This window comes from Peromyscus leucopus, chromosome 7, assembly GCF_004664715.2.
Source record: "Peromyscus leucopus breed LL Stock chromosome 7, UCI_PerLeu_2.1, whole genome shotgun sequence".
Lineage (NCBI taxonomy): Eukaryota > Metazoa > Chordata > Mammalia > Rodentia > Cricetidae > Peromyscus > Peromyscus leucopus.
Window position 1 is genome coordinate 117491342 of NC_051069.1, and position 70897 is coordinate 117562238.

Below are 70897 nucleotides of genomic sequence, written 5' to 3' on the forward strand. Positions count from 1 at the left end.
GTCTGCACAGTTCTACCCTGTGTGGTGGTTCCTCCTTTAAGAGCTGCACATGGTCTTATGGTACCATACAGTGAGGTCACTATGGAAGGGCCTTGCCTCCCTATTTTGTCCTGGATCCCTGCTGTGTCCCTCAGCTGCTTTCTTGAGTCCCAGCAAGATGGCATCTTCCACCCAGCCTGGAGGAAGGTGGGAAATGAGTGGAGGGGAAGCATGACCTGGAAGGTGTCTGCCAGGCCCTGGGCACTGCAGAGGCTGTATTGCTTTGTGCAGACTAGTGGGGTGACGTGGCCTAGCTGTCTCCCAGGATCTGCATCCTACGGGGTTCTACCTCCCGGGAACCTGCCCCTGAGGGCCTGCACCAAAGGGCAAGGAGAGGACATGCCCATGTCTGAGCTGTGGATGCATAGTGTCAGGGTTCAGGGAGCCTGTCTGGGGGAAGCAGGCTGGTGGGTGGGCAGGGCACTTTGGGGAAGGGTGCACTGATGACAGCTGTTACGGGCTCTTCTGCCATCAGGGGCCCCTTACTGGACCCGACCAGAGCGTATGGATAAGAAACTGCTGGCTGTGCCAGCCGCCAACACTGTACGCTTCCGCTGCCCAGCTGCTGGCAACCCTACCCCCTCCATCTCCTGGCTGAAAAATGGCAAAGAGTTCCGAGGGGAGCACCGCATAGGGGGCATCAAGGTGGGTCTGGGAAAGGGGTCTCGGGAGCGGCAGGGTCTGGCCACCGTACAGTCTGCAGCTGCTCACGTGCCAACTTTGCCTGTAGCTTCGGCACCAGCAGTGGAGCCTGGTCATGGAGAGTGTGGTGCCCTCGGATCGTGGCAACTATACCTGCGTGGTAGAGAACAAGTTTGGCAGCATCCGGCAGACCTATACCTTGGATGTGCTGGGTGAGGGCCCGGCTGGGTGGCTAAGGCAGGGCATCCCTGGGGACCCCTTGGCTCCCCACTGCCCCTGACTTGGCTGCCTCTTGCAGAGCGTTCCCCGCACCGGCCCATCTTGCAGGCTGGGCTGCCAGCCAACCAGACAGCCGTTCTGGGCAGTGACGTGGAGTTCCACTGCAAGGTGTACAGCGATGCACAGCCACACATCCAGTGGCTGAAGCATGTGGAGGTGAATGGCAGCAAGGTGGGCCCTGATGGCACGCCCTACGTCACTGTGCTCAAGGTAGGCTCTGCTGCCAGCTGACGGGTGGGCGGATGGGTCAGCTAGGGCTCCCTTGGCCCTGGTCCATAAGTCCCTCTGGCTGAGAGAGATGTTGGGATTTGGGCCCAGGTGTTGAAATTTCTGAGAAGGGGCAGAGAACCTCAGTGCTTTTCACTTGCTCTGAGCTCCAGGCAGGCTCTGTGTAATTTGTGCCCTGCCATGGGACTGGTTTCCCTGTCTGCTCTGAGTGCCGAGCCCGCAGAAGGCTTCTCTTGAGTGACAGTTGTGGTGGCCCAGGGGCAGGAGGAGGATTGCTGAGTTAGTGCCCTCTGGATCCTAGAGGACTGGTTAGACACTCCCCAGCTGGCTGGGATCGTCTGGTGTCATCTGCTTGCAGTGTAGCACTGGCTCTGTCCTGCCTCGGTCCGCCTTTAGCTTTGTTCCGTGGCCTCGGGTGGTGGCCACCCGAGTTGGGACTTTGCGACACTGGAAGCCCAAAGAGAAACATCTGTTCAGACAAGGAGGTTTGGTGGGGGAAGGGAGTAGGCACTGGCGGGAACAGAGTCCTGGCTGTTGAGAGGAGGCCGCTGGGGCTCTGTCCGGTGTGCCTCCCACCATGGTGTGGGTGTTCAGAAAGCATAAGCTAGTTGCCCTGACATGACCCCTGGAGTGAGGGTTTGGAGGCTGTGGGTTCTGTGTGTGTGTGTGTGTGTGTGTGTGTGTGTGTGTGTGTGTGTGTGTGTGTATGTACATGGAGAAGGCCTCTCTGAAACCACACCTACCACTGCCATGATGTGCCTCTCCAGGCAGCCTTCCGGGTGATGCTGCCAAGCCCCCAGCCCATCCTTGGGGATCTCCCTTGCCCTGCCTCATCCTCATGTCCTTCTGGAGCTGGCTCGGGGTGTGCCTGAGCCCAGTCTCTTGTCCCCGCAGTCCTGGATCAGTGAGAATGTGGAGGCGGACGCACGCCTCCGCCTGGCCAATGTGTCGGAGCGGGACGGGGGCGAGTACCTCTGTCGGGCCACCAATTTCATAGGCGTGGCTGAGAAGGCCTTTTGGCTGCGTGTTCACGGGCCCCAAGCAGGTAACGACTCTGTCCCATGCCTGCCTGGCACGCTGAGCTCCAGCTCCAACGCTCCAGCCATGCACCTGCCCGCATGCCCTGCACGACCCGTCCTGCTTGACGCCCCGCCTGCGGCTCGCACTCTCCTTGTGATGCCTCAGCAATACTGGTCTACCACTGACTGACCACCTGCTTCAGAGCCGCTCAGACTTGTGCTGTCCTCTTGCACCCCCAACTTGCACACTTAGCAAAGATCTTTAGAGCCTCCCAGGGGCTGAGCCCTGTGCTGTTTGTGAGCATCGACTTGACACCCATCCCTGGCTGACTCTGATGCCCTCTGCCTTCCTACCCATCCGTCTGCCCATCTTCCCATCTGTACCTCTCCTATCGCGGCACTAATTCATTCTGCATGCTGCCTCTGTGTGGCACCATGCTGCCCACCTGCCTGTTGCTCACCTTGGGACAGAGGACTTGCCACCGGTGGAGGGGCTGACTTCAGGCTCAGTGCCTCAGTGCAGGAGGCAGAGGGCCCGGGGCCTCCGAGGCTGTCTGTGGCAGGGCCATGGTGGTGGCCGAGGTTGTGGTGGTGGCGGCGGCAGCGTTTTCCTTGCAGCCTGGCTGGATCATCTCCGTGTGGACCGCTGTGGTACCCAAAGGGAAGTGCTGGCGCTTGCCTATCGCACTGTCTTCTCTCTTTGTAGACGGCAGGCGCTAACACCACCGACAAGGAGCTAGAGGTTCTGTCCTTGCACAATGTCACCTTTGAGGACGCGGGGGAGTACACCTGCCTGGCGGGCAATTCTATCGGGTTTTCCCATCACTCTGCGTGGCTGGTGGTGCTGCCAGGTACTGGCTTCTGCTCACGCTGCACCTGTCCTCTTGGGGTGCTGGCTCAGGACATGCCAAAGCTGCCAGGGAATGCAGGGGGCCCCCTTACGGCTTACTGCTGCCCATCCTGTGAAACTCACCCCAGCCTTATGCTTGGTGTGGGCCCATCAACCTGACCCCATCTTGGTCCTGCAAGGGCCTCCCCTTCATCCTCCAGTTGGGCCCCCACAGTCCTGATCTGAGGCTCTGGCATTTCCTGCGCGCCTGGGTGTCGGTGTGGGTGCTTCTGGCTCTGCTGGGCTTTTCTCCGGGGTCTGGCCCTGCTGACTTACAGATGTTTTTGACTATATTACTATATTATCCAGGCAAGTTGGGGGCCTTGGGCCTCCCATCTCTGAGTATCCCAGGTCATTTCCCTCCCTCACTGGTGCCTGTGTCCAGCTGGTGGGAAGCCCGAAAAGGCTGGATGAGGCCCCCAAACTTGTGTCTTTACAGCTGAGGAGGAGCTGATGGAAGCTGATGAGGCTGGCAGCGTGTATGCAGGCATCCTCAGCTATGGGGTGGGCTTCTTCCTCTTCATCCTGGTGGTGGCAGCTGTGACACTTTGCCGCCTTCGCAGTCCCCCAAAGAAGGGCCTGGGCTCACCCACCGTGCACAAGGTCTCTCGCTTCCCGCTTAAGCGACAGGTAACAGAAAGTAGATACCAGGTTTTGAGCTCCCTGTCCTGCCTTGGGTCTCCTAGAGTCCCAGCAGTACCCACAGGGCCTGGGGCCTGCCTGAGACTCGTTTCTCTGAAGTTGGGTGGGCCGATCCCTCTCTATCTCTCTTTGCCACATGGAGCCCAAATTCTGAGGGGCAAAACATTTTTTAGTAGTCTTCAGGCACCATTTTATAGAAGTCAGAGCAGCCAGCCCCTTTTTTGGCCCCACACCCTGCCTCACGTAGACTTGACCTTGGCCGCTCCCGGGGGCTGTACTACCCCACTCCCTTTTCCAGTGCTCAGCCCACATTGTGTGGTACCAACCTGTCCCTGATGACCCAAGCAGGTATCCTTGGAGTCCAACTCCTCGATGAACTCCAACACGCCCCTGGTCCGCATTGCCCGGCTGTCCTCCGGAGAAGGTCCTGTTCTGGCCAATGTTTCTGAACTTGAACTGCCTGCTGACCCCAAGTGGGAGCTCTCCAGGACCCGGTCAGTGGTGGTGAGGGACAGTATGTACTTGGTGGGGGTCCCAGGGGTGGGGGCTGGATGGTTCCTAGGCAGAGGCCTGTTGGCGGTGGGATGAGATGCTTCTCAGGTGGAGGGCAGGGTGAGATCTGAGGGGCTGTTCTTCGTCTTCATGAGCAAATGCCCATAAGGACTTGTAGGACACAGTGGCATATGACCACGAGGCCTGGCTATGCTGGGCACATGCTTACTGCCTCTGCTTTTGTGGCCAGGCTGACACTCGGTAAGCCTCTTGGAGAAGGCTGCTTTGGCCAGGTTGTCATGGCAGAAGCTATTGGCATTGACAAGGACCGCACCGCCAAGCCTGTCACAGTGGCCGTGAAGATGCTGAAAGGTGAGGAGGTAGAGAAGTAGAAGGGGCACTTAAGGGCTGTGGGGCCATCACCTGACACCCCCATTCCTGGCATACATAGATGATGCCACTGACAAGGACCTGTCGGACCTGGTGTCTGAGATGGAGATGATGAAAATGATTGGCAAGCACAAGAACATCATCAACCTGCTGGGGGCCTGCACCCAGGGTGGTAGGTGCAGCAGGTGGACAGACTGGTGGATGGGGCGGGGGCGCTCCTGAGTGTCCCAGCATCTCAGGTGTGTGTGTTCCCAGGGCCCCTGTATGTGCTGGTGGAGTATGCAGCCAAGGGCAACCTACGGGAGTTCCTGCGGGCACGGCGGCCTCCAGGCATGGACTACTCCTTTGATGCCTGCAGGCTGCCAGAAGAACAGCTTACTTGCAAGGATCTAGTGTCTTGTGCCTACCAGGTGGCCCGGGGCATGGAATACCTGGCTTCCCAGAAGGTGAGCAGAGACGGCCCAATCCAGCTAGGGTCTTTCTGGGTGGGAGAGTGGGCGAGGAGCTTGCCTGGGCTGGGGAGGGCTCAGCTCAGCCCAGGTTTCTTGTGTGCCTTCTCAGTGCATTCACAGAGACTTGGCTGCCCGAAACGTACTGGTGACCGAGGACAATGTGATGAAGATTGCAGACTTCGGCCTGGCCCGTGATGTGCACAATCTAGACTACTACAAGAAGACCACAAATGTGAGCCTTGGGTGGTTGGGGTGTGGACCCCCACATCCACCACCAGTGGACACATGAGAGCCAACACCTCTCCCTCTGCCCAGGGTCGACTACCTGTGAAGTGGATGGCACCAGAGGCCCTGTTTGACCGAGTCTACACCCACCAGAGTGATGTGTATGTGTCCCCACATGGGATGAGGGTAGGGCGTTCAGGGGACAGACAGGACCCAAGTTGCACCTCTTACAGCCTTCAGGGTCCTGGTCCTCTCAGGCTGTAGTTTATCCCCCCATTGGTGGCATGTCTTGGTGCAGGGCTGCTGCAGGGTTGCTGTAGCAATGGGCCAGGAGTAACAGGCCTTTTGTCCTCAACTCCCTTGCAGCTGGTCCTTCGGGGTCCTTCTCTGGGAGATCTTCACACTGGGAGGCTCACCGTATCCTGGCATCCCCGTGGAAGAGCTTTTCAAGCTGCTGAAAGAGGGCCACCGCATGGACAAGCCAGCCAACTGCACCCATGACCTGTGAGCAAAGCATCTCGTGCTCCTCCCTCTACCCAGTCCATTCCTACCAGGGTCCCTGGGATGAGGAGGGGATTGGCAGCAGGCCAGGAACTCATGGCTGTACCTGCCACAGGTACATGATCATGCGGGAATGTTGGCACGCAGTGCCTTCACAGAGGCCCACCTTCAAGCAGCTGGTAGAGGATTTAGACCGCATCCTTACTGTGACGTCAACAGATGTAAGTGCCACTCAGCCCTGCTCCCTCTGTGGGTGTCGCTCCTTGGAGCTCCAGTGGTGGGACTGCCCTTTCGGGCCACAGCCTGAACACAGATGGCCATGGGATTGAAGAGGGTGCCAAGGCACAGTCCTGACAGCCTTGTCTGCCAACAGGAATACCTGGACCTATCGGTGCCTTTCGAGCAGTACTCGCCAGGTGGCCAGGACACTCCTAGCTCCAGCTCTTCGGGGGATGACTCTGTGTTCACCCATGACTTGCTGCCCCCAGGTCCACCCAGTAATGGGGGACCTCGGACATGAGGGGCCAACAGTCCTACAGACCAAGCCCAAGCCAATGTTTACGCGGAGCCTAGCCCGCCCTGCTACTGCTGGTGTGCAGTGGCCCCCAGCCAGCCCAGTGTGATGGGCCAACAGTAGACAGGACTTCCTGTGTGTGTGTGTGTGTGTCCTGGGCTCCTGGCCGCAGAGGCCGCCTGGGAACATGCACTGCTGTATAGTGGTCTCCTGACTGGCCAGGGTCAGGAGCACCAAATGTAGAATGTAAGAGGGCCCAGCCTGTGCGACCCTGGGGTTCTGGCTCCCTCATTCCCCACTGCCACCTCACAGGGACCATTGCAGAGAGGGATCTACTCCGTGTCCAGGGTGGACCTCGGCCTTTCTGGTGCCCAAAGCTGAGCCTGCAGGGAAGCTCTGCCCTAGGTGGCAAGCCTCTCTGCTACATGGCACCTTGTGCTGGGGGGTGGGGTGGGGGGTGAGTCACAGTTCTCCACCTCCAGGCCTTTCACTTCTCACTCTGCCCCTCAGACTGAAATTACGGGTACCTGAAGGTGGGAGCCATAACTTCTATCAGAAAGGTTTATTCCAGAAGCAAATGTACATTTATATAAATAGATGTCCTGTATGATATATATTATATACATACATATATATAAAAGAATATCTATATGGAGGCAGGCAAAGCTGAGGTCCAGAGGAGCAAGGTAACCCATGGGGCTCACTGGTGAAATGCCAGGAGCAAGCCGAGACACAGGGGCTTTTCTGGCACCACAGTTTTGTTTGTCCCTGGACCTGTATATTTGTAAAGCTATTTATCAACCCTTGAAGCCCCCCTCCCCCTCCCAGGTTCATAGCATTTAGCCCCAGGGTATTTGTATTGCAGAAATTTTAAGTTGTAACTTATTAACGGCTGAAGAGGTTTATGCTGAATTTAGGGGGTTGCTGAGAATGTGCATCTGGCCCACACCAAGGCTGGAGGTGGCCCCTTGGAAGCTTGAGCAGTCCTCATAGTTGGAGGTGACTCCAGTGAGCATTTTTTATTTCCTTTGGCCCTCTTTTGTGGGGGATTAGATTTCTATAGGACCTGCCTTTAGGAGATTTTTTTTTTTTTTTTTAAGTTTCAAGGTGACTGGTATTTTCATACAGATTATCTAATTGATATGTATTCCAGGCAGAAGCCTGTGCCCAGGGAGGGGCCAGTCCTGCCTGAAGGTTCAGATGTTAATAGATGTTACAAGTTTATATCTATCTATATATAATTTATTGAGTCTTTACAAGTTGTATTTGCTGTAGGCTTAACACTTCCTATGCAGTGCTTCTAGACTTTCATAGCCTAGACTGCTACCTTTCAAAGCTTGGGAGTAAGAGTGGAATTCATTACGTTTTATACTGTTACTAGGCCTGTGGCTTGGGTGGCTGTCCCTTGCCTATGAGCCAGCAGGGCCAGGACAGTGGCTCAGGGGGACTTTTCTTGGGGCCCAGCACACAGTTTGTCAACCCACACTGACAGATGTGGTTCTGTTAACATAGCCAACTTACTTTCCAGAAAATAAAGTGAGAACTGGTTCTGATTCTCAGAGTGCTCGCCCTTCTGTTCTGGGACCCACGCAGGTGTGTAGGGACAGGCCAGCGGGAGGAGGGGTAATAGCATCCGAGGACTCGGCAGCCTGGGGTCCCTAGAGCAAGGTGCTAGTCTCTGACTCCAAGGGAACTAATTTAGGTCTTTGATTTTCCTTCCCAGAGTAAAGGCAGCTGGGCTTGTGTGTGTCGGTGGGTGGGTTGGGGGCGGGGGGGGGGGGTGGGCTTCCTGTGGCCCAAGGTGGCAGGCAGGACCTCTGAGTTACCAGAGTCTAGAGGTCCCAAGGACAGGATGCAATAGAGTTGTGTCCATAGGGAGAGGATCATGGGTGTGTGGAGGAAGTGCACTTGGCCTCTCCAGTTCCCTGGCTGTCTTGACAGAGGAGAGATCCCATGAAGACAGAGTGCTTAAGTGCTTTGTGGTAACCTCTGCAGGGAAGGCAGGTAGCCAAACCTCTGGTTGAAGCAATCTATACTGGGCCAAACATGGTGCAGGCGATCGCCAAGTTCGAGGCAAGCTTAGTCTACATAATGAGTTCCAGGACAATGTAGAGAGAACTCAGTGTTTCCATTCTATATATTCAACTTGTCTGTCACACACTCTAACCTTGGGAGAAGACCTGAGGGCTGAATGAACTTTACCTCTGGCTCCACCTCTTGGATCAGGCCCACTTTCTAGGTCAGGAGATTTTTGCATAGCCAATCAAGGTAACTGAAGCCTTGGTTCTGGACAGCTGAAATAGAAGCTCGAGGATCTTCAGGGAGGTGTACTGGGTTTTAGAGGAAACGGTAGGCACAGCTCTGTGTTGGCTTACCACAGCAACCTCATAACAGGTACCAGACAGTTTCATGCCAGACTCGAGAGTCACGCAGACACCTGATAATAGTGACTGGGAAGAGGGCAGTAGCTATAAAGGGCCTAGCTGAAGCCTGGAGGGGTGTGTGGAGGGTGGGGTGGGGGGTGGTACCAGATGGATACATTCTTATCCCTGAAACAGGCTTGACACTGCCTGGGTCAGTTGGTGCCAGTCTGCAGCGCCCCCTAGTGCCAGGCTGAGCATAGCTTCCTATGGCAACCCGGAGGCCCTTGTAAATCCAAAGATTTAACACCACGGGTTGGTCCATGGTGACAAGACGTAGTCCTGAGAGGGGCAGGGTCCATACATAGGTCAGGCTACTCTTGTCCATATTCCCATTGCCACCTTAGAAGAGGTAGAGGTTCAGGCCTTGAACTACACCACCAGAGTCTACTGGGTGGCCATTGTCCAATGAGAAAACAGTATGGTGGCTCTATGCCACCAAACATTGGTTTTGCACTCAAATCTCCCATGCCTTCTGCCGTGTCTAGTCTCGTCTGAAGGAATCTCTACCTGATTGCCTTGCCTTTTGGATATGGGTGGTGGTAATGATGGTTTCCTGGCTTGCTCTGGCTGGCATTAGGGACAGGCCGGCTCCCAGGACACTCGTGCTTATCCACTGGCATGTAGCGTGTCCCCAGTGGTCTGAGGACCAGCAGCAAGGGTTATTCTCCAGGCTGGAGAGATGGCTCAGTGGTTTGAGTACTTGCTGCTCTTGCAGAGGAGCTGGCTTTTATTCCTAACACCTACATGGTAACATCTATCCTTAACTCCAGTTCTGGGGGATATGACAACCTCTTTTGGTCTCTGGGTACCAGGCATGCACATGGTGCACATACATACTTGCAGCAGAACAGATAAAATTTTTAAAAAGAAGGAAAACGATCTTCCCAAGAAGGCAGGAAGGAAGCTGTGTGTATCAGATGTCCTGTTTTCTCCGTGAGAGACTCGGGCACAGTCACCTCCACTCCCTGGCACGGGAGGCTCTTTCCTCGGGTCACTTCCGTTTACTGTCTAAATCCATCTCATCTGAACGTTTGCTGTCCTCACTATAGCCAGTGGGCATGCTGTCCCCTTTTAACGGCTGTCCCCACCAGCCAGCAGTTCCTACCCTTGCCCCGCAACTTCCTCTCCATCCCGGGGACCAATGTAATCTCAGTCAAACATTCTAGAGGACCCCAAGAATGGCTGCAGGAGGCCACCCAAGGCATGCTGGTGTCCTGGAAAGACCAGGAGATGGATATTCTACCTTTACCCTACTGCCCAGCCCCTCCTCCCAGCTGAGCCACCCCAGTGTGAGCACCCAGGTGGGGCTTGGGAAGCTGCCTCCCCCAGGCCCACTGCCTTCCACGTGTCGCCGTGGCTGGATTCTGTCTATGAGCCTGAAGTAGTACACTTAGTGTGGGGCTGTGAGGTGACAAGTCGGAGGCCGTTGAGGGGGCGTGCAGGCTGGAGAGCCTGGTTAGGTGTCAGGACTCCTACGCTGAACAAACCAGCACAGAGCAGACAGTCAGCAGTGGCACTTTATTAGTCAACTCCTTACAGCAAGTGGTTGAGCCAACACCACCCCGTGCAGCCTGCCAGTCTCCCGGGGCCCCGGGGCAGCCTTGAGTCTTGTTTGACTCCACATTGCAGGGGGTCTGTACCATAGATTGTGGGGATACAGGTCTCCTCAGGCCCCACAAGGCACAAGCCTGGAACCTAGGCTTGGGCTCCCGAAAGTGAGCTGGCACTAAGGGGCTGTGGGGAGGGTGAAGCCCCTCTAAGATCTGAGCACACAGCACAATCATTAACTTAGGGTGGTCTCCGTTTCTCTTCGATTTCTTTGCTAGTCAGATTGTCAGGCCTTAGAAGTATCCCTTTGGGCTGATACATGGACATGGAAGATGTTTACATGTGACCCAGCTGGAGGATCTGGGATCCCTGGAAGTTAGAAGAGGGCATAGAACTTGTTCCCCTACCATGGTCCCAAGAGGCACAGCCCAAGACCACGAGGATGTTGATAGTTCAAAAGGAGCCTGAACTTCAGATGCCAACTTCCCAAATCCTGTGTGGGAAGGCGGTTCGGAGTGGAGAGAGGGCAGGCCAGATTTCTGTGTCAGAGACCCTAGCTTCGCTTAACAGGTGTGGGTATCCAGCCCCTGGGCAAGCGCTGAGGTACAGAGCAGGTACGACAGTTGAAACACAGCAGCTTTCAAATGCTCAGCTCATGCACAGTTCTCAGTCATGGATCTCCTAGTTCTTTTTTTTTGGGGGGGGGGGAGTGGTGTGGTTCAAGACAGGGTTTCTGTGACAGCCCTGGCTGTCCTGGAATTTGCTTTGTAGACCAGGCTGGCCTCGAACTCAGAGGTCCACCTGCCTCTTTCTCCGGAGTGCTGGGATTAAAGGTGTGTGCCACCACTACTTCCCAGTGGGCCTGCCATTTCTAAACCTGACCCAGCTGTACTAAGGTCAAGCACCCAGTGCTAGACCCTCCAGCACACGTGTGTGCTAAGGCCCTGCGGCATCACAGGATGAACCCACTTTCTGAGTTGATGGTGTGACCTGTGAGGGCAGAGTCCAGAGAAGGACAGCAGGGAAACTCCTGAGTCAGCGACAGCCAACACGGGGTCACTGACAGGGCCCAGGGACACAATAAAGGATGAGGACAATAGGCAGACACAGGACAGGCTCCATAATGCTGCTCACAGGCGGAACCTCCACTGTGGGGACACTTGGCAACCACAATCTTGTCCTCACAAGTATGCACTGACAGTTGAAACGAGGCTGCTAGTGTTCACCAGGATGCACAGATGTGACCATACGTTCACTAGGCTCCTTCCACTGGTACTTTACACAGATTTACATGTGAGAATTCTTACTCCTGCTTAGCATCATGTTTAAGAAAAAACGTTTCAAGAAGCTGAGAAAGTTCCATTGAGGTTTCTGCTTCTCGGTCCATCTTGCAAATCCTGTCCAGAATTGCCCAGAAGGATTTTCTTTTCCCTGGACATAATGGCCCAAGCTGAACTCAAGATCTTGCTTTCTCTGTGCTCCTAGGATGGGGTTATAGTGGGAGTGTGGTGGTGAGGCAACAGGGTACCCAGCCCTGGCCTGCTCAAGGAGCCATCTCCAAGTAGCATAGGTTACTGGCTACTCAGCAGAGCTCCGGACTCTGAGCTAGTGCAGGCTCCACTCAGAGGGGTGCCAGTGAGCAGTTGGCAGGCAGGGAACACCATGCTGAAAGCTCTATGGCACCAGACTATTTCCTCCCTGCTTGGTGGCAGGAACACAGTCATGAGCATTTGTGCTAAAAAAGCTTGAGTCTGCAACACGATGAGACTCCCTTGTGAAGCCCCGTCTTGGCCACTGTCCTGTGATAGGACTTAAATTTTATGTTAAAAGTCACACAAAGCCTCGGGTATATTCAGGTTGCAGGTGTCAGCTCTATCTCCCAGGTCTACTCAGCCATTTGGACTGCGCAACAGAAAAGATTTCATTTTCAAAGGCTTCTGTTACCCACTAATTAAGGGATTACTCATGAAATAGGCAGATGGTCATGTGTGAAAATTTACTAGTCAGTTAAAGAATTAGGTGGAGACCAATGGTAAACTGAGAAGGCTCCAGTCAACAGGCTTCAGAATCCATACAAAGCAGACACTGCTGTTAGGGACCAGTGGTTAAGACACAGCTGTGGAGGTGTGAGCATACAGATCTATGTACACTGGCATTTAGGCATCCCAGGTCCGCAGACTGACTCCAGGGTCTTCATCGCAGAGCCTGCATCCGTGTCTGCCTAACTCCTATCCCAAGGCCTCTGAGGAAATGCAGGCACATACATTTGGCTCCACACCGCTGCTGGGAGTCCACTTGGTTCTCATGCTCCTCTCAAGGGACAGAGGCTTGGCCAGACCCTGAGCAAGTAAGGACATAAACAGGGAAATGCTTTCCTACCCAGCCTGACCCAAGCTACCTTTGGAGCTAGGGTTAGTTTGAGGCTATGATCCTACTGGTGGCTGTACCTTTAACCCAAGGGTTAGGGCCATGTAGTACCGCACCATAGCATGAGTCCAAACACAATCACCCAGAGGGCTCTAAGGCTCCAGCCTGACTGAATCTTCATGGAATGATGAAAATTAAAAATTGCTTGATTATGGAAGTTTCTGATTTATTCCAGACAAAATATTAGATTGGCCACTAAGAATCACCTCAAAGCAATCACTCTTGTGTCATCCCCACTGTGGCTGGTGTAGCATGAGGAAGGCAGAGCCTGTGGATCCCAAAGCCAGGCAGGTCTAGTTCTTCACTTCTGCGGCCTCTTTCTCAGCCTTTTCCTTGGCCTTTTCCTTCTCTTCCACCATTTCCTCCTTCTCCAGTGTGGCCACAATTTCGGCTACTTGGGTGGTAGAGATCTGAACATCTTCTTTGTCCACCAAGTCGATTACCTACACACAGGAGAGGAGGACTTAGGAGGTGCTCCATCACTGCATCCGTCTGCTGTCCCTGAGGACAGCCCTGGGGAGGCAGGGCTTGACTCCTCTCAGCATTTCTTGGCTAAGCACATGCCGTTTCACTGCATGCTATGGGAGCCTGGGTTCTTCCTGCTGCTCTGGTACTCAAAAGTCTCAGACCTCCAAAGCCACAGACTTCACATCAAGTCCCTGTTCCAGCCAGCATGGCCCTGCCATACTGCTGGAGGCCTATGACTTGCCCTGAACATGGCTTCCCTGGTACAGTAAGGGGTAGGCATTGGGGCATATCTGTTCCTGCCATGAAGACTGAGGGGAGAGTGTGGGAAATGCTCAGCATGCATGTCTGATAGTGCCTTGTTTTAAAATGAAACTAAATTAGCCAGTATTTCTAGCTTTATCTAGAAAACAAAAAACAAAAAAACACAAACTTGCCAGGTGTGCTGAAAACCACAAGGGCAGTTGTTTTTGGTTTTTCCCTCAAAAACGTGATTTATGGTTTAAGCAGATCCATGATAATTTGCAGGCTGGGCTCCCGACTCCCCTAGAAGCTAGATCCTGACTCGGGTCTTGTGGGCTGATCACTGGAAGCTCAGCCACTATCCCTACATGCTCTCTCCACTCAGTGTCTCTCAGGTCTTAGGCAGCCCCAAACGGGGTCATGGCAGGTATGTTCACTCCCTTCCCCAGATCTAATAGGGATACAAAATCCTGTGGGACATGTAGAAACAGTCCAAGGACACATGTGCTGGAGCGGGCCTGTGGCAGGGCAGGGGCTCATTCTGTTATCCCATTATGTCTGTAACTTTTATTTTATAACAGTTTTTTTTTTTGTTGTTTTGTTTTGTTTTGTTTTTTTGCTTTTCTGTGAAGCTTTGCACCTTTCCTGGAACTCACTTTGTAGCCCAGGCTGGCCTCGAACTCACAGAGATCCGCCTGCCTCTGCCTCCCAAGTGCTGGGATTAAAGGCGTGCGCCACCACCGCCTGGCTCAAAATTCTTTATTCCACTGTGATTTCAAATGAGAGCAAAGGGCTGAGACACTTGGGCCTGCAGACCTAACCTTCTGAGACTGTCTTTTTTTTAAAAAAAAAAAAAAAAAAAAATTATTTATTTTATGTGCATTGGTATTTTGCCTGCATGCATGTCTGTGTGAGGGTGTCGAATTCCCTGGAGCTAGAGCTACACACAGTTGTGAGCTGCCATATGGATACTGGGAATTGAACCCTGATCCTCTGGAAGAGTAGCCAGTGCCCGTAACCGCTGAGCCATCTCTCCAGCTCCCTTCTGATAGTCTTAAGACTCTGTCTGAATAAGCAGCTCCTCCCCAAACCCCTGGGCCCTAAAGCAGAAAAGCAGCAGCCAGGCTAGTCTGCTCAGTCCTCACTGAGACCCACCTTAACAAGGTCATCGATGTTGATATTGCCGTCCTTGTTTTCATCCAGGGCTGAGGCCAAACTGATCAGCTTGTGTTCTGGAATGTGCTTGATCTGCTTCATGGCGCTGATGAGCTCACCGACACTGACGACACTCTCCCTGGGGAGTGCAGTGTGCATGTGATATTGGCCAGGTGCTCAGCCTCATGCCTTACCCACAGCTCTTCCCACAGGCTCTGATCCTGGGGCCATGCATGAACTGGAAATATCAGCATGACTCCTCCCACAGTGAGATCCTCAGGCTCTTTCCCTTTAGGATGCAATGTCGGCATGGAGACTGATAGAGAACATTCTTGGATGCTAGGGAGATTGCTTAGCAGCTATCAGTGTTCTTCCTGCACGAGGACCTCAATTCAAATCCTCAGAACCCATGTAAAAAGCTGGGAGTAGTCACGTATTTGTCTATAACCCTAGTTCTGTTGGGTAGGAGCAGAGGCAGGAAGAGATCGTGGGCTTGCAGGCTGACAGCTTCCATGTGCATATAAGCATACACTTGCACATATATAAATACCACACTCACACACATGCTCACATATACCATTTATACACACACATGAAACTGAAAAAAAAAAAAAAATGAGGCTGGAGAGATGGCTCAGTGGTTAAGAGCACTTACTGCTCTTACAGAGGACCTGAGTTCAGTTCCCAGAACCCATGATGGATGGCTCACAGTTGTCTCTAATTCCAGCTCTAGGGGATCTGACATCTTCTTTGGGCTTCCATGGCACCCACACATGTGCACATCCCCACAATGAAGAGCACCACAGATTCTTAGGCTTGTGCCTGCCAGGTAGCCAACAGACACTTCAGGAGAGAAAACATCCTCATCTGGAGGTAACAAAGGTCTCTAGGTACAGGGCCTAGAGCAGAAGCAGAGCCCAGCTGCAGCCACCTGCCCTCTCTGTAGAGTCTATGGTCAGGACTTGGGGCAAGCCTACTCAGCTGGGCACAAAAGCATGGAGCGTGCCACTGTTTCCTGGTGGCTGCTCAGGCAGGCAGACTGCCCACAACAGCGTCATAATACCACGGTTTGGAGTGGGGAGGAAGCAGGAGAAAGCCTGGCAGTTTGAAGAACCAGGAGCCAAGCCTGGTTAAGACTAAAGCCCAAGGGGATGGCACCAAGGAAGGGGAGGAAAGATGGGTCAGGGGACACAGCAGGGAGGAGACAGATCTGAGCTATCTAGGTAAAACAAGCTCGGGGATATATACCCTGAGCTGTGAAGGAAAGAAAAACAAGAGCAAAGACCTCTTGGGGTCCTGGCTGCTCCTGAGCACTAGGTGGGGCGGGCAGGCAGAGGCCGAAGGGATATGCTTTGGAATTACATCCCAGCAAAAGCACCTGCTAGCTGCAGGGTAGGCTAGAATAGGCTCCTGGTTCACTTACCCTGTCGGAGAGCTCTCCTGGGGGCCCAGCTTGCCATTCTGTTCACTGGTCTCCAGCTGCGCAATCAGGCCATCGATCTGCCCGATCATCTGCTGGACTCGCTTTGTCAGCCTCTTGCTAGCTTTGGATTCTTCTATGATTTTCTCATCACCCGTCTTTGAAAGTTCCTTTTTGATCTCTTGTAAGTCCTAATTTAAAAAAGTTTGTACCAAAAAAAGAGGGAGGGCTCTATATTAATTTGAGTTGAAAAAGAAATGAAGCCATTAATTTGTGCTGGGATGTGGCTCAATAGTACAATGCTTCCTACTATGCACAAGATCCTGTGTTTGACCCCTAGCGCCGCAAAACAAAAACAAAAGAATTCGCCGGGCGGTGGTGGCGCACGCCTTTAATCCCAGCACTCGGGAGGCAGAGCCAGGCGGATCTCTGTGAGTTCGAGGCCAGCCTGGTCTACCAAGTGAGTTCCAGGAAAGGCGCAAAGCTACACAGAGAAACCCTGTCTCGAAAAACCAAAAAAAAAAAAAAAAAAAAAAAAAAAGAATTCAATTCAGCCTCAGAAAACTGGAAGATCATGCAAATTCGTTCTTACTAATTTTTTTGGTTTAGCAGCCTACCATGTCCACCTTTATTTTTGTAGGCTCAAAATAATTTTTTTTTTAATTAGAGGGGAAAAAAATCTATTCTGAATATCACCTTCCTTTGTAGTTACTAAAGAATAAACACATAAAGGCTCAAGGAATCCTAAGCACCTTCTTTGTTTACATGGGGCAAAGATGACAGGGACAAGAGCAAGGGGAAGAGCAGAGGGGAATGAGGCACGTCTTGTCTGTCTGGTGAAAAATGTGCTTTCTCGTGGAGAAGTCACACAGCCAGAGGACTACCACAGGGAAGAAGAGAAATAGCAAACTGATTTTTTAGCAATCTCCAAACCACTCCTTGCTCAACAAGAGTGGGAGTAATAGCACAGCGACCTGAGATTAGAAAACGGTGTCTGTTGGGGCTGAGGATGCAGGCACAACACTTGTCTAGCATGCACAAGGCCCTGAGATCAGTCCCAGCACTACGAAAGAAAGAAAAGGAGGGAAGAAAATAAGAAAGGGAGGGAGGAAGAGAGGGACAACCACGAGATAGGAAAAGAAAGAAGTCCCTCGGAGGGTCATGAATGAAAGTAACCTTTCATGTACCAAGTGACCAAGCTGTTCACATGACACTGGAGTTCAGACACCTGTCACTATTGACTTAGCACCAACAAGGGTGTCATTTACCTACAACGTGGCCCAGTTAGAATCACTGCGGAAAAGCTTTGGGGTTAAGTCCATTCTCTTTTTTGGTGCTAGGCCTCTAAGCTGGGGCTGGTGCATGCTATAGGTCTTGTGCTCTGCTTCCTGTCCAACCACATCCCTGGTCAAAATTGATTTTCCATTTGACTCTTCTCTCCAAGTTCTCTCTGGCCACCTTGTTATATACTTGGCAGGAGTGTTACTCGATGCTCTGGGGTCTGATAAAGCTGTATTCTGCCCACCCTCTGCAGTGTGAGCCTGGGCCCTGAGCAGCTGATGAAGGGCTACCTACAATGGTCCATAGCCCTGCCTTGCATGCCTACCCACCTCACTGTAGTCCTGGACATCCTCTTTCAGCAGCTCCAGCTCCTCCTTCTCCTTGGTCAGGGACTTCTTCTGTTCCTGTAGCTTAGAGCAGGCATCACTGAGGATGTCAATTTCCTCCTTGGTTATCTCTTCACCCTGGAAAGAAATGAGTGAAAGATAAACTAAGTCAAGGGAACAATGGCTTCCGTCCCTAAATGATGAAAGCCTTTCTGCTCACACCACACAGGCTAGCACTTGAGGATAGCCTCAGGTGAGCTGGAGATCAGCTCTGGGCTACGTTAGCTATGGCACCTCTCCTTGCGTCTTCTAGGTGTACTGTACCCCAACACACTCATCCCATAGCCAGTAGAGTGAGCACACTGTACCCCAACACACTCATCCCATAGCCAGTAGAGTGAGCACACTGTACCCCAACACACTCATCCCATAGCCAGTAGAGTGAGCACACTGTACCCCAACACACTCATCCCATAGCCAGTAGAGTGATCACACTGTACCCCAACACACTCATCCCATAGCCAGTAGAGTGAGCACACTGTACCCCAACACACTCATCCCATAGCCAGTAGAGTGAGCACACTCGTTGTCCCCAAGTGCTCCTTTATATTCCCCAGGATTCCACTCCAGGCAAGACTGCCCCGCCTCCTGCTCTACAGGACAGCCTTTGTTTTCTAGAACTTTATAGGAGAGGAATTACTAGCTCTGCCTCTTTTGACCAACTCACCATTTGGCATCCAATGGTAAAGTATTTCTAATCTGGACAGCAACATCATAGCACATCTTTCTCCTTCCTACTGGCTTTCAGTGACTACAATGACAGCTGCTGTCAATGTCTGTGTACAGCCATCGGTGGGGCAATGCCCAGGAGTAGTTTATTTACTATTTATTTATTATTTATGTGTGTGTCTCTGCCTCCTGAGTGCTGGGATTAAAGGCATGAGCTAGTATGCTACATCTGGTAGTTCTTTAAAAAAAAACTAACTTTAATTGTATGTGTGTATGTGGGAATGTGCACATGAATGTAGGTACCCAAGGAGACCAGAGCTATCAGGTCCCTTGCAGCTGGAGTTCCAGGTGCTTGTGAGCCACCAGAGGTGGGTGCTGGGAACAGAAATAGAACAAGAGCCTTCTCTCCATCCTCCACCTTCTTTCTTGAGAGAGTCTCTTACTAGAACTTGGGGGTCACAAATTCAGCTAGAGTGGCTGGCCATTAAACCCCAGGGATCACCCTGTCTCTGCCTCTACAGCCTGCTTCCTGCAGGAATGTCTGGGACCACCTCGGGTCCAGGTTTTGGGGACTTCTGCCTTGATGACACCACATGTCTATTCTGGGGTCTCCTGGGCCATGCAGCAGCCTGCTCTCTATAGGCCAGTCTTCAAAGGAGCCCATTAGGCTCTGGGGGGCCCACTCATACTCTTTCCCCAAAACTCCAGTGGCCAGGCCTGGGTCAGAAACTTTGTCATACCTTCTTGCAAAGGCCATTGTTTGTTAGAGGCAGCCGCCAGGCCTCAGCCCTCCACACTTTCTGCTTTCATCAAGAACAAGTCTTACCTCCCTTCTCTAAGCCCTGAATGTGATCCTGATCATCCATTCCCTTCAAGACACCCACGGCTTTTGCCATCCTACAGGACCCCAACAGAGACCTTCCTGAACACACAGCTTTCATCTAGGCCAGTCTCTCTCTCCCCCTCTCCCCCACCACCACACTCAGCTACCAAGTTGTCTCTATCCACTTACAGTTTTCATCTGCCTACCACATCTGAACACCTGCTCCTTCATGTGGGATTCCCGGGGCATCTCAGGACAGAAGGATCCAGAAGATATTTCATGTTCTGTCCAATTTATTGACAACAAATTGACAGGAATTTTTTAAGGAGCCTCATACCCAATCACTCAGCAAATGACACCAGGGTGGGCCTCTGCAGAGGAGGCTGTTCTGAAGGCCCAGCCTTCATTTTCGCTCCCGCTGCCCAACTAGAAACGCATGAATAGCCTGGCAGCCTCATCTCCGTGTCAAAGGCTCTAAGTTTCTCATACCTCTAAAGCGGGTCTCTACCTCCTTGCTACTACTTCATCTCACCAGGGAGAAAAAGTGTTCCTGGAGGGACTCCATGATTGTGGAGATGAGTCCCCCATCCACAAAATGAATGAGTCAACCGGGTTTCCCAACAATAACACCATGATCTATCTCTGGGAGGGTCTGGAGTGTGGTCTGGTTGGAGGCTAAGAGGATGCCTTCCTTGCCCAGCAAAACCTCTTTAGGAGCTAAGGAACCCACAGCCCAGCCCTACTCATCCCCTGGTTATGCACAGCTCACCTTCAAACCCTCCAGCACAGGTGCCGTATCCTTCAGTTCCTCTGAGGACAGGATCACATCAGGCACCTCTGGCTGAAGCTCAGCCCCCGGCCTCCCAGGAACGGTGGCTTCCACTACTTCTGGCTGGACGTGCTTCTGAAATGTAAGCAGTACCACACTGTCACCCTGGTCATCTGGCTTTGGCTCCACACTCCGCATGTACTCCTGACAGGTCACACTTGGAATAATCGACTAAGTGATAAAGAAGACCCAGAGATCACCCAGCAGCAGTAGTTCCCTGCCCCAGGATGAGCAGGCCACCTGAGGCTCCTCAGCAGACTGAGTCAGAGCATGCTGCCCCTCTCTGGGACTGAGTCCGGGTGAAGAGATGTGCATGAATAAGCTAGGCAATGCAAGCTCCAATCACAGTACAGCTTCCTGCAGCTTTTGAGACCATGGGGCCAAGAGGTGAACACAGTTATGAGGGGTCAGCAACTCTTAGGAAAACAACCCTGAGAAGGAGGGTCCCTTGTTAACTCCTGCTTGGGTGCTAAGCCAGCCCCTCCTATGCCAATGGTGAGCAGAGAGATGCCACATCACGTCTTCTATTGCACTGTCCCTGAGAGCTATAGCTCTACAGTCAAGCACTCCTGTGTCCTTGTACCACTCTGACCCCTGCAGGCAAAGACAGGATAGGACTGAGAGCCACATCCATGGCCATAAGGCAGGCTCTAGGAAACTTGGCTGGGACAGCCTCAGGTCCTGTGGAGTCAGTCAGTCACTGCCGGCTGCTTACCACAGCCGTGGCAGCTCTCTGCAGCTCTTCCAGGTGTTCTTGCTGGATGGCAGCCTCTTCCTGCAGGGTGGCCTCCAGCTTCGCCTTGTTGTCTACCTGTTCGCCCTCCACCTCTGCCACTTTCACCTGCGCCTCCTTTGCCTTGAGAGAGAGAGAGAGAGAGAGAGAGAGAGAGAGAGAGAAAGGAGACAGACGGCCAGTGAGCCTGAGGTGCCAGACCTAATGCCTTTACCTCTCTCTGAGCAATGTTACTACCTGGGCTTCATACAAAACAACAGCATACACCAATGGGAGGGATGTTTCCTCTGAAGTGTGTAGAGGGGCTTCCAGGCTTCCAAGGCTAAGTAAGGTTCCCCATCCCTCAGAGGACTGTTTTGAGTTTCACAGTAAAACTCAAATACATCAATTTAGAGATGCAATCTTAGCACTGCTGTGCCCGAGACTGCGCCACATAGGGGGCTAAGCGGGGAGACGAACCAGGGGGCTGGTGAAGAGGACAGGAAGACCACAGTGTAGGCTTCCATAGCTGTGGAGGTGAGGGTACCAAACCCACAAAGATTTAAAAAAGGCAAAAGAATCTTCCAACAATACATACCACGATTTCTGGAAGGGTCTGCAAGGTGGACTTGAGCTGGTCAGCAGGTGAGAGGGTGTCTGGGAGGTACATGGCCCGGGACAGTATGAGCAATGATGTGGGGATCTCGTGATGGAGATGCAAGTCGAGCCACTGAAATCAAAGCACATTCACTGGCCGTGCTGTCCTTGCTTGACCCATAGCCCCAGTGCCTGTCCTGCTAGGTGCTGGACTGCCCACCCCAGAGTTCCCTTCTGTGCCTTTGGCTTAGTTGAGGGATACAGAGTCTGGGTGCCACAGCAAACATGATTGAGTAACTGGGTTCATTAAATCACTAAAATACATTTCCCAAAGATATTTCCCAAATGTCTTTCAGGGGCTGGAAGGAGTGCTTGTTACTCCTGCAAAGGGCCTAGATACTCCTAGCATTCACATGGCAGCTCACAACTGTCTGTAACTCCAGTTCTGGGAGATCTGACACCCTTTTCTGGCCTCCATGGGGACATGCATGCACGAGGTATACAAACATACATGTAACATCCATACACATAAAGATTAAAAACATATCCAATCTATATATAATATAAAGTATACACATACACACACACAAACACATACACCTTAGTAAACTGAACAACTGAGCTCCAGGTACCTTGAGAATGTGCTTAAAAACAGGCTGGTAAGCCGGGTGGTGGTGGTGGTGGTGGTGGTGGTGGTGGTGGTGGTGGTGGTGCATGCCTTTAATCCCAGAACTCAGGAGGCAGAGGCAGGTGGATCTGAATTCAAGGCCAACCTGGTCTACAGAGTGAGTTCCAGGACAGCCAAGGCTACACAGAGAAACCCTGTCTCGAAAAATTAAAAAAAATAAAATAAAAAATAAACAAACAACAAGAAAAACCAGGCTGGTACACTGGCCCAGGGATGGTGGTGCATATCTGTAATCCCTGCACTAGCTGAGGCAGAAGGATCACATGTTCCATGACAGCCTGGGCTATTATAGCTGACACTTAAAAACTGAAAAGAGGCCTATGGTGCCACAGATATCTATTACTTGTACCCATTACTACCCGTAAGGTTTATGTTTTATCCACTTATTTTACACCAGTTTATTTGGGAGGGGTGGCAGCACATGCCACAGAGGCACATGAAGGGAGTCAGAGAAGGACTTCTGGGAGTCATTACTCTCCTTCTGTCACATGGGTTCTGGGAATCAAACTCAGGCGGTCAAACTTGGAGGCAAGCACCTTTATCAGGAGCCACCTTACTAGCCTATGTGTTGAGATATAATTTCTTTTTGAAAGGCTGATGCAGAAGGACACCTAGAAATTCAAGGTCAGATTGGGTCATAAAGTAGGAGACCTTGTCTAGAAAAATTGTTCTTTCTTTCTTTTTTAAAATTTGAAGAGCAGGCTGGATGTGGTAACTTACATCTTTAATCCCATCACTTAGGAGGCAGGCAGATCTCTGAGTTCAAGGCCAGCCTAGTCCACACAGCAAGTTCCAGGACAGCCAGGGCTATATGGTAAGACTTGGTCTAAGACAACAAACAAATTTTTTAGAGGGCAGGGGCTGTAGTTCAGTGGCAAAGTGTTTGCCTAGTATATATGCAGCCTCTAGTTGAACCCCCAACAGTATGTTAAAAACAAACTGAAGGCTGACAAGATGGCTTAGCAGGTAGAAACATCATCCCCCGACTTCCACCCCCAAGACAGAGTTCCCCCATGTAGCATGGCTGTCCTGGAACTCGCTCTGTAGAGCAGGCTGGCCTCAAACTCAGAAATCCACTTGCCTCTGCCTCCCCAAGTGCTGGGATTAAAGGTGTGCACCATCACCCCTGGTTTAAGACATTTGTTTATAGACTTGACAACTTGAGTTTGGTTCCCAGATCCCACAAAGTGACATGAGAGAACAGATTCCTGACAGTTGTCCTCTGACCTCCAATAAGAACATAAAATGAGTTCACACTCACATACAGGCATGCCATGGGCTCTGTGCCTATCAGCATACCTTAGTGACACCAAGACAACCTTTCAAGTGGACAGAAGAAGCTGTTATCTTTCGTGCACACATTAAACACAGGGCAAAAGATGGGACGAGGGTCTAGAGAAACAGCTTAGCTGTTAAGAACACTTATTCTTATAGAGGACCTGGGTTCAGTTCTCAGCACTTACATGGATGTTTACAAAAACACTAGTTCCAGGAGATTCAACACCTTCTCTTAACCCCCAAAGGTCATCAAGCATGCATGTGGGTCATATACATACATGTAGGAAAAACACTCATACACATAAAATAAAATAAATAAATCTTAAAAAAAAAGAAGAAGAAGAAGAAATGCTAAGAATGTGTGAAAGGCTGAGCAGCAGAAGGCAGAGGTCAAACGATCATGACCTTGGATTCCCAAGTTCGCCAATGTGCACAGCGTGTAGGTCTGTGCTGGGAAGCGATGTGGTGAAGAAGCCCTTGGAAGACAAATGCTAAGAAAGGATTGCAGAAATGTGTTTAGTGGGAAAGTGGGTGCTCACTCATCCTTGGCCACATGTGAAGAGTACATGGGAAGTGGCAGGTGAAAAACTGCCAAGGGCACCACAGTGTGAAGCGGAGTTGGGAGGGAGACCAGCCTCATATCTCCTGTCTATTAAGCCTTCTGATGTGAAAGATGAAGGGCTGTAAACGTCACCTACTGCCACCGACCTGCACAGGGACTACTGCATCAGGGTCCTCAAGCTGAGGCAAGGTGCAGTGCCTCCAAACCACGCACCTACTTGGAGAAGCCCAGGCACAGGGTAGCTGAAAGGGTGGATGTGATGCTAGTCAATTGTAAGGGTGGCCTGAAGCTTGATTTTTAGCTGAAGATGGTCTTAAATTTCTGATTGTCCTGTTTCTACATCTTGAGTGCCAGGATTAGAGATGTGCACAGCCATGTTCAGATGGAACTAGAGATCCAACCCAGGGCCCTGTGCATGATAGGCCAGTAGTCTGCACAGACCTTTAGCTCTAGACCTCTTTCTTTCTGTGTTTTGTTTGTTCTGAGACAGGGTCTTACACTATAGCTCAGGCTGCCCTCAAACTCAGTGATCCTTCTGTCTCAGTGTACACACACACACACACACACACACACACACACACACACACACCTACCCGTGATGGTCTGGAGCAAAGGTAGATAAACTAGACACAGACACAGACACAGACACACACACACACACACACAGACAAAACACACAGACACACAGACACACACACACACACACAGACACACACACACAGACAAAACACACAGACACACACACACACACACAGACACACACACACACAGACACACACACACAGACACACACACACACAGACACACACACACACACACACACACACCTGTGCTGGTCTAGAGCAAAGGCAGATAAAATTCCTAACAGAGCAGAAAGCTACAAACTTGCCCCAACCAGCCACTGAGGCCACATACCTGATTCAGTTGGTCCTTCAGACGGTCTTCTGTGACACCAAGTGCTCGCATGCCTCGTGCTCGACATGCTGCCTGCAATTCCTTGACATTCAGACTGTTCACTCCTTCCTCAGAAATCAGCTGGAAAAGAAAGCCAATCACTGCTTCTCAAGATCCTCCAGATCTCAGACACTGATGTGAATACAACCGGGAAAAAGTATTGAATTAGAAACCATTTTCCTGAGGCTAGAGAGATGGCTCATCAGTTAACAGCACTTGTTGCTCTTGCAGAGGACCTGGATTTGGTTCCCAGCACCCACATGGTGGCTCACAACCATCTGTAACTACTCTAGTTCCAGGTGATCTGATGCTCTCTTCTGACCTCCATGGGCACCAGGCACTTATGTGGTGCACATGTAGGCAAAACACTCACACACATACCATTTTAAACGTTGCCTTTAATCCCAGCACTTGGGAGGCAGAGGCAGGTGGATCTCTCTGAATTCGAGGCCAGCCTGGTTGAAAAAGCAAGTTCTAGGACAGCCAGGGTTGTTACAGAGAAACCCTGTCTCAAAAAAAAAAAAAAAAAAAAAGAGAGAGAGAGAGCAAGGAAGAGGAAGTAGTAGTAGCCATTTTCTTGGTAAGTTTTGCCAAAGTATTAGACTGACATATAGCTCAGTGCCTTGAGACACAGAAAAGACAAAATAGTGCCATAAGAGCAGGTTCTGAGTCTCAAGTAACTTGAGCCATCCAGAAAAGGTCAGGACCCTAAAAGGCACACGATGGTCAGAACTGACCCCAAGACGTCAGAAAGCCCACCTCCATGTAAGCACCTTCTAGAGAAGATGCTATGGGGGAGCCTGCTCCTTCCTGTGACAGAATTGTCCTGTTAGCAGAACCAGCCCTGTCCCGCTGGCTCATCACCTGCCACAGAATGCTCAGTGTCCAGTGTTGAGGGAGAGAGGCCCAACACCCTGAAGATACCTTGGCCTCATACCCAGGTGTTTCTTTTGCCTCAGTCTGCAGTTATGCAGGTTATGGTGACCCCAATAAGGAATACAGGAGACCTGGGGACCCAGAGAAAGCAACAGGTTAAGAGAGAGAAGAAATGAGGTAAACAATGAGGTGCCACTTTGTGCTGGGCAACTCTTGAACCCTTGCTGTGCCTATAACTGCACAACTATCCTATTGCATCACTGTTCAGTTTTTTTGAATTAAATTCTTTGAGATAATCACAGATACATACACACCCTTTTCACTCCAGGCAGGACAGAATCATGCCCCCATGAACGGGCACATGCTGCCTTTTGTACATACCCTGACTTCCATGGCTGTCATTTGTTATTTGAAGAATGTCAAACATGCAGAAACACAGGCGGTGGTGGCCTTTAATCCCAGCACTTGGGAGGCAGAGCCAGGCGGATCTCTGTGAGTTCGAGGCCAGCCTGGGCCACAGAGTGAGTTCCTTTAATCCCAGCACTCGGGAGGCTGAGGCAGGCGGATCTCTATGAGTTCGAGGCCAGCCTGGGCTACCAAGTTAGTTCCAGGAAAAGGCACAAAGCTACACAGAGAAACCATGTCTCGAAAAACCAAAAGACAAAACAAACAAACAAAAAACAAACAAACAAACAAACAAACATGCAGAAACACACTGAAACCATGGTAGGAACCTTGGGAGTTCCTGAGGACACATCTGGCTGCTGTGGGCATCTAAGGTGACTCCTGACTGATGGGCAGCTTCCCACAGGCTGGCTGGATCATTCTGCTTACCTGTTTCCCCAGGAAGATGGGACCATTTCCAGTTTCTTTACTATGCAAAACAACTATCTTCAGTTGGTCTCCCTGCTGTTTCCCTCTGGCTACTGCAGCACTGTCATGGAGTGCTCTGATACAGTTATCACAGCACAGAGTGGAACCACAGGCAGAACGCTCGCTCGCCTCCCTTTGCTTGCCCGTTCCTCATCTGGTCATCCTAGCTGTTTTCTCTTCTTTCAGAGAACCACAAGTGCCGCACCTCCAGCTCACTAGAAGAGTAGTGAAGGCTGGCCACACTCACTTAAACTTCTGCCTGCCTCCTTCCGAGACTCCAAAGTCTCATCCTGCACTGTATAACAATGTTGGGTAGAAACCTTCCTTTGACATGTGTGTGTACTGTATTGTATGTGTCGTGTTTGTGCTGGCCAATGTGTGTACATATGGTATGCATGTGGATTTGGAGGCCAGAATTATACATGGAGTGTCTTTCTGTGATCACTTCCCCTTATTTCTTTGGGGACAGAATCTAACTGAGGGTGACGCTCATCATTCAGCTAGGCTGCCTGGTCATCAGCTTCAGGCAGCCCCTTGTCTCTGCCTATACCAGTGCTGGCGTAGTTCTGGGATCTAAACGCAGTCTTCGTGCTTATATGGCAAGCACTGTACCGACTAAGCCACCTCCTTTGTCCCTCTGGCCGTTCTTTAAGGAATCTGTGACACTTCTTGTATTCTTTCACCTGAGAATGCCTTGCCTGTTCCCCAGCCCCACCCCCCCACCCCTTTTTTTTTGAGACAGGGTTTCTCTGTGCAGTCCTGGCTGTCCTGGAACTCACTCTGTAGACCAAGGTGGCCTCAAATGCAGAGATTTGCCTGCCTCTGCCTCCTAAGTGCTGGCACTGAAGGTGTGAGCCACCACCACCCAGCATTGTTCCTGATTCCTATGGACATTGTGGCTGTGGACAGAAGTCAGTATGGGCAAAGTCATCCAGCTTCCACAGGCTCCTTGAGGAAACCACTGTCCTGTGCACTTCTTCTATAGGAAGACAGTCCCCCTCACTGTGGTGTTTGTTAGTTTGACTTGGTGCATCATGGTATAAATTTCTTCAGATGTATCCTATTAGAGGTTCACTCCGCTTTTTTTTTGTTTGTTTGTTTTTCCAGACAGGGTTTCTTTGTGTAACTCTGGAACTTCCTCTGTAGACCACGCTGGCCTTGAACTCAGAAATCTACCTGCCTCCCACACCATCATGCCTTTAATCCTCACCTCTTAAAGTCACAAATGCATGTATTCTTCTGAATGTGGGGAGCTTAAAGTCATTAGCTCTTGAAGGTTCTGTGGTCCTTGCCATCCTGTTTCTCCAGCCCTCTGGGTCCTCTGAATATAAAGGCTGGATATTGTGCTGTGGACAGACCGCAGTGCTGTTCACCTGCCGCCATCTTTGCCTGCCCCCAGAGGCAGCTCCTTGTGAACACTGCCCACCCTCTCTTTTCCAGCTGCTGCACCTTTTTTTTTTTTTTTTAAAGATTTATTTATTTATTATGTATACAGAGGAGGGTGCCAGATTTCATTACAGATGGTTGTGAGCCACCATGTGGTTGCTGGGAATTGAACTCAGGACCTCTGGAAGAGCAGTCGGTGCTCTTAACCTTTAAGCCATCTCTCTAGCCCTCCAGCTGCTGAACCTTACCACTCAGGGTCCTGTTTGGCTCTAACTCCTTGTGTGACTCTATGTCCTTGTGTGCCTGAGGAGATTTTCACCCAGTTCAGTTTGGAAGGGGTGTTTAAACAGTCATATGATAGCTGCTCTAAGTCCTCTGTGTACTTGAACTTGAGAAGGCTGAGGCAGGGGTTAATGTTAGCTTGGACAGCAAAGCAAGACTGCTATCACCAAACAGAGGAAGAACAAAACCTCTCCAGTTTTCCCACTATCCACCTCTCAGTACTGGCATCTGCTCATTCATTGCCTTTCTCTACCTAGGGACCTCTCCTGGTTCTTGGTATAAGTGACTATTTTTACAACAAGTGATTTTTCTTCCTTCCTTTTTGATTTTTATTTTTTTGGTTCTTCAAGACGGTTTCTCTGTGTAGCCCTGGCAATCCTGGAACTCGCTCTGTAGACCAAGCTAGCCTTGAACTCAAGAGTTCACCTGCCTCTGCCTCCTGAGTGTGGAGATTAAAGGCTTGTGCTGCTACCACTACCAGCCCTTTTTAATTTTCAAAAATGTATTTATTTTATGTGTATGAATGTTTTGCCTGTATATATGTATGTACACCATATGTGTGCCTGGTGCCCACAGAGGTCAGAAACAGTGTTGAAAATCCCCTGCAACTGGAGTTACTTACAGATGGTTGTGAGCCACCATGTAGGTGATGGGAACCAAACTCACATTCTTTGTAAAGACAGCAAATGCTGTTAACCACAGAGTCATCTCTCCAACCCTAACATGTGATTTTTTCAATCAAATCTAGAGACATGGCTACATGACAGAAGAATCTGGATGGGATTCTACTTTCTGCCTTACTGGCTTCCTCTGACACTGTCGGGGTGGGGTGGGGTGGGGGTACCACTTCCACAGATGCTGCAATGAAGATTTTGCGTCTTTCAGCCAGAGCTACTCTGGGAACTGGTTTCACGGCCTATAGTCAAGCCACCCCCTGCTGCTCCTCTGTAGGGAACAAAGGCGCAGGGCCAGTTCCTTGGGCTCTCTATTCCTACTCTGCAGCAAGGTTCCATGTGGCCAGGTGCTGCAAGACATAGGTGTCTCTCCACACTGCTACTTGGTCCCATCCACAAGTGAAGTGTTGTGGGAATTTCTGTACACCGAGTGAAGATGCATTCTGTGATTGGTGCAATAAAAGGCTGAAGAGCCAACAGCTAGGCAGGCGGTATAGGTGGGATTTCCCAGGAGAGAAAGGACGAGGAGGAGGAGGAGGAGGAGGAGGAGGAGGAATCTAGGCCCACAAGAGAAGCCAGGAAACATGGAAGAGACAACAGGAGGTGCAAGATGGAAGAGAGGTAATGCCAAGTGATAGAACATAGATTAATATAAATGGGTTAATTTAAATTATAAGAGCTAGTTAGCAACAAGCCTAAGCTATGGGCCAAGCCTTCATAATTAATAAGAAGTCTCTGTCATGATTTGGGAGCTGGCTGATGGGACAGAGAAAGACTCCTTACAGTTAAGGGGTAACTTTTAGAACAAGTGAAGGCACAGGCTGACTCCCTAAGGTAAGCACCCTCATTCCACAGCCTCCCCATTGCACAGGCTGACCCCCTAAGGTAAACACCCCTACTCCACAGCCTCCCCATTGCACAGGCTGACTCCCTAAGGTAAACACCCTCACTCCACAGGCTCCCCATTGCACAGGCTGACTCCCTAAGGTAAACACCTCACTCCACAGCCTCCCCATTGCACAGGCTGACTCCCTAAGGTAAGCACCCCCTATTCCACTTCTGCAGACCCCTGGCTGCCAGGGCCTACGTCCCTTGTCACCACTTCCCACCTAGCTCCTGCTGACACCACAGGACCTGGTCTTGTTACTGTTGGGCAGGTGGTAAGTCCTGACTCCACTGGCCTCTACTGACTGCACTTGACAATGAGTGGGTAGAGTGGAAACCATGGTTCTCCACTTGTCCCTAATGACACCTTGATGGAGAGGAAGTAGCTTGTTACTACCTGCTAAAGACAAGTCATCTCCTTGCTAGCTCCCCAACACTTTCCCACCCAAGGCCATCCTGGCAAGGGTGGAAGTAGCCAGTCCCTGAGCTTGCTCATGAGTGAGTCCTTCCTGAAAGAAGAATCTCTGTTAATATAGTCAGTGCCTAGAGCCGGGCGGTGGTGGCGCACGCCTTTAATCCCAGCACTCGGGAGGCAGAGCCAGGTGGATCTCTGTGAATTCGAGGTCAGCCTGGACTACCAAGTGAGCTCCAGGAAAGGCGCAAAGCTACGCAGAGAAACCCTGTCTTGAAAAACCAAAAAAAAAAAAAAATATATAGTCAGTGCCTATTGTTCAGAAAAATGACATATAGCAAACAAACAAAAGCCAGAAGGACAGAAAAGACAAAGACCCACAGACTCCACAGTCCTCCAATATTGGACAGGAACTATGATTAGTATGTTTGGGAAGGAAAAACAAGGGTTAGATATGGTGGTGCACTTGAGAGGCAGAGGCAGGCAGATCTCTGTGAGTTCAAGCTAGCCTGGTCTACAGAGTGAGTTTTGAGGTCAGCCTGATATACAGAGCAAGTTCTAGGACAGCCAGGGCTAAGTAGAGAGCCCTTGACTGCCTCAAAATAAACGAATAAGTAGAGAGAGATAGGGAGGAAGAGAGGGAAGGGAAGAGAAGAGAAATTAGGAAGGCAGGCAGGCAAGCAAGCCAGACCTGGTGGTCCACCCCTGTAATCCCATGATTTGGGAGGCAGAGGCAGGAAGATTTAAAGTACAAGGTTGGCTTGGTAACTGAGACTTTATCTGTTCAAAATAAAAAATAAAGAGTGCTAAGGCTAGGTGTGATGAAACATGCCTACAATCCTACACGGTGGAAGCAAGAGGATTAAGAGCTGAAGGCCAGAGAAGCAAAATGGCGCTTCCCACTAAGCTTGATAACCTGAGTCCGATCCTTGGGACCAACATGATAGAATTAAAAGAACTGACTTGTGCAAGTATAACCGACCCCACACATAGATGTATGATGCCCATATCTGCTTGCATACACACAGATACACTAAATAAATAAATGCTTTAGAAAAATGTCTTAAAAGAGTTAAATGCTGGAGCTGGAGCGATAGCTCAGCAGTTAAGAGCACTGGCTGCTCGTCCAGAGGACACAGGTTCAATTCCCAGCACCCACATGGCAGCTCACAACTGTCTGTAACTCCAGTTCCAGGGTATATGACACCCTTACATAGACATGTATATGGGCAAAATACCAAATACACATAAAATAAAAATAAATAAATCATAATTAAAATTAAAAAAAAAACAACAACAAAGAATTAAATGCTAGTCTTGATTACATAGTGAGTTGGTGGCTAGCTTGGGTTACATGACACCCAGCCTTGGAAGACAGAGGCTGCTGACTCCCTAAAGCAAGCTGGCTAGGAAACTAGCCATAGTGTTGAGTTTGGGTTTGACTGAAGATTGCTCTACTCAGGAAGATGGAAGAACAATTGATGATTCCCAACGCCAACCTTGGGCTTACACATGCACATGGACCCACTCACCCATACACAAACCCCAGATATAAGCAAACATACATACACACATAAATACTACACATACACATGAGAAATGGAAAAAGAAAAATGTCAAAAAGAAAATAGACTGAGGTTGGAGAAATGTCTCAACAGAGAAGAGCACTGGCTGCTCTTCCAGAGCACAAGGGTTCAATCCCATCACCTAATGGTCATTCACAACCATCTATCCCTCCAGTTTCAGGATCCCATGCCCTCCTGAGCTCTAAGGGCACCAGGCACACATGTGGTACACATAGATACATGCAGGCAAAGCATCCATACATATAAAATAAAATAAATCGAAGAGAATTAGAGAGGAAAAGAGAAGAGGGTCAAGGAAAGAGCTCAGGAGTTAAAGTGTTTACATAGCATGTGAGGCTCTGGGTTCAATACTGCTCTTCCCAAGCAAAAAGAAAATAAACAAACAAACCAGGTATGGTGGTTTATGTTTGTAATCCCAGCACTCAGTAGCCTGGGGCAGGAGGACTACCACAAATGTGAGACTAGCCTGGGCCATTTAGCATTTAGTCTGAGCTATGTGAGAAAAAAGCATGACAAGAAAGCGAGCACCTACAATAGGTTCGACTGGGCCAACTCACTTTGTCATCAGCCTTTATGGACCGCAGCCGCATGGTGAGCTGGAAACGCAGGAAGTTGTTGGTGCCGATGGACTGAAGTTCTAGCAGCTTGCACAGTGCTACCAGCTGAGGCCTCGTGAGGTTATCCAGAGTCAGCTCATCCTCAAATAATTTGGAAAAACGCATGATCTCCTCATTGCTGGGTCTCTCCCCTGTCTCCCGGATCTGCAGAAATAGTCCTAAGTATTATCCACTAGGTCCAAACTATGCATTCTCCTGTTCTTAGAGCTAGCCTCAGGTCCCATCTGGAAGTAAGGAACCAAGAGAGAGCGGATGCAGAGGGCTAGGCCACCTACCTCTTACCAAGCTCTCCGGGGAGCGGTCCTACCTCAGGAACTCTAAGCCTGTATGAGACACTAGCATACACAGCATCTACTCCTGCATTGCCATCCAGGCTGCTGTCCACCAGGAGGCTGGGAGTGCCAGCTGGGGTGTCAGTGCTGCTGTCCTCTTCCCACCAGGCTGGGGGCACTGCCCTGGGCTCTCACGCCACACCCCATTTTCTCAGTGGCAGGAAGAGGCACATTTGTATATTCCTACAGCTCCCTTGAGAGGGACTGAGCATAGGAAGCAGGCAGTTAGATTAAGCTTTGTCCTTAGAGCTTTATTCTGCTGAGTATACAATTTAAAAGAAAAGGGGGAAAAAAAAGACATGAAGGAATAAGGAAGAAAAGTGCTTGACATTCCAATCATCCTCTGACAGATGAGAATACTACACCTTCTGGAAAAATGCAGAGAAATCTTTGGTGGCATTTCCCTTGGCGGCCTTGTTCTTCAGGGCCATTTCCTCTATGGTGTCCTGGAGAAACTTGGCTAGCTCCAGCTTTACCCGAAGCTCTTTCTTCAGCCTTTCCTCCTATGAGAGCAAAGTTAAGGTTATACTCCAGCTATGCCCTGCACCCTCTTGCATCCCACCAGGACCTGTCTCTACTGTAGGAAGTAGTCTTGAAGCCTGCTTAGACTGCTGCCTACTGCAAGACAAGTCTCCCCGGTCTTCAAGGAACAAAAATCTAAGTGTGATATATTCTTAAACTCTATTTCACGGTTTTTAAAAAATGTCTGTGTGAAGCCCCAACCCTACCTCTATAGCAGAAGTTGGTATATGTATCTCATGAAGGACCAGACAGTGAGGTTTTGGGGCCTCATGGGTCATTTTGTGTGACATAAGCACTTGGCTCAGCTGGTGCTTCACAAAAGAATCAGACAACACGTATGTAACAGTGTGTGGTCTGAAAGGAATTTTGGACTAATTTCCTTTCTATCTGTTACTTGTTTTTGTTTGTTTAACATATGTGTGTACATTGACTTATGTGTGTGTGGACATTGTCTGTGGAAATCAGATGATACTGTGGGGTTGGTCCTCACCATCCACTTGTTTGAGACAGGGTCTCTCCTTTGTTATGTGCTGCTAGCTGGCACATGATCTTTTGGGAACTGTTCTGTCTCTACCGTCCGTTTCACCATAGGAGCACTGGGATTAGAGATGTCCTACCCGGCTTGGTTTTTATGGTTCCAGGGACTGAAATTCGAGACCTTGTGTTTTCATGCAAGTACTTCTTTACCCACTAGCCATCGCCCAGTCCTTAGACTCATTTTCAAGGTGAATTCAAAGTCCCAGTGCTCTCACCTTGATGGACTGGGTTTCAAATGTGGATGGCAGCATGTTGGGAAAGAGCTTCACAACTACAGGCAGCAGGAATTCCATGAAGGGTACCACCACGAACACCAGGAAGGGCACTAGGCGGAAGAGGTCTGCACAAATCCGGAGAAACTGCAAAGATATGGGCACTTGAGTGGGGACACAGCAGGGCATTACTACGTTACCTACCATTACTACAAACTCAACCAGTGTGACTCAAGAGCTCGACAGACACCTCCGGAACCCACTTCTTGCTACACATGCCAACGGCTTTCAGAAAAACGGGGCAGGGTGCGAACCCTAGGCTCACTAGATGCACAGGATGTATGTAGAGATAAACAAGACAGGCCCAAAGGAGGGCAATTTAGACAAGATAGCAATCTACAAACGATGTCCCAGACTACCACAGCAAGTGGAGGGCCTGTGAAGTCCTTCAAATGAGTTTATAATTTTCACTGGCAGAGCCGTCTATAGGCTGTGGTCTGGCCAATTCCTTAGATGCCCTAAAGGCATGTTTCTCACAAAGATCCTCCTGCCTCTACTTCCTAAGTGCTGGGATGTGCGTGCCACCATGCCCAGCCCCAATCTCTCTCTTTAAAAAACATTTTTTTTTAATTTATTTATGTGCTTGAATGCTTTGTTTACACGTATATATATGCACCATATGTATGCCTGGTACAGAAAGAAGTCAAATGAGGGTGTCTAAAGCCTTGAACTAGAGTTAGAAATGGTTGTGAGCCATCATATGGGTGCTGGGATTTAACCCAGGTCCTCTGCAAGAGCAATAAGCCTTCTAAACCACTGAATCATCTCTTCAGCCCCATGGTCCCAGTTTCTTTAACAACTGCACTATCCTTAGCTCCAACTTTTTACTGGCTTTTCTGGCCCAACTGCAAGTTTTTCAAGTCTTTCTATTCATCTTTTGCTTCTGATCCTCATTATAAACCTGAGTAAAAACAATCATTTTCATTGTGTATGGGTTAGCACTTGTGTGCCTATCATGTATGTGGGAGGGTGCATGTGTGCCCCAGCACACATGTGGAAGTGAAAGAACAACTTTGTGCAGTCATTTCTCTTACATGTTTCAGGAACTAAATTCAGGGGGTCAAGCTTGAATGACAAGTACCTTTAACAGGTGAGCCAGTCTTGTGGGCCTCTGATCTTATTGTTGTCTTGAAATTTCCTCTGCCAGATTAGCCTGTCACCTTTAAACTCAAACTCGCCCACAGTGTGAAGCACAGCAAGTGCTTTTAATGACTGAGCCATCTCTCCAGCCCCAGGAAGGGCCTTTTCAGAGCTTAAGGACAGAAGGAATTACATACCAGGCTCACAGAGCCGAAGAAATAACTTTAAGAGACTTCCCCAGAGGGACACAGTGTCCATGAAGTAGAAACAGAAACACAGAAACCAAGGGAAGGCTGCAGGAAGCCAGCAAGGGGGCAACACCGTGTCGGCATTCACACTGCATTGCAGTTCACAGTAGTGTGAGATAGGTTCGTTTTCTATAACCCTTTACTGACTTTTTATCAAAAGGAATAGAAAATGACCTGCGTAGAAAGAAGAGCATGATGTGTCCCGTACCTGCCTGCGCTCCCGGCGGGTCAGCGTATGGCCATTGAGGATGCGCCACAGCATGCGGGCAGCTATCTTGGTGTCGATCCAGAGCAGGCGGAAGCCATGGTAGTAGTGCTTCAGCTCATCCAGTATCTTCTGCCCCAGGGACTTCTTCACTACCACCTGAGCTGGCGGGCTGTACACGGGGCCACCCTCTTCCAGCTTCTTATTTTTGTCCTTTAAGGACTTTAGGGACTTCTCTATCATAGAGTCCTCTCCTAGGGGAGGTGATGAGTGCCAGCTGCGCACAGGGAGGTACTGAGGCCCTGTGACAACCAATCTTGCAGAGGCAGGTGTCCATGTTGCCCTTGCAACGGTGCCCTGGCACTCGGGCCTCTGAGTCCAACAGCTGAGGGGCTCACCTTTGAAGCAGAGGTACACAGGGTTGGCTGGAGTACAACAACGAGATAGAACTTTCCTTGAAAAGGGAAAAACAGAGAAAAAGCAGCAATGAGAAATTCCTACCTATCTGACCGCTCAGTACCAAATATCCAACCATACTCCGTGGTGGATCAATTATGTATCCCACTTACTTCCTTGGTAGAAGCCTTTAGGAGGGCTGACATGGGAGGCTAGGATGGTGTGTGGCCATGAGTTTGAGCCTCACTGGCCTAACTCCTAAGTTCCCAAAGACACACAACAGTAGGGTAGACAGCAGAAGCTTGACTGAACTCAACCCAGCCCTTGGCACCTCACGTAGGAAGTGATATTCATGACTTGGGGATTTGAGGGAATGGAGTCCAGAGTCAAGAGTCCATCCAGTTTGGATATTCTCTCTCAACGGGTGACTCTTGGTTGACAGAAGACACTGGAACAAAGGGGAAAGCCCAAAGGAGAGTCCAGGGTCCATTCCCTTACCTGGCTCTAGCGTGACTCCCCCACCTGTCTACTTCCCCTTTTAGTGTACTCTTTGAGGCACGCACCTACCAAACACCTGCCATGGAGAGAGAGATGAGAGGCACATGTGTCTTCAGGCCTACGCCTCTTCACCACAATGAAGGCTCCATAACAGCCCTAAAACAGGTGAGGCCACAGCCAGAGGCTGTTAGCTAGAAACCTTAGACTTCTTCCTTCACACTGGATCAGGCTCACAGGGCAGCTGGAACCCAAACAGTACTCATTCACAAAGTAACCACCAAGAAGACCAGCGGCAGTGGGGACCATGCCTAACCTGAAGCAGAGAGTTTCTATACAAGAAGACTTTTTTCTGACTCCATGTGGAGCCAGGGTCAGTACTGAGCTTACCATGTGATCATGAAACAATTGAGCTGTACAATCCCCCTTCAGGTTTAAAATGTACATTAGAAACCTCTCCCTACTAGTCATTTACAAACCAACCTCAAGGTGGTCACAAACTCCAAGAGGCCTGTTGTGGGTGCCCACAACCCCCTTTGTCCTGTCTCTAGCACTTGGCTAGATGTGAACATGAGGGCTACAACTCTGAATTAGACTGTCCAGGCTCAAAATCTGCAGCTCTGGCCTGATGCAATGGCTCAGTGGATAAAGCTGACTTGAGTTAGATCCCTGGGACCCACACTGGTAATAAAAAACCAACTCCTGCAATTCAATTGTTCGGACTTCTTTCCTGGTACCAAGTCATAAACCCCTGCCTCTACACACAATAAATTAAAATTAAAATAGAAGTTTAAAAAAGCCCTGTGTAGCCAGGTGGTGGGGTACCACGCTTTTAATCCCAGCACTTGGGAGGCAGAGGCAGGCAGATCTCTGTGAGTTTGAGGCCAGCGGTGCCTACAAAGCAAGTTCCAGGACAGCCAGAGCTATAGAGTGAAACCTTGTCTTGAAAACAAACAAACAAAACAAAACAAAACAAAAAAGCCCCGTGTAGTGGTGAAGATCTTTAATCCCAGCATTTGGGAAGCCGAAGTAGAATCCAGATCTCTGAGTTTGAGGCTACCATGAGCTACACAGTGAGATAGTGAGTCTGTACTTGCTAGTCAGTACTACATAGTAAGACCCTATCTCAAGCAACAATACTACACACACACACACACACACACACACACACACAATGCTGGTCCACTTGCTGCAATTGCCATGACGTCATAACTTGACCTTTGTGTTTCAGGAGCTTCCTCTGTAATCTCATGTTAAAATATACCTACCAGGAATGGAGCCAACAGTGACTGCCCTGTCAAAGCAATGGGAAGCAAGCTATGACTCTCCAGAGCCACAATGCTTCACAGGTGGATTCATGCAAGGCTAGTGGTACACATGGCCTTGGCTCACAGAGTGTAATGTACAGTGATAGCTGGTATAGAGCACTATCAGCCCACAAGGAATCAGGGCATGGGACTCAATGCCCAAGGGTCTAGCTGCTAGGCTCAGATCTGGTGTCATCACTGGCTATGGCATTCTCCAAACTCCAAATCTGTCCTCTTTCACAGATCATAAGCCTACACTGACCTTACAGCAAACAGTGATATCGGGGAAGATGGTTTGAACATGTCTGTGGACCAGTGAGAACAGTGAAATAGTGTGTCTGTGAGCATGTGTGCCAGACAACCCACTTCATCTACCTCCCTGGGGGTCCTATAAAGTGCTGTCAATCTCTTTCCAAGCCACACCCAGCTCCATACTACCACACCTCTAGCTTTCCTTGGCTCTGCAATCTCGGAGCTGTGAAGAGGCCCTCGAATCCACTCTGTCCTGAACCACAGTGTTACATCATTCAGGGTGAGAACACAAGGAAGAAGACAGCACAACCAGATTGAGAGTAGCACTCAGCTACTTACCAACAAAGAGATGCAGGCCCTACTTCCTACCTTCTTCCCTTGGCCTCACCTTAAAGTACAGGGGAAGACAGTTCTGCACATGGACAGCTGCATCATCGGGCTTTAATATCAATTCCCATCCTCACTGAGGAAGGGTGTGGCTTCCTCAGAAGGCTTGATGCCTACAGGTGCAAGGGCAGCCAACAGGCCAAGACAAAGACACATACATATGCAAAGATGAAGCAGGAACACAGCATTCTGGGTAAGGGCTGGGCCAAAATCTTGCTCTTCTAAACTCATCAGAGAGTTTGTTGTTGGGGGAGGATGGGGTATCAGAGCCTCAGGTCAGAGGACACAATTTGTAGGAGTCCATTCTTCCCTTCCATCCTATGGATCTTGGGGATCAAACTCAGGTCAACAGGCTTGCTGTCGGAGACCTTTACCCACTGAGCTATTATCACCGGCCTAGCAAAGAGGTTACTAATCAAGTTACTAACAACTTACACATAATGTTTTGCCATTTTCAAACAGTGGGGAAAAAATTACATTTTCTTTTCTTTTTTTTTTTTTTTGGCAGTGCTAAGAATAGAACCCAGGGTCTCCAACAAACTAGGCCAAGTGCTGACCACTGAGCTACACCCCAGCCCAAGTTATATAATAATCTTTAATTTTCCACCAATACAGAACTAATCTTGGTATTGCTGGTGCTCACCAGCAATAACCAAAGGGCCAGACTATGGACCTAGCCTCCACCAGCCTATCTCCTGACTTCTTGTTTTTGCCTTTCCTCTTCTGAAAAATCACCTACCAAATAGAGTGAAACAACACCAACCAAACACAATGTTTCAACAAGAAATGCAGTGCTGGAGCTGGCAAGATGGCTCAGTGGGGAAGGGCCATCTTGTCAAGTTAAGATGGCCATCAAGTCTCATGATCTTAGTTCAATCCCTGGGATCCACAGGATAGGAGAGACCTGACTTCCACAGTTTGTCCTCTGATCTCCACATATGTACCACAGGTTCACCCACATACATGTCTCCCTCCCTAAATAAATAAATAGCTAAAAAAAAAAAAAAAAAAAGACACACACACACACTTGCTGAAGAACCAATACTGGGAGCTGGCAAGAAGGCTCAATGGGTAAAGGTGCTTGCTACTAAACTTGGAGACCTAAGTTCAATCCCTGGGACCCCTAAGGTGGAAGAAAAGAACCAACTCCCGAAAGTTGTTCTCTGACTTCCATATACACTTTGGCACATGAACGTTCATACATATAGATATGTTTGTTTTACGTATACAAATGTAAGTATGTAGAGCTATCCAGCCAGGCATGGTGGTTCACTCCTTTAATCCTAGCACTCAGGAGGGAGAGGCTGGTGGATCTCTCTGAGTGTGAGGCCAGCCTGGTCGACATAGTGAGTTCTAAGACAGCCAGGGATAGGAAGAGGAGACCTGTCTCAACAAAACAAAGCACAATAAAACCAATATCAATGTGTACCTACCCATCACAAGTCCTCCAGGACTCAAGATTTCTTTCTTTTTAAAAAGCAAATGCCCAAAATACTTCTGAGGGTTCTATGTATTAAACTCAGCATTCTCTTTAGGATTTATTTATTTTTATGGGTGGGTGATTGTTTGACTGCATGTATATTTATGCATCCTGTGCATGTCAGGGGGCCACGGAAGACAAAGGAGGACAGTGGATCCTATAATACAGAGTTATAGATGGTTATGTGGGAATGGAACCCAGGTTCTCTGCAAAAATAGCAACTGCTCTTAACCAATGAGCCATCTCTCCAGCCGCAGGATTCAAGATTTCTTCCATGGGCTAGACTTGGTTGGTAAAGTACTTGCTGTGTAAGCATGGGAACCTGAATTTGGATCCCCAGTACCTACCCACGGCAAAAGCTGGGAACAGTGGTGTACACCTATAATCTCAGTTTAAGGGAGTTAGACACAGGCAGATCACTATTGCTCACTGGCTAGCCAGCCTAGCAAAATCAGTACACTCTAGATTCACTGAGAAATCCTGTTTCAAAAAATAAGGTGGAGAATGATCAAGGAAGATACTCCATGTTAACGTGTGGCTTCTACATGCACATACTAATACCCATATACATGAGTTTACACATATATACCATATGAATGTACACAAAGATTTCTTACACAGCTCAGCCAAAATGAAAGTTTTTGCTGCTCATCCATAAGTGCTGATTTAAAATGTTGGTCAATAGAACGTCACAGTTATTACTGTTAGCTTTTAAAGCAAATGTTCAAAATGGTTAACTTATTTTAAAAAATGTTAAAAACTGGGCATGGTGGCACAAATCTATAATCCCAGTATTGGGAGGCAGAGTTGAGTTTGGAACTAACTTGGATTACACAGTGAGACTGCTTCATACCAAACAAGGCCTGGGGACGTAGAAGAGCACCTGCCTAGCAGTGCAAGGCTATGGTTTTGATTCCCAGCACTAAAAAAAAATTTTTTAATAAAGCACAGATCTTCACATTCTAATATCAATCTTAAATGCTAAAAAGGTGCTTGACAGCCAGGTGGTAGTGGCACAGGATTCAATCTTAGCACAGGCAGATCTCTGAGTTTAAGGCCAGTCTGGTCTACAGAGTAAGTTACAAGACAGCCAGGGCTATACAGAGAAACTCTGTCTCAAAAAAACAAAACAAAAGGTACTTGACAAATCTAACATATATTCCTAATAAAAACACTCTAAAATAGTAGAAAATGATGAATCCTCAAAGCTAATGTTCAACATAAGGAGCACTACTACTAAGCTGGCACAGAGGCTGTCATGCTGTGTCCCTGACTGAAGCTGGCCTGACTCACACACAGGCACTAGGACAGGCATGGTGGGTACTGTTGGTGCCAATAAGATTCCAGCCATAATCTGAACCTGCAGACGTTGTGATGTGAAGTAGCCCAACTTTAGAATATTATTATACAGATTGGCAGCCCTCACCTGGCAAGATAACAGAAAAGAATAATGAGGGAAGAAAAGACCTGGGAACTGTGTTAAAGGCCACCTTTTACCTAACAGAAATGACACCACCTTTTCTGAAAGAAAAGGGAAAGTCTTTTGGGGGGAGTTGGGAAAGACAGGGTCTGACTATGTAGCTCTGGCTGGCCTGGAATTCATTATGTAGACCAGGCTGCCCTTGAACTCATAGAGATCTGCCTGCCTCTGCTGGGATTAAAGAAGTACATCACTATACCCAAAGGAAAAGTCTGAAGAAATCAGAGAGTGGGCAGGTAGTTTAGCAGTAGAAGATGGCTTAGTGTGAGTAAGGTCCTCAGTTCCATCCCTACTCTTGAACCCCAAATCTTGGGAGATGGGGTAGCAGGATCAAGAGTTGAAGGCTAGCCTCAGCTACAGGAGATGCTGTTTAAAAAACAAAACAAAACAAAAGCCAGGTGGTGGTGGCACATGCCTTAATCCCAGCACTCGGGAGGCAGAGGCAGGTGGATCTCTATGAGTTTGAGACCAGCCTGGTCTACAGAGTGAGTTCCAGGACAGCCAGGGCTACACAGAGAAATCCTGTCTCAAAACAAAACAAAACCACAAACAAACAAACATGAAAGAGTGAAAGAAGCTCTGTACAGATATTAATGCCATTATTGGCACAAAGAAGATTCCATGACCCCAGGGTCTTGAGACTATCCAGAGAGAAATCTAATGAACAGCTCACCCAACAGGCACATGGTGGAAGCCCACACACAAGGACTCTTTCAGTAGCTGTGTGGGGATCTGACCAAACGATGTGTATACAGTAGCCATCCAGCCGCAGAAATGTTGCTGTGTCCAGGCAGCTTGCAGGCCTCCCTCTTCATCCCAGCATTCCACCAGGCATCAAGCCAAATGTGCTTTAGTAGAAACCAAGTCTTCACAAATGACTTGTCTTTATTTTAGGAATTAAATCTGTCACAAGAAGCACCACTGGTTCTATTTCAGAGCTGAGTAATTAGTTAACACCAAACCTCCAGAAATGAGAAGCTGAAAAGACAGGGACATGCACAGAAGGTAGCACTGGCTTCCTGCTCTCCCAGAGGAAGGGACAGACACATACAAGTGGAAGATCAACACCATTTCAGGGATCTGTGCTGACAGCCAAGGGTATCTCCTGCCCTGTCCTTAAGGTAAGACAGAGCTGAGGTAGAAACTCGGGCTGCAGGACACAGTGCAAGAAGCACAGAAACCCAGAGGGACATCCAAGTCTACATACAACAGGGAGTGTGGGTATCGCTTTCTTCAAGAAGCTCAGTGAAACTGGCCTCCCAACACCACCAAAGCCTCACCTGAGATGCTGCCAACATCTCACAGGTACTGTCATCCCCTAGGCTTTAGATACCAAATGGAATAGCTAAATGCACCATACTCACTATGCATTCAGAGCGAGGTGAGGAGCATACTGTGAGCATCCCTGAGGCAGGTACCTGTTGTGGAATAATGTTTTTGTGCATTGTGAAGATGTATCACTTGGATTGGTTTAATAAAAAGCTGAATGGCCGCCGGGCGGTGGTGGCGCACACCTTTAATCCCAGCACTCGGGAGGCAGAGCCAGGCGGATCTCTGTGAGTTCGAGGCCAATCGAGGCCAGCCTGGGCTACCAAGTGAGTTCCAGGAAAAGGCGCAAAGCTACACAGAGAAACCCTGTCTCGAAAAACAAAAAACAAAACAACAACAACAACAACAAAAAAAAAGCTGAATGGCCAATAGCTAGGTGTGGTGGTATTGTGCTCCCCAAAATATGTGCACGCTAATAAACTTATCTGGGGTCAGAGAAGAGAACAGCCACAATATTAAACAGAGGATAGACAGTGGTAGCACATGGCTTTAATCCTAGCATTCCAGAGGCAGAAATTCCTCTGGATCTCTGTGAGTTCAAGGCCACATTGGAAACAGCCAGGCATGGTGACTCAAGGCTTTAATCTCAGAAAGTAAGCTTTTAATCCCAGGGAGTGAGGCAGAAAGCAGGAAGATATATAAGGCATGAGGACCAGAAACTAGAAGCATTTGGCTGGTTAAGCATTCAGGCTTCTAGCAACAGTTCAGCTAAGGTCCATTCAGATATGAGGACTCAGAGGCTTCTAGTCTGAGGAAACAGGATCAGCTGAGGAACTGGCAAGGTGAGGAAGCTGTGGCTTGTTCTGCTTCTCTGATTTTCCAGCATTCACCCCAATAACTGGCCTCAGGTTTGATTTTATTAATAAGACCTTCTAAGATTCCTGCTATAGCTAGGCAGGAATTTCAGGGTAGAAAGGATGGTGGGAAGAAGACAGGAGACACCAGGACACAGAGCAAACAGCATGGGCATTACAAAGTAAAGGTAACTGAGCCACATAAAAAAACATAGATGAAAAGATATAAGCAGGGCAGTGGTGGCACACGCCTTTAATCCCAGCACTCGGGAGGCAGAGCCAGGTGGATCTCTGTGAGTTCCAGGAAAGGTGCAAAGCTACACAGAGAAACCCTGTCTCGAAAAACCAAAAAAAAAAAAAAAAAAAAAAAGATATAGGTTAATTTAAGTTACAGGACCTAGTCAGGTACAAGCCTAAGCTATTGGATAAGCTTTCATAATTAATAATAAGTCTCCGTGTCATGATTTGGGAGCTGGCTGGTGGAACAGAGAAAGACTAGCTACAGGTAGCCTTGAAAGACCAAAATATTCAAGGGAGGGTCTGCCTTGTCATGGACAGATCCCAACACTCCCAATACTGCCACAAGCAGCTGAAAAGAATTAGGCAAGATTCTATGGAAAGCCACTAAAAAGTTCAGCTGTGTGAGCATGGGACGATTAGTCATACTAAGTTGGCAAAACTATAATGATAACAATTACATCAAAAACCAGCTATATAAGTAAAAACATCGGGTTGGGCATGTTGGGGCACATGTGTAATTCCAGTAACAGGAAGGCTGAGCAGTATGGTTGTTAAAAATTCAAGGCCAGTCTGAGCTACATATCCTATAGATGCAGACCCTGTCTCACAAACAAAAACCAAACCCAAACTAACCAGACAAAAGCAACTTCCAAAAGAGAAGTACACCAAGATGCCAGTGGTATACATAACTGGGTACTTGGATTCTGAGTACTTATTCTTTTAAAATTCACCAACACTATATGATCATAACCATCAAAGTAAACAGATGAAGATTTAAAAGAAACAGAAACAGGGAATAAAGAAGCTGTCAGTTCCCGACAAAGTGAAAGTCCAGGTGCACGGCTAACAGCCTCAAGCAGACATGCGCAGTGACACACTCAGTGATGGGCTTACTTACTCATGGCTTATCAACCTCACGGTCCTGGTACAACTGAGACAAGCTCGATCCCTCAGATTACCTACGACAGAAACAAAGAAAAGTAAGCAATCAGGTGTCAACCAGGCATCTTTCAAGGTCTGAATGGAGCCCCTACCAGTAAGTTTCTGGAGAACTGTTGTACATGATGGAGGGCTTTCAGAGCATGGTGGAACAGAGCGTCTAATCTCTCCAGTTTGGAAACTGGGTCTCAGGCTAAGCCCCAGGGAAGGGACACTGAAAGCCCATGGGCTTCTCCCATTGTGGGACCCCTCCCAACTATCTGGAGTTGGTGTAGGCAGGCAGGGGGAAGGGCACACTGACTCCTAGCAAACACATAGCCCTATAGACCAAACACTTCCAAGGGACAAGGGATAAGAACTACCGGTAAAACAAATACCAAGAAGCCCCTACAAGGCCAGCAAGATGGCTCAGTGGATTAAAGCACTTTCCACCAAGACGTGAGTTTAATTCCAGAGCCCACCAGTTAGGAGAAATAACTCCCAACAAGTTGTCTTCTGATCTTCATAAGCATGCTGTGGCATGTTCAGACACACACACACACACACACACACACACACACACACACACACTAAATGTAATTAAAGCAAAATTTTTATTATTATTTGTTTTGTTTTTTGAGACAGGCTGTGTAGCCCTGGCTGTCCTAGAATGATCTTTAGACCAGGCTGGCCTCGAGATCTGCCTGACTCTGCTTCCTGCGTACTGGGATAAAAATTGTGTCACCAGGTGGCCGTGGTGCACGACTTTAATCCCAGCACTCTAGAGGCAGAGCCAGGAGGATCTCTGTGAGTTCAAGGCCAGCTGGTCTACAGAGTGAGAACCCAGACAGGCACCAAAACTACACAGAGAAACCCTGTCTCAGAAAAAGAAAAAGAAAGAAAGAAGGAAGGAAGGAAGGAAGGAAGGAAGAGTGTATCATCACCGCCTAGCAAAGCAAAATTTTTAAAAGAAGCCATTTATGGAAAAACAATAGTGAAGAACAATAGAACAAACATACTTTGGATGCTTTCCCTAATCTACACTAATTCTCCTAACACATAAAGTTGAGAGATCATTCATATCACTGTTGTGTGAAGCAGGAAAGAGGTGGAGAAAACAGGCTCTCTGCACAGTGGGAACCAGAGGTACCATTCTCAGCAGGAGCCAGGTGGCCCATGTAGAGGTCAGGCAATAGCAAGGGACAGCAAGGCAGTAGGTGACAGCCTGGCCCAATCTTCCAAGCAGTAGGAGTAGCAGTAACAGCATCCATTTACCATTTTATGTCAGGAGGGAGCTGTAGGCAGAAGTTTCTGTCCAACCAGTAACTCCCAAATACCCAGCAGGTGCTTCCCAAATGATTGACTTGGAGGCTTAATATTACTTATAAATGCTCGGCCAGTAGTTCAGGCTTATTACTAACTAGCTCTTACACTTAAATTAACCCACAATTCTTATCTATGTTTAGCCATGTGGCTTGGTATCTTTTCTCAGTATGGTATTCTCATCTTCCTTCCTCTGTGTCTGGCTGGTGACTCCCAACTCCGCCCTTCCTCTTTCCAGCATTCTTAGTTTGGTCGTCCCGCCTATACTTCCTGCCTGGCTACTAGACAATCAGCTTACGGTCCCTGCTATTAGGTAACACTTTACCCTTCTCAGGTCTCTGATGGAGTTGAAGACTAGATAGTTATAGTTTTCACTTGATACCAGACTCAGAAAAGAAACTCACTGAAGAGGTGTAAAGTGTCTAAGGTTGACAGACATAAAAAGATAGTTTTGGGTTGGTAATACAAGTTAGGATAGAAAGTGAATTAGGTAAAATACTTTGGATTCACCAAGATAGAACAGATAATGGAGTATTTTTCTCTGAATTTGTCAAATGCTAATGTGCTTGATTATTGCCTGTATATATTTGTATATAGTTATTGTACTTATTGTATATAGTCCCGTTCCCCCCCCTCCAGACTGGGTTTCCCTGTGTAGCTTTTCGCCTTTCCTGGATCTCACTCTATAGACCAGGCTGGCCTTGAACTCACAGAGATCTGCCTGGCTCTGCCTCCCAAGTGCTGGGATTAAAGGCGTGCACCACCACCGCCCAACTGTATATAGATAGTTTTTCTATGTTAGTTAAAACTTCACTTTTTATTTTAGACAAAAAAGGGGGGAAATGTTGTATGATATTTTGTTTGTGTTCTGACAAATAAAGCTTGCCTGGATATCAGAGGGTGGAGATAGCCACTGGTTAACCATAGAGACCAGGCAGTGGTAGCACACACTTTTAATCCCAACACTTTGGAGGAAGAAGCAGAAAGATCAGTAGTTCAAGCCCACTGAAAGAGAACCTGAGCAGTGGTGGTGCATGCCTTTAATCCCAGCACTAGGGAGGTGGAGACAGGATCTTGGGTGCCCCATTCAGTCTGAGGATTCATAGAGATGGTACTGCCCATTCTGAGATTTTGTAGAGGTAAGAAGTCTCTAGCAGCTGCTCTGCTTCTCTGCTCTTTCAGCTTTCACCCTAATATCTGACCCTGGGTTTTTATTTAATAAGACTAATTAGGATAGTGCTTCAGGAAGCTCTTCTGGCTCTATGGGGAAAGAGTCACATTTAGGGTCTGGTAGAACCTGGAAAACTCTGGTTCCTTTACTACTATTCACAATTCATAACAAAGATATTGGCTACATTGTTTTTATAAAATCATCTGTTTTTAAATTTTATTTTTGCATTTATTTATTCTATGTGCACCCATTCAGAGGTCAGAGGGGACAACTTGCAAGATTTGGTTCTGTCCTTCCACCAGTGTGGGTCCTGGGGTTGGAACTCAGGTCAGAAAACAAGAACCTGAACCATCTAGCTGGCCCTCAGCTACATTCTACAAGCAACAAGTGTTACATTTTAAGCACAGACCAGGGCCACCCAAACCTTTCCAGACTCTTAATCCAAAGAGGCCCAGAACTTCCCCTCTGCCTCTTCCATTCCTACTTCTACAGGATTGGCTCAGAAACAACCCCATAGCACCCAGAAGACAGCCTAGGTAGATCGTACTCTTCATTTCTATCCTACTAGCTCCCTTCCTGGGTTCTCCCCAAAATAAACCTGAGGGCTGTTCCTGCTTCACTGTCAAAGCCACCCAGAGTGATAGGCTCACAGGTCCATATTTCACTACAGCTGCCCAGGCTGCCTGCATTGCTGCTGTCTGTAAATTTGAGGTTTGGTCTGAAGAGATAGCTTAGCAGTTAAGAGTACTTGCTGCTCTTGCAGAGGACTTGGGTTCAGTTCCCACTACTCATATTGGCTGGCTCATAATTCCTGTAACTCCAGTGCTATGACTGCTTCTGGTCTTTATGGGCACCTGCACCCATACAGTATACACACTCATACAGAAACACAAGCACACACACATTTTTTAAATCTAAAATAAGTGGGGTTTTTTAAAATTTTATGTGCATCAGTGTTTTGCCTGAATGTATGTCTGTATGAAGGTGTCAGATCTTTGAGTTACAGACAGCTGTGAGCTGCCATGTGTGTACTGTGAATTGAACCCAAATCTTAACCAATAAGCCATCTCTCCAGCCTCTGAAGGGTTCTTAGACCCTCTTGGTTTTGATAATTTGCTAGAACAACTCACAGAACCCAGCAGAGTATTCTATTCATTGCCACAGTTTACCACAAAGGATACAAGCAAGTAGCCAAAGAGACATGGTCATAACCAGTAGAGTCCTGAGCAACCCAGGTTCTGCAGAATTCTTTCCTCTGGTCCATTGACTTCTCTAACCTCCACATCCCTGGATGTTAGGCTTAAACCCCAGCCCTCTAATCTCATTACAGCAGGCACCTACCTAGGCCTACTCCCCACTTCATGTCAGTAACAAACCCAGCCGGGGGTGGTGCATGCCTTTCATCCCAGCACTCAGGAGGCAGTGGCAGTCAGATCTCTGAGTTTGAGACCAGCCTGGTCTACAGAGTGAGTTCCAGGACAGCCAAGGACTACACAGAGAAACAGTGTCTCGGGGGTGGGGAGAAGAGTAACAAACCCATTGCTATTCATCACTCCGAAAGCTTTAGGAGCCCAGTGTCAGGAACAGGGATAGAGACCGAATATCTTCCCCTGCTTTACCTGTTCTCTGAAGACTTTAACATCCTTCCAAGTCCTCTCTGACCTTCATGCAAAGCCTCCAGGTCTGTGCACCATGCAGCTGTCAACAGTTTCACTCCACGCCAGGCTTCTTTGGTTTTCCTGAGCCTTGACTAGTCCTCACAGGTTTACGAAACAGCGCTGTGGGCTGGAGGCTTCCCTCTCACACACTCCAGGATCTGTCAGCCCCACTTCTACATACAAGTCACTTCCTTTCTCAGAGAACAGCACAGGAAGGCTAAGGGGAAGGGAAGAGACTCCACAGTAGAACCCTGACAAGCACACTTGAGCCCAGGAACCAGGTCAACATCAACCATGAGTTTCCCTTAACTGCAGAGAGAGCCTTGGCACCATGCGATGAGAAAAGCACACAATCTGCGGCCTTCCACCCCAGAACTCACCGGCAAAAAACACCAAAAGAGACATCCCACAACACACCGCACTGAAGTACTGATCAAAACTGTCACAGTCATGGAGAACAAAGGAAATCTGAGAAACTGTTATAATTTGAAGAGTCGTAAGGACTAACTAATGCAATGTGGTGTCTTGGAAGAAGACAAAGAAACAGAAAGAGAACATCAGAATAAAGTATGTCACACAAAAGTACGGAATAAGGTGGGTATTCAAGAGTAAAGAGAATCTGGGTACATGTTGGCCTCAGTTTATTCACTATGACTAAAAACTCGGATGTCTGTCCTGTGCCTATTGCCTGTGCCAGCACATCATTCCAGTGAGTGCAGGGACCTGCTACTATTGGTTCCACAGCTAAACAGCTGACTAACCCACTGTCAGGGAAGCAGTATTTCTGTTCAAAGGGCGAACTCCAGAAAACAGTCTTATGCCTGGAATAATAAGAACACACACACACACCAAACAAAACAAAACAAAACAAACAGCTAATTTTTAAGCCATAAACAGGCCACAGAAATTAGAAAGGGCATTAGTACTTTACAGCATCCTGAACAAGTTAACAGGTAGCCAGCTCTTATAGAAGAGGCAGCTTGAAAAACCGCTCCAAATCTTTCCACTGATCATAACTGGCTTTGTTGCTATTTTTGTGTGTGTGTGTGTGTGTGTGTGTGTGTGTGTGTGTGTGTGTGTGTAGCTTGGCCTAAAATTCGAAATGTAGACCAGGTTGGCCCGGAACTCAGAGATTCACCCGCCTGTGACTCCAGAGTGCTGGGATTAAAGGCGTGTGCTACCACGCCTGGCTCCACACCACGCCTATACTCTTAAGGTGACAAGAACTGTGTTTCTGCCAGTAAATCACAAATTCTCACAGACCAAGTTTCATCCTTACTTTAACTTACAAGCCGGACACATTCAAGTTTTCTTAGAAACCCCAATCAGCGGCCACCCCACCCCAGGGAGCGGCCCACTGTGCTGGCATCACCCAAAACCCAATCTCCCTGTCCCGGAGTTCTGGCTTCCAGGCCTGAGCTGGCCAAAGGGCACGCCTGGGCTCGGTTCATCATCAAGGGGAGCGCCAGGGCAGCCACAGCCCTAAGGAACTTTCCCAACGCCTCTGTCGGTAGCGGTGACCTGCGGCGACCAGGGCAACTAAGGTCACAGCGAAGCTGCCCAGCCCAGGCGACATAGAGCAGCCGGGTGCTTGTCATCGCCGCGCTGCCTCGGGGCATGGGGTGTGTGGGTGTCCCGCGCAGGTCCCTGGCCACCCACAACAGGTCCGGTGCACGGCGGCCGCTTACCCCGCGGGGAGGCGGCGCGGGGCGCCGCGAGGCGGGCAGGGCCCCGGCCGCGGCAGCTCCTGAGCAAGATGGACGCCATGCGTCCGCCGCGGCGGCGTTCTACGGCTGCCTCCGCTTCCTCGGCAGCTCCTCGCCGTCCCGGCGCCCGGGCCCGGCCCGCGCAGGCGATTGACGGCAGTGGTTGGCTCCGGCAGCCGGCGCTCAGCTCAGGATCCTGGTACCGGTAGCGGCCATGTCCCGGCACAGACGTCCCGAGGCGCGGGGCGGGGCTGGCCAGGCCGGCGACGCTCCCATTGGCCCCAAGGCACCCGCCTTGGCTAGGTGAGGGGCGAGCCCGCGCCACAGACTACCAATCCCAGTGTGCAACGGGCGGCCAGCTCCCGGACTAGCTGTCCCAGTGTGCACCCGGGTGGCTTTCTTCCCCGGACTATGAGCGTTCGCCCAGGCGCCTCCTTGAGAGATGAGCTGCATGCGGTTTCTTGCTGAGCTCAGGACTTCTCGGAGTTAGTCTTGCAGGTTCGCAGCACCGAGCCTGGGAGACTCGGAGGTTGGTCTGCTGGCGCAGTGGCGGCAGAAGAGACGGCTTCTAGCTTCCTTGCAACTAAGCCCTATACTAGGCGTAGCAAATGGCTCGAGGGACTTTGAGGAAGGGTAGGCTGGGAGCAGAACGCTCTTCTAGGACAGGGCGACAGGCTCTGGGAAAGAGGCAGTGCTTGCTGGTCCTAGCTCCTTGATTTAAGGCTAGGCCAGCAACCAGGCTTTGGTTCTCTTCAGAATGCTTTTCCCATTCTTGTTCTGTTCCTGTGATGTGAACTCAGCATTGTAGATTAGGGTCCTCAGTATGAACTTAGTGCATTTGTTCTCTGGATGCAAGCAAGTCCTAATGCTTGACTAGTATCCTAGCACAGCCCATTGGGAAGGAGTAACCTAACTGGTCATTTTTCTGAACCAGAACATAAGAATTAAGCCTGCGTGGACCAGATTTCCCATCTCAGAACTCAGGTGAGAGTCTCTAAAGATGTCTGGAAGCTCTCCTGTGCACTAGGTACTGTGCATTGTGGACATCAGATACAGAGTTGAGTCAAGTATAGGGATGCCAGTTTGACATAAAGATAAGAACACTTGCTGGACAAGAAAAGCATCATTTGGCTTTGACTATAAAGAATAATCTACTGATAAAATTTTACCCCACACAAAGTTCCTTATCCTGTCCTATAAATCCCCCAACCCCCTGCACCTGGATAACTGTTGTGGGATATTTGTACACTGTGTGAAGATGTATTTGCTGTGATTGGTCTAATAAAAAGCTGAATGTCCAAAAACTAGGCAGGTGGTATAGGCATTTCTGGCGAGAGAAAGGTAGAGGAAGAAAAATCTAGACATGCGGTAGAACAGGAGACGCAGAAAGGAAACAGGAGGTGCAAGAAGGAAGAGTGATGTAACAAGTCTTTTTCTGTCCCACCAGCTAGCTCCCAAAAAAATGACATGGAGACTTATTAGTTATGAAAGCTCGGCCTACAGCGTAGGCTTGTTCCTAACTAGTGCTTATAACTTAAGTTAACCAGTTTCTATGGACTATGTTTTGCCTCGTGGCTTTTTACCTTTCTTTCATTCTGTATGTCCAACTACCTCTGTGTCATCTTTGGCCTCTCTCTCGTGTTGCCTAGATTCATCCTGAGTTCCTCCGCTTTTCCTGGAAGTCCTGCCTGTCTCTCCTGCCTAGCTACTGTCCATCCAGCTTTTTATTACACCAAACATAGCAATATTGCTTCACACAGTGTACAAATATTCCACAATAGAGGTAAGAACATGTGATAGAACATAGATTAATATAATGGGTTAATTTAAGTTATAAGAGCTAGTTAGGGCCAGGCGGTGGTGGCGCACGCCTTTAATCCCAGCACTCGGGAGGCAGAGCCAGGTGGATCTCTGTGAGTTCGAGGCCAGCCTGGGCTACCAAGTGAGTTCCAGGAAAGGCGCAAAGCTACACAGAGAAACCCTGTCTCGAAAAAAACAAAAAAAAAAAAAAAAAAAAAAAGAATGGAAAATATATAGGGCATCAGGATCCTATATGGTGCTTTCTTTGAATTTTTTAAATGCTAATGAACAAAAAGCAATAGCTTCTGACAGACATTGGAAACTACTAAATTAAACCAACCTATATATCTTTTGTTCGTTTGTTTTTGTTTTGTTTTTTGAGACAGGGTTTCTCTGTGTAGTTTTGGTGCCTGTCCTGGATCTCACTCTGTAGACCAGGCTGGCCTTGAACTCACAGATATCCACCTGGCTCTGCCTCCCAAGTGCTGGAATTAAAGGCATGCACCACCGTCACCTAGCCATAAGTCTGTTTCAACTGTATAACCAAACCTCTATCCATGCCATAGAAAAGGATGGCATATAATTTAAGGACTCTGTAGCCAACAAGATTTATCATGTCTCATCTAGTCTAGAGCTGCTCCCATGTTAGGGAATCAGCATATATGTCCCCTGTCCTGTAGTCTTTCTTGGCTTTTTTCCTTTATATCTGTAGCCAAGATTTTCAGATCTCTCCCAAAACAAATCTGATCTTCATTAATTTTGAAGGAATCCATAGCTTTTTATTTCCTGTGGAAACAAAAGCACAACCTCTCCCCCAACAGAACACATTTTCTGACTTCCATTCTGAAGTTAAGACATTCTTGAGATATATAGGTTGGTTTGCTGGGTCAAAAAGACTACAAAGTTAACAGATGCCTTTTACCTGCTCAAACACAGAACAAAAAAATCATCTTTAGCTGACTTGTATACACCGCACATTCCACACATGTGTTAATATAGATATATATGTTACATTTAAAAGTTTATTTTCAGAAAAAAAGGGCCAGACACCTGTTGTGAAATAGAATATTTGTTTAACTAAATAAAGATGTGTTACATTTGTTTGTGTTACAGAATAATTGTTTTAACTAGGTAAAGATGTGTTGCTTTTGTTTATGCTGCATTTGTTGAACTATGTAAAGATGTGTTGCTGTTTTACTTTGTCTGCCTAAGGCACCTGATTGTCTAATAAAACCTGAATGTTCAATAGCTAGGCAAAGGAGGGAGAGACAGGGCTGGCAGGCAGAGAGAAAAGAGGAGCCAGCCAGCCAGCTGGGGGCCAGCTAACTGGGGACCAGACAGACATGGGGGAAGCAGGAGAGCAGGATGGACAGTACGTAGATGAGGTAAACGAACCCCAGAGCAGCCCGTAGATTAATAGAAATGGGTTAATGTAAGTTAAAAAGAGCTAGCTAAAAACAAGACTAAGCTAAGGCCAGGCATTCATAATTAATAATGTCTCTGTGTCATGATTTGGGGGCTGACAGTCCAGAAAGCCTGCTACGGACACCAATAAAAGACAAATAGGCCATGAGATCCAGCCTCTCAGAATGCCTCTGTTACTGTTTCCTCCAAAACAACTTCAAGGTTGCTAGCTGGGATGGTCCAGCCTCATGAACTATCCAGCCAAGACTTAAGATAAGTGCTATACTTTCCCATCACACAGAGACTAAACAAAACAAAATAAAACAAAAGACAAACAAACAAAAAGGGCGGTGGTGGCGCACGCCTTTAATCTCAGCACTCTGGAAGCAGAGCCAGGCGGATATCTGTGAGTTCCAGGCCAGCCTGGTCTACAGAGAGAGATCCCAGGACAGGCACCAAAACTACACAGAGAAACCCTGTTATAAAAAAAAAAATTACAGCTAGCTTTCCAAAACTTGACCATTATCTCAGTTTTCTCAGGGTTTCCTAAAGATGCTATTGCCGGGGTTGGGGATTTAGCTCAGTGGTAGAGCGCTTGCCTAGCAAGTGCAAGGCCCTGGGTTCGGTCCTCAGCTCTGAAAAAAAAAAAAGATGCTATTGCCCCCAGTCAACAGGAAGTAATATTAAGAAAAAACACTCACATTCCCAAGAGGTGGGTGGGGTGGGTGTTTTTCAGTGTGTTATGGATGTTTGTCATCATTTAGGGGGACAGTTTGCAAATTGTTACTGGTCATGGTAAGGGAGGAAACTAAGCAAGGGAGGTTAGATTCAAGGATTTCTTTCTGAAAAGGAAAAGGGGATATAGGAATGATAGGTTAAAAGGGTAGATTATTGAATCTACTTTTAACTAAAGAGCAACTATTAATCTTAAATTTTTACATTGGTATGGATTTAAGTATATTGATGGGCTGGAAAGATGGCTTAGAGGTTAAGAGCACTAGCTGTTCTTCCAGAGGTTCTGACTGAGTTCAGTTCCCAGCAACCACATGGTGGCTCACAACCATCATAATGAGATCTGGTGTCCTCTTCTGGCCTGCAGGCATACACACAGGCAGAACATTGTATACATAATAAATAAATAAATCTAAAAAAATATATATTGATATAAATTTAAGGTTATTTTTGTTAGAAAATACTCTATATATATTTCTATTCTTGTTTAAGATATTTTTGTATATTGATACAAATTTAAAATTTTTTGTTATACTATATATATGTATATATATATATACATATATATATGATTTTACTTTTGTTTAAATTATTGTACCTATGCAGCTTATTTAACAATGTAATGTAAAATCTAGTTTTTGAAAGTTATTACAAATTATTTAGGATAATTAAGAAATACAGGCTAATAGTCATCTAACAATCAAATTTGGGGCCATGTTAGTATGTTTTCAAGGTCAAACAGATATATTTTAGGTAGACAGATGTTCTTCAAACACTTAAAAGACCTACAGAATATGGCACTTAAAATATTTTAATAAAATATTTTATTTTAAAAAGATTTAAATAAATAAATAAAATAAAAGATTTTTCATGACAGTAATACACATCTGCTCCTGGCAGCACCAATTTACTTCAAAAAGGAATGATGGGCATTGAATGACCTCCATATAGAATTTGCTTTTATTGTGGCAAGGTTAGCCACTGGGCAAGAAACTGCCCTTGCCTCAACTGCTGACAGTATGCTGTCCAAATTGGACAAGCAGGACACAAAAGAAGATGACTGCTGAACTTTGCCAAGACAGGGTAGGACAAACTTTCAAAAATTTCCTGCTTCACAAGAAAGTCTGTCTGATATTCTAGGCCTGTAGGCCGAAGATGGATGCTCCAATGTTGCAGAGGAATCTTGGGTTTCTATTGTTTTGGAAGTTGCTTGCTCTGCACTTCCTGTTTACTCCGGTAATATTATATTCTACTTGGGTCTCTGATGGAGGTTGAAGACTTGATAGTTATACTGTTTTCTTTGTTACCAAATTTAAAAAAGAAACTTAAAAAGGAGATATAAAGTTGATAAAGGTTGAAAAACATAAAAGCTTAAATTGTTTAAGAAAATGTTTTATGGAGCTGGAGAGATGGCTCAGAGGTTAAGAACACTGACTGCTCTTCCAGAGGACCTGAGTTCAGTTCCCAGCAACCACATGGTGGCTCACAACCATCTATAATGAGATCTAGTGCCCTCTTCTGGCGTGCAGGCAGAACACTGTATACATAATAAATAAATAAATAAATAAATAAATCTTTAAAAAAAAAAAAGAAAAAAAATGTTTTAAGGATTGTAATGCAAGTTATGATAGAAAATGGTTTAGGTATAAAACTTTGGACTCACTAAGATAGCATAAAATAATACAGTACTTTCTCCGAATTTGCCAAATCTATATGAACTGGGAATTGTGAATGTAATTCTTACCTGATAATTGTTCTTGTTATATATAATTTTACTGTGTTAGAGCTAAACCTTTTACTTTTTTTGGGGGGGGGGTGTTTGTAGATGTATCTAACCGTCTTATTAAATAAGAAACACAGAAACAATGTAAAAGAGAAAGCCGAGAGGTCAGAGCTCAGAGCTAAAATCTCACCCTTCCGCCTGCGGTGTCCCAGCTTCCCGAAAGAGACCTATTTCCTGTCTGTTCGTCTATTTATAGTATTTTGTTCTGCCTTCTCATTGGTTGTAAACCCAAACACGTGACTGCCTCGTCACTGTCTGAATGTACAGCCCCCTAGGTCTTAAAGGTATATGTCTCCAATGCTGGCTGTATCCCTGAACACACAGAGATCTATGGGATTAAAGGCGTGTGCCACCACCGCCACACTCTTGCTATGGCTCTAATAGCTCTGACCCCCGGGCAACTTTATTAACATACAATCAAAATCACATTTCAGTACAATTAGAATACCACCACAGGTTTTTTGTTTTTTTTTTTTTGTTTTGTTTTGTTTTTCGAGACAGGGTTTCTCTGTGTAGCTTTGCGCCTTTCCTGGAACTCACTTGGTAGCCCAGGCTGGCCTCGAACTCAGAGATCCACCTGCCTCTGCCTCCCGAGTGCTGGGATTAAAGGCATGCACCACCACCGCCTGGCTAAACCCTTTCCTTTTTATTTAGACAAAAAGGGGGAAATGCTGCAGGATATTTGTACACTCTGTGAAAGTATATTGCTGTGATTAGTGAAATAAAAAGCTAAATGGCCAATAGCTAGGCAAAAGAGATAGGCAGGATTTCTGGGTAAAGAAAGGAAGAGAAAGAGGAATCAAGATATGTGGGAGATACCAGGAGATAGGGAGAATAAACAGGAGGTGCAAGGTGGAAGAGAGGTAATGCCACATGATAGAAGATAGATTAATATAAATGGGTTAATTTAACTTATAAGAGCTAGTTATAAGAGCTAGTTCCTAAGCTATAGGTTGAGCTTTCATAATTAATAAAAAGTCTCCGTGTTGTTATTTGTGAGCTGGCAGCCCAAAGAAAAATCTGAATATAGCTTACAGACGAGACTAGTGTATTTCAGTTATTTTGATTGAAGAACAATTTTGCCCTGTAGAGGTTGGTCTCCTATGTATTTCTATGCCATCTCCATTGGTCCTGACCTAACATGCTCCAAACTTGGGCCTATTTGTTATGGTATATTTAATTACATTGGGAAACAGAGATTGCATTATTTGAATAAAATCAAACATAGGTCAAGGTGCACAGCAAGCAACCAGTGGACTGGAAAGTGAGGGGAAATCAGGAGGTTGGAGAGAGAGAGAGAGAGAGAGAGAGAGAGAGAGAGGTGAAGGAAGGAGAAGGGAGGGACATCTGGTTAGAGGAGATTTTGTTTCTGACAGAATAAGAGAAAAGCCCTTTTCAGAGACAACAGTGGAGGAGGAAGGTCAGCTGGTTGCTTTCTCTGCCTCTCTGAGATAGCAGGTTTTCACCCCAGCATCTGGCTCCCACATCTTTTTTGCTAAAATAGAAAGATAGAGACTAGCTGGGTGGTGGTGGCACATGCATTTAACCCCAGCACTCGGGAGGCAGAGGCAGGCAGATCTATATGAGTTTGAGGCCAACCAGGTCTACAGAGCGAGATCCAGGAAAGGCGCAAAGCTACACAGAGAAACTCTGTCTCGAAAAAGAAAGAAAAGAAAGAAAGAAAGAAAGAAAGAAAGAAAGAAAGAAAGAAAGAAAGAAAGAAAGAAAGAACAAAAAAGAAAGATAGAGACTACTTGGTTAAAACAACATTTTCTTCCCCAAGTGGAGGTGGCTGAGGTGGTGGTGGCAGAATATGGAGGCTCCCCTGGGACCAAAGCCTCCACAGTGTGGGAGCTGCTAGTACAGAAGCACAGTCAACAACTGAGGCAGTGTTACGGAATATTTGTTTGCACTGTGTGAAGATGCGTCACTGTGATTGCTTTAATAAAAAGCTGAATGGCCAATAGCTAGTCAGGAGAGAATAGGTGGGACTTCTGGGAAAAGAGAGGAACTGGGGATGAATCTAGGTACACAGGAGATGCCAATGAGACACAGAAGTCATCAGACATACAGTACAGAGGAGAAGTAACTGAGCCATGTGGCAGAACATAGATTAATAAAAACAGGTTAATTTGTTATAAGAGCTAGTTGGGAAAAGCCTAAGCTAAGGCCAAGCTTTCATAATTAATAATAAGTCTCTGTGTCCCTGGAGGCCCAAAGGAAAGTCTGACTAGAAGACAGCAATATAATCAGTGCTGCCTCTGTACTACAGATATAAAACACCTATGTTACCCACAAACTATAAGAGGGACTCTATCCCTCAACTCAGGAGAGAAAGAGGTAGGAAAAAGAACAGACCTTGTTCACCCATAATGAGGCCTGGGTCAGAGCAGATGATTGGTGAGCACTGGAGAAAACTAGACTTCTCTAGTATTAGGAACATTGACCTGCTGTTTCTTATGAAATTCTGAGGCTTGTAGCATTTTTTCTATTAATAGCTGATACATTTCATTATTACCTTGAGCTAGAAGGCCTGGTAGATGCATGTGGGATCTGATATTTGTTATATATAATGGATGATTTCTATTTCTGATTACATGTTGTAGTAAGTAAATATCAAAGTTAATTCTGAATCGTGGGATAAGTTCAGCAGTTTCAATATGTAAAACAACTCTTTCTGCATATAATATATTAAGAGATTCAGGAAAAAAATCTAAAAATACCATAAGAGTGGTGTATAGCTCTGATTTTTTAACGGAATCATAAGGGTTTTGAGCCACTTTACTTATTTTTTCCTGACTTATAACCTACCTTTCCTGACTTATTTGCATCAGTATAGAATGTAGGGGCTCCAGAAATTGGTGTCCCTTTTCCTATGTGAGGGAGAATCCAATTCTTTTCATAAACTGAAGTCTCTTGCTTTTGGGATATTTGTTGTTAATTTCTTCTAAGAAATTACTGCAAGATCTTTGCCAGTGTTCATTTTCTGCCCATAATAAGGCAATTTCATCACTAGTAAAAAAGTACCACAATTTCTGCTGGGTCTAATCTTGTTAATTGACAAAGTCTCATTTTTCCTTTCACAATCAATTCTGAAACCCTTTCTACATCTGTCTTTAAATTTTAACACTGACTATATGCTAAAAATATCTATTATATCCATTCTAAGATATTATCTTCAGTCTATATAAGAATTCCTGTGGGATAATGAGTATAAGGCAAAATAACTAAAATACAATCAAGCTTTGTATTCAAGGGATCCACATGTCCATTCTGTAATTTCTTTTCTTCCACAGTCAATACTCTATCAGCCTCAGGTGATAATTTTCTTGGACTATTTAAGTCCTTATCACTATGTAAGATTTGAAATAATTACTTACCTCTTGAGTAGTTAATCCAGTTGTGTCCATACCCAGTGAATATCTCCCAGCAAATTTTGAAAATCATTAAGAGTTTGTAATTGGGCCGGGTGGTGGTGGCACACTCCTTTAATCCCAGCACTGGGAAGAAGAGGCAGGCAGATCTCTGTGAGTTCAAGGCCAGCCTATTCTATAGAGTGAGTTCCAGGATAGCCAGGACTGTTTCTGTCTCAAAAAAACAAAACAAAACAAACAAACAAACAAAAACAACAACAAAAAAGTATGTAATTGATTACTCCTGATTTGTACTTTTTGTGGTTGAATTTTCTATAAACTTATCTTATAGCTAATTGATAAAATCCCCTCATTGTATTTTTTCAGGAGCAATTTATAGTCCTTAGCAAGGCAAAATTCTCTTTACTTCATTAAACATTTTTTACCTGAGGTATCTAAGTCTGAATCAGCCAGTAAGTTATCACCGATATAATAATAAATTTTAGATTGAGGAAACTGTTTATGAATTAATTCTAACGGCTAGTGTACAAAATATTGACACAGGTGGGGTTGTTTAACATTCCTTGTGGAAGAATTTTTCACTGACAACTTTAAACAGGTTCAGCATTATTATAAATAGGCATTGTGAAGGCAAGTTTTTCTTTATCCTGTTCTTGTAAAGGTATCATTAAAAAGCAGTCTTTTAAATCAATCACTACAATAGGACATCCCTTAGGTAATAAAGAAGGCAAGGGAATGTCAGGCTATAATGAGCCCATTGGCTGAATCACCTTATTTATGGCTCTTAAATCTATGTACATTCTCCATTTTTTAGATATCTTTTTAACAAATATAGGAGAATTCCAAGGACTGGTCGATCGTTCAATATGTTGAGCATTTATCTGCTTCTGTATCAGCTGTTTTAGTGCCTATAATTTTTCTGATGTCTAAGGCCATTGTTCCACCCACACAGGTTTGTCAGTTAACCATTTTAAAGGTAGGGCTGTTGGTACCTTTGAAAAACCAACAGCTGTTGTGGTTTGTTTATGTATAACTTGAAAGGTCAATAAATAGTCTTGATAATGTCTTTTAATATTTTCCTCAGAAGCATATGTTAGGTTATGGTTTGTTTCTGAAATTGGGATGTTAATCCAAATTTTTCATTGCTGCAACAAATTACATCCACATAAATTCATTGCTATGTTAGCTACATATTGTTTTAATTTTCCTATCTGTCCTTCTGGCCCTATATACTTGACCCAACTTGTACTTTGTTTTACCTAAGATAAAATTCCAATCTCAAGAAGCTGAATATTTACATCCTGAAGAAGCCAATCTGGATGGACAAGATTTTGGTGAAATTATTGTTATATCTACTCCTATGTCTAGTAAACCTTCAATTTCTATGTTATTTATATGTATTTTTAACTTTGGTCTTTGATAATTTGTAGTAGTACTTTTTCATTGGCACCACCAGACCACAAATAATGACATGAAGACTTATTATTAATTATGAAAGTTTAGCCTTTAGCTTATGCTTGTCCCCAACAAGATCTTATAACTCAATTTAACCTATTTCTATTAATCTACATTCTGCCACATGGCTTGGATGCCTCTGCTCTGTATTGTATATCTGACTTCTTCAAAGTCTTACTGGTGTTTACCCACCTCTCTTCTCTTTCCCTGGAAATCTGCCTATTCTCTCCTGCCTAGTTATTGGCCATTCAGCTCTTTATTAAATCAATCATAGTGACACATTTTCACCCAGTGTAAGCAAATATTCTCCAACAATAATTTATAGCAGTTTGCCAAAATACTTGTTTTCTGGTCTCTCTTGAATTTTTGTTATATCAACTGAAGCTGTTCTGTCCTTGATTACATCCAGAACAGCACTGTTTTTAACAATAGGTGTTAAATCTTTTAATTGCTCTGTGTATGAGTTTCTCTGATGCTCCCTGGGAATCATTGAATTGAATTTGATATTGGGGCTTGTGGGAGGCCCCTTAGGTTGTTTCCCATTGGGAAAGGGTTACCTTACCTATCCCTTGTTAATCTATATTCATAAGTTCAATGCTAGCCTTTGCCATACTTTCTCCATACCCCAGAAGCCTGGGGCCTTCTGTTTGGATTATCTCTAGAAAAAAACAGTGTTTCTAAGAATTCCTTGCCTACAATCCCTTTTCAAATGAGCTTGCTTACCAAAATTAAAATATCTTGACATTTTGATTTTTCTTAAAACTTTTAGAGATTACTTCTATATGAGTAGCATCATACATCTGAGATCCAATATCAGCTGTATTTCTAATCCATTCATCCATTGATGCTGATCTTTCATTTAAAAGCCTAATCACCCCTTTGCATTCTGATTTGCATTTTCAAAAAGGAAGGATTTGATTAGTTTGTCTGACTTCTAGATCTGATACTTTTCTATTTACAGCTTAAGTCAATTTTTGCAAAAAAATCAGTTGAAGTCTTCTTTTGGACCTCATATGTTCTTAGTAAATGACTCAGACTGTTGTGGGATAATATTTTTTTTTCTGGAGCCGAGGACCGAACCCAGGGCCTTGTGCTTGCTAGGCAAGCGCTCTACCACTGAGCTAAATCCCCAACCCCGGAATAATCTTTTTTTACACTGTGAATATATGTCTTTGCCAAGATGCATTCTGATTGGTTTAATAAAGAGCTAAATGGCCAATAGCTAGGCAGGAAGAGGTTATGTGGGACTTCTGGGAGAGACAGGAACTTAGGGAGATGAATTAAGGTATGGAGGAGACATGAGTGAGACACAGAGGGAGTCAGATATATAGAATGAAGGAGAGGTTAAAAAGCTACATGGGAGAATGTAGGTTAATAAAATAGGTTAATTTAAGTTATAAGAGCTAGTGGCACAAGCCTAAGCTAAGCCCAGGTTTTATAATTAATAATAAGTCTCCATGTCATTATTTGGGGGCTGGTGGTCCTGATGAGAAAATACTACATCAGACATCTTTCCTGATTCTTCAACCTTGTCCCAAGCATTTAAAGCTGCTAAACAATATAGTACCAAGGTATGATCATCAAATTCAACCACCTTTGCAGTTCAGCATACTGGCCTTCACCTAGAAGCTGATCTTGGGAAATATTAATACCTCTAGCCCTATTTCATTGTTCCATGGCCCTAGCTTCCTCTTTCCATCATGTTTGCCATTGTAACTGAGGACTAACTTCCAATATTGCTGTTGCCAAATCTTTTCAGTCTTGGGGAATAATTCTGTTCTGAGTTGCCAATGAATTAAATACTTGCTTCATGAGACAGGTGGCAGTGGCACACACTTTAATCCCCGCACTCTGGGAGGCAGAGGCAGGCAGATCTCTGTGAGTTTGAGGCTAGCCTGGTCTACAGAGCAAGATCCAGGAAAGGCACCAAAACTACACAGAAAAACCCTGTGTAGCTGGAGTTTTTGCCAGTCCCCCTCAGACCTATAGCCACTTAGACCCAAATAAACACACAGGTGCTTATATTATTTAAACTGTTTGGCCTAATGGCTCAGGCTTCTTGCTATCTAGTTCTTATATCTTTTTTTTTTTGGTTTTTCGAGACAGGGTTTCTCTGTGTAGCTTTGCGCCTTTCCTGGAGCTCACTTGGTAGCCCAGGCTGGCCTTGAACTCACAGCGATCCGCCTGGCTCTGCCTCCCGAGTGCTGGGATTAAAGGCGTGCGCCACCAACGCCCGGCCTTAGTTCTTATATCTTAAATTAACCCATTTCTATTAATCTGTAAGTTGCCATGTGGCTTGTGGCTTACTGGTACCTTACATCTTGCTTCTCATGGCAGCAGCAGCTGTCAGCCTCTCCTGACTTGGCCTTCCACTTACCAGAATTCTCCTCTCTTCTTATCCCACCTGCAGTATACTTCCTGCCTGGCTACTAGCCAATCAGAGTTTTATTTATCAATAAATCAGAGCAACACATTCACAGCATCCCCAGCAACCCAGTCTTGAAACCCCCCCCCAAAAAAAAGGAAGAAAGAAAAGAAAAGAAAGAAAAAAAAAGAAATGCTTGTTTCATAGAGTGAAAGGCATGCCATATGAAATGACTGCTTCCTTAAATCTCCTCAAAGCTAATATTTCTATAGGATTCTATTTAACTTCTACATAACCTTGCGAATGCCTATCATCTGCTGGTAGTCTAGTATAGTAACTGGATAAACTAAGGTTGGTTTTATAACAACCTTGTGCTGCCCCTCTTCAGTTTCATCATGCAGTGGTGAGGTAAGTTCTTATCTAAATTGTTCTATGTCTGAATATTTTTCTTATTTTCATATATAAGTCTTTTTGTATCTTATCAATTTACTTTTCATATTTGGCACAAAACCCAGTAAGGCTATTAAGGATAAAATATGATGGGGCTGGAGAGATGGCTCAGAGGTTAAGAGCACTAGCTGCTCTTCCAGAGGTCTTGAGTTCAATTCCCAGCAACCACATGGTAGCTCACAAACATCTATAATGAAATCTGGCGCCCTCTTCTGGCTTGCAGGCATACATGCAAACAGAACACTGTATACATAATAAGTAAATAAATAAATTTTAAAAAATAAAAAAATATGAATTACCAGACTGATAGTAATTATAATCAGTATTATGTCAATCTCAGTTAAGTCATTTATCTTTTCATTTTCTGCTTCTATTTTCAAGCCATCTAAAGTAGCATAATACAGGGTCCAGACACCCAGTATTATACCTCCCATTCTTAACATGGGAAAGATTTTTTTTCCTTTTAATATTACTTAACTCTCTCCTTGAGGACTTTCCAGGTGTCTTACCAAATCGGATGTCTTCTCAGTTTGTCCATAGCTGGCATGATTTCCTGTCTGTGTGGTTGTGCCACATGTTGGAGTGTCATTTTTTTCCCCCTGAGACAGGGTTTCTCTGTGTAGTTTGGATGCCTGTCCTGGAACTCACTCTGTAAGCCAGGCTGGCCTCGAACTCACAGAGCTCTGCCTGCCTCTGCCTCCCGAATGCTGGGATTAAAGACGTGCACCACCACTGCCTCGCTATGGTTTCTTCTTAATAATCACTTCCTGTCAACTGGTTGCTTGCTCTGCCTCTTGACCTATAGTTGACTTTATTTAATCCTGTTTACAATATTCAAGCAGAAAGCTCTTGGGTTAAAGGTGTGTGCTAGGGCTGAACCACAGAACAACTAGAAACAGGTTTTTCTAATAAATAACACAATCTCAGGGTTCACAGTGTGATCACATGTTCTGCAACACACTGTGATAACACAATCTGCAACACACTGTGATAACACAATCTCAGGTTCACAGTGTGATCACATGTCCTGCAACACACTGTGATAACACAATCTCAGGGTTCACAGTGTGATCAAATGTCCTGCAACACATTGCCATTGGCATTGCTCTTGGCTTGTCAGGCCAGATATGAGAGAGGCAACAGGAGGGGTAGAGAGCCAAGATAGACTAGGAGTCTGACAGTGCAGAGTAGGGTGCTTGAAAATTCATTTTCCACTAATCCAAATAGCCTTAGTGGGTCTTCTAATTATCAAAGGAGTATGTACTTAGCACAGTCATTCAAGTTTAGATAAAAAGAGCTCAAGGAAGGAGACTGGATATTCCTCCAGCTAGCTACAGCCAAGATAAAAGCAATGTGCCCACTTGCCCTGTGTCTCATGCAGCAGTCCAAATGTTCACACACGCCCAGCTGTTTGACACCATGGGCTCTTGTTTTGTTTTCATATTTGATCCAGTAGAGTTCAGGCTGGCCTGCATCTAGAGAGCCTCTGGCAGTGGAAGTGCTGAGATTACTGGAGTAGGCCACTAAAGCTACAACAGGAAAAACCCTTTAACCTTTTGGTTTCCTTTTCAGAGGGCTCCCTTTCCTCCTCCCTATATTTCCCAAAAGTTATAATCTTCCAGTGTTTACATTGGTGCACAAACAGGGCAGGATGCCCCGGCAACACAGAAAGAAAAGGAGTTAGTATGGCTAGGGAGTCCTTGGAGGTCACAATGGAGCACAGATGTTCAACATGTGGGGCAAGACCCCTTTGGTGGTCAAAGGAGCCTTTCACAGGGGTCACATATCAGATATTTACATTATGATTCATAACAGTAGCAAATACAGTCATGAAGTAGCAATGGGAAGAATTTTACAGTTGTGAGTCCCCACAACATGAGGAACTGTATGAAAGGGTCGCAGCATTAGGAAAGTCAAGAACGATTGCATTGTGCATTGGAGGATTCTGCAGGGTTGGGGGCTGTCATCCCTAGGTGGATGTGCCTACTGGGGTTTTGACAGGAAATAAGGGGAGAGGCACAGTGGAGTAGAGGGTGTATTCGAGTTTTGTGATGTTTTACTGTCAACTGCACATGAATCTACTGATGCTTTAATTATCATTCGCAGCCCCACAGCCTAGAATTCAGTGCCCCATGGCCACTCAGGCCTTGGCCTGGTGGGGCTTCCAGTCCCTTGGCCCGGCTTTGCCGCTGCCACTGCCAAATGTAGGTTTAAACTAAGCCCCTATTGTTCTATTTACCAACAAAGACACAGAAGTCAGATGTGGGGGTGAAAACCTGCTAGATCAGAGAAGCTGAGAAGCAACCAGGTGACCTTGCTTTTTGGCCAGAGACCAGCAAGAGATGTATCTCTTTACTTGTCCCCAAACCAAAAGAAAGCTCAAACTCTAGTCCCTGCCCTTTCCTTCCTGTCTTTGCTAGCTTCTCTATGGCTAATTCTGGTCAGCTAGTCCCTGGCTCCACCCCCTTATTCAAGGTAAACTTTATTGACAGTCTGGAGTGTCACAATGCAATCAAAATTTCCCACAACAGTTTAGTAGAAGGATTAGCTGGGGGAAATTATTTGTTTGAGTTTTTGATACAGGGTCTCAGGTTGCTAAGGCAGTCCTTGAATTCACTGTGTAATTGAGGTTAGCTTTCCTGATCTTCCTGTCTCAGCTTCCCAGGTGCTAGAATTATGGACATGCACCACCCACATGTTGTAGAGAGCTGTAAATTGTCCTGAGATCTCCACATGCACACCATGTCAGTCATGTATGCATATGCAAACATGCACAAAGGCATGCCTATGTGCAAACACACACACACACACACACACACACACACACAATCAATCAATCAATCAATCAAAAATCAGTTAATTAACCTAGCCAGGCTTGGCAGCACACATCTTTAATCTCAGCACTCAGGAGGCAAAGAAGCAGACAGATCTCTATGAATTGGAGGCCAACCTGATCTACATAGAGAGTTCTAGGACAGCCAGAGCTACGTAGTGAGGCTTTCCTGTTCCACCTCACCAAGACAGAGTTTCTCTATGTAGCCCTGGCTGTCCTGGAACTTGCACTGTAGACCAAGGAGGAAAGGGTACATTGGGATTACACTTCCACATTATAGTCCATCACTGACTAAAGGAAGCCAAGGCAGGAACTCAAACAGGGCAGGAACCTGGAGGCTGGAGCTGATGCAGAAGCCATGAAGGTGTGCTGCTTACTGGTTTGCTCTCCATGGCTTGCACAGAATGCTTTCTTATAGAACCCAGGACCAGCAACCCAGGGATGGCACTACCCACAGTGGGCCAGGCCCTACCCCCTCAATCACTAAGAAAATGCCTTACAGCTGCATCTTTTTGTTTTGTTTCTCTGTGTAGCCCTGACTGTCCTGGAACTCACTCTGTAGACCAGGCTGGCTTCAACCTCACAGAGATTCACCTCCCTCTGCCTCTTCCTTTCAAGTGCTGGGATTAAAGGTGTTTGGCAGAGGCAGGCAGATCTGAGTTTGAGGCCAGCCTGGTCTACAGAATGAGTTCCAGGACAGCCAGGGCTACACAGAGAATCCCTGTCTTGAAAAACCAAAAGAATAAAGCAATAAAAATAAAGCCTTTTGCTGTCAAATCTAGTACCTAGGCGCAGAACTGGCTTTTACAATTTTATTTTAGGGTCAGTGAGATGGCTCAGCAGGTAAAGATACTGACACCAAACCTAACAAGTTGAATTTGATCCCTGGAACCCACATTGTGGAAAGAGAACTGATGCTGCAAGTTATCCTCTGACTTCCATACATGCATTATGGCATGTGCATTCAAACATACGCGCACACACACACACACAACGTAACACAATTTCAGAATATTTTTACCTATTTAAATAATATTTTATGTGTATGCATGGTTTTCCTGCTTGTATATGTGTGTACCATTTGCATACCTCATGCCCACAGAACCAGTAGAGGACCTGGAATCCTCTGGAAGCAAAGTTAAGAATGGTTGTGAGCTGCCATGTGGGTGCTGGGAACCAAACCCAGGTCCCCTGTATAAGCAGCCAATGTTCTTAACCACTGAGCCATCTCTGTTGTGGGGGTATTTGTACACTGTGCAAAGATATATTGCTGTTATTGGTTTAATAAAGAGCTGAATGACCAATAGCTAGGCAGGAGGTATAGGCAGGAGAGAGAGGAAGTAGGAGGAGGAATCTAGGCATGCAGAAGAAGCATTGAGAGGAAACAGGAGTTACAAGGTGGAAGAGAGGTAACATCATGTGATAGAATGTAGATTAATATAAATGGGTTAATTTAAGGTATAAGAGTTATGGGACAAGCCTAAGCTAAGGCCAAGCTTTTATAATTAATAATGTCTTTGTGTTGTTATTTGTGAGCTGGCAGCTCAAAGAAAAACTTATCTACACACACTAGCCTCTGCAAGGCTCTGGCGGCTGGCCATTTCCCCCTCGGTTCCCTGAGAACCTAGTCTCAAGCAAGCATGTTCACTGCCCTAGCTCTGGGAAGCTGCTGTGCCCACGATGTGGCGGTCAGACATAGCACACCAGCTATTCAAGTGCTCTCTGTTGCTTTCTCAGACCCTATGTGGGACAGAGAAAGACTCATTACACATCTCTCTAACCCCTACTTATTTATTCTTGAGACAGTATCTTGTTGTGTGGCCCAGGCAGTCCTCAAACTTATAAACCTCCTGCTTCATCCCCTCCAGAATAATGATTACAGACTTGCACCCACAGTGTCTAGCTTCAGGCCTGGTTTCTGTTTCTGTTTTTTTTGTTTTGTTTTTTTGTTTTTTGATTTTTCAAGGCAGGGTCTCTTGTGTAACCCTAGTGCTGTGGAACAATCCTTCTGTACACTGTGTGAATATATGTTGTTATAATTGGTTTAATAAACAAGCTGACCTGGCCAATAGCTGAACAGGATAAAGTTAGGTGGGAAAGCCAAACTGAGAATGATGGAATACAGAAGGGTTGAATCAGGGGAGATGCCAGCCAGCCATTGAGGAAGCAGGACATGTAGAATATGAGGTAACAAGCCATAAGCCATGTAGCAAAACATAGATAAGAAATATGGGTTAATTTAAGTGTAAGAGTTAGCCAGTAACAAGTCTGAGCTATTGACTGAGCATTTATAATTAATATTGAGTCTCCATGTTGGTTATTTGGGAGCAGGTAATTGGGACAGAAACCTCTGCCTACACCCTGGCTATATTGGAACTTACACTGTAGACCAGGCTGGCCTCAAACTCACAGAGATCCACCTGCCTCTGCCTCCCAAGTGCTGGGATTAAAGGTGTGTGCAACCACCACCCAGCAAACCTTCCCTTTTTAGACAAAAAGGGGAAATATTGTGGGTATTTGTACACTCAGAAGAGGTATTGCTATGATTGGTATAATAAAAAGCTGAATGGCCAATTCCTAGGCAGGAGAGATAGGCAGGAGTCCCAGGACAGAGAGAGGAAGAGGATAATTGAGGTGCACAGGATACACCATGGAGATGTGGAATGAGTCAGACACAGAGTGGGAGAGAGGTAAAAGCTGTGTGGTAGAATGGAGATTAATAATAAGAGCTAGGTGGGACAAGCCTAAGCCAAGGCCGAGCTTTCATAATTAATAATAAGTCTCTAAGTCTCTGTGTTATTTGGGAGCTGTTGGCCCACAGAAAAGTCCAATTACAGCTGCTCCCACATCTCTGGCACATGCACTCACATGCACATATCCACCGACATACACATAATGAAAGAATAAAATAATTACAAAATTTTTTTGAGACAGGGTTTCTCTGTGTGACAGCTCTGGATGTCTTGGAACTCGCTCTGTAGAGTTAGCTGGGTCCCAGCTGCAGGTGTCCATCTCTAGATGGCAGCATTACCTTTGGATTTGGAATCTGGTTGCCCTATTACTGGTTTCTTAGATATCAAACAACAGAAATTTACTGGTTTACAGTTGTGGAGGCTAAAGTCCCAAACATGGGTATGTTAGTGTAAAAGGCTCTGGATAGGGCTTTCCTGCCTCTTCTCAGTTATCTTATGGTTACCTGCTCCAGTGAGCATCATTCCTATCTGTAGACCAGGCTGGTCTTGAACTCACAGAGATCTACCTGTTTCTGTCTCCTGAGTGCTGGGATTAAAGGCATGTGTCACAACGATCGACTAAGAAAAAATAAATCTTGGAAGAAAAAAAAAAAAAAGGCAGCTTTGGAAGAAAAAGTAGTCCTTCACCTAAGACCTAGATGAAGGGGAGAGAAGTTTAGTTTGTTCTGAGTGGCACCCAGTGGGAGATGGCTCGCCCAGGTCCTCTGATGTGTTGGGTGATCAGCCTAGGAAGCATCCTTGGAAAGAGATGGGTCTGCAGTTGCTCAGGACTGTGGTTTGTATTTGGAGGTAACTATTGAATGCCAATGACCTCAGGCCTCTGAGCCAGGAGTTGTGTGTGAAAGGGGGGTTCTCAGCCAGAATTCCGTCATGTGTACTTCTCTTCTGATGGGGACCCTAAGTAAGTGGAATAGCCTTGCAGAGCTTCCCAGGAATCCAAGAGTGTTCCCAGGGAACCCCAGTGTCCTTTGCTTGGGTGGGACTTCTGGTGGAGCCTTGGTCTGGGGAAAGTCACTCTCGTCTAGAAAGCAGAATGATCAGTTCTGGGGAGGTTGTGGGGTAGGAGGTCCTTTGGTGGTTCTGCCCCGGGCTCTGGGCCTCCCCCCAACCCCCTTTTTGGAGACAGAGGCCACCTAGGGCATGGGAGGAGGGGCAGCTCAAGCTGCATTTCCACTTGGAAGCCCTCTTTATTTGGCCTGGGACAGAGAAAGACTAGGGTCAGAGTGCACACATCTCCATGGAAACAGCAATGAGCCTGGCCCCTAGGGGACCCTAGCCATAGTGGGGGTCTTAGGTTTTTTTTTTTGTTTTTTTTTTTTTTTTTTTTTTTTTTGACTAAGGGGCCTAGGCTCTATCTTTGGCAGCAGCTTTTACAAAGTCCCAGCCATGAGGCCTGGAGGAGCAGGCAGACAAGTGGACTTCAGTCAGGGCCACATGGAGCAGCAGAAGAGCA

General features: G+C 46.9%; 2 protein-coding genes across 12 annotated transcripts in view; one reads left to right on the forward strand and one right to left on the reverse strand.

Moving 5' to 3' along the window:
- The window catches only part of Fgfr3 (fibroblast growth factor receptor 3), a 15506-nt gene extending 7641 nt beyond the window's left edge, over nt 1-7865 (forward strand). For 3 of the 11 annotated variants that reach the window (XM_028870763.2, XM_028870762.2, XM_028870765.2), the window contains 14 exons: nt 515-684; nt 770-893; nt 980-1170; nt 2914-3058; nt 3536-3726; nt 4087-4232; nt 4481-4602; nt 4682-4792; nt 4876-5066; nt 5182-5304; nt 5388-5458; nt 5664-5801; nt 5914-6019; nt 6172-7865. In XM_028870763.2, the coding sequence (XP_028726596.1) occupies nt 515-684; nt 770-893; nt 980-1170; nt 2914-3058; nt 3536-3726; nt 4087-4232; nt 4481-4602; nt 4682-4792; nt 4876-5066; nt 5182-5304; nt 5388-5458; nt 5664-5801; nt 5914-6019; nt 6172-6318 (1976 nt within the window). In that variant the 3' untranslated portion in view covers nt 6319-7865. Of the gene's footprint in view, nt 1-514; nt 685-769; nt 894-979; nt 1171-2082; nt 2234-2913; nt 3059-3535; nt 3733-4083; nt 4233-4480; nt 4603-4681; nt 4793-4875; nt 5067-5181; nt 5305-5387; nt 5459-5663; nt 5802-5913; nt 6020-6171 lie in introns of all 11 variants that reach the window. The other 8 variants (XM_037208164.1, XM_037208161.1, XM_037208163.1 and 5 more) reach the window with 5 other exon arrangements.
- A 4400-nt stretch (nt 7866-12265) lies between these two features.
- Nucleotides 12266-50736, reverse strand: Letm1 (leucine zipper and EF-hand containing transmembrane protein 1). The gene is made up of 14 exons (XM_028870767.2): nt 50478-50736; nt 44618-44678; nt 35563-36013; nt 33970-34113; nt 33061-33198; nt 32304-32507; nt 24734-24853; nt 21292-21423; nt 20697-20837; nt 19922-20056; nt 17604-17738; nt 15997-16184; nt 14574-14712; nt 12266-13153 (listed from the first exon to the last, which is right to left on the reverse strand). Exons 1-14 carry the CDS (start codon nt 50554-50556, stop codon nt 13004-13006), a joined length of 2217 nt encoding a protein of 738 aa, XP_028726600.1. The 5' UTR covers nt 50557-50736; the 3' UTR covers nt 12266-13003.
- Between the last annotated feature and the right edge of the window lie 20161 nt (nt 50737-70897).

Coding starts and splice junctions, on each gene's coding strand:
- Letm1 (XM_028870767.2), bottom strand. CDS start 50,556: ATGGCGTCCATCTTGCTCAGGAGCTGCCGCGGCCGGGGCCCTGCCCGC. Junction 34,114..35,562: donor CCCGCCGGGAGCGCAGGCAG/GTACGGGACACA, acceptor ATATCTTTGCAG/TTTCTCCGGATTTGTGCAGA. Junction 13,154..14,573: donor ACATCGATGACCTTGTTAAG/GTGGGTCTCAGT, acceptor TCCTGTGTGTAG/GTAATCGACTTGGTGGACAA.